Genomic DNA, 60,948 nt, shown 5'->3' with positions numbered 1-60,948 from the left:
TTAAAAATGCAAAAAAAAGAAAAAGAAAATTAAAAACTTAAAAGACAATTTTTTCTCTAACTCACCATTCAAGAGTAATTTGATGATAAAAATTATTATTTATGCTTACATGAACATTTCTATTAAGAAATATTAACGGTGCACTAAGGTGAATTTTGAAAAATAAATATTTACTGGAAATGTTGAAAAGTGATTGTGAGTTTTAAACAATTTGTAAAAAAACGACGTGTTCGATTGCCATTGGAGGGACAGAAAATTTTCTGTGGGAACAGACGATGAGAGCTCGACAGAAACATAACACGCGAGCTGCTGCTTCTGCTGCTGGGATATAAATATCAGAACTCGTAAATTGCTGTCGCTGCAGGCGAGAATTCCAACTTCGTTCTTCACCTTCTCTTCCTCTATCCATCGTTCTTGAATGCGTTTCCATCCATTTAAATCTGTCTGTCCGTTAGTTTCTTCAAGAAACTATCCATTTTTCTATCTGCTGTGTTGCCTCTGTTTCTGATGTTGTTGGTATGCGTTCAAACTGAATTGATTAATGGGGCATAAGAAGCGGAATGTTGCTCCCCGCTCTAGACCTTCTGCTCTTGCTACGGTGGTTCCCGCCGATAATCTCGACGGTCTGGGCTCCGTCGAATATGAAAAGACGCCGAATCTTGGTCACTCCGATGACTCCAGGCAAGAGCAGAGCAAGATCGAAGCTGCTGTTCAATCGGATACTTCGTCGTACTCCGCGGTCAAGATCGAATGCGAGCGAGCCCTCATTGCTCTTCGGCGGGGAAACCACACCAAGGCTTTGAGACTGATGAAGGAGTCCTGCTTCCGCCACGAGAGCTCTGCTCTCCTCCACCGCGTCCAGGGTACTGTCTGTGTTAAGGTGGCATCCCTGATTGACGACCCCAATGCCAAGCAGCGACACCTTAGGAACGCAATTGAGTCTGCTCGACGTGCGGTTGCGCTCTCTCCCAATTCAATTGAGTTCGCCCACTTCTATGCGAATCTGCTCTATGAGGCAGCCAATGATAGCAAGGGCTACGAGGAGGTTGTTCAGGAATGTGAGCGAGCGTTCTTGATTCAGAACCCTGTCGATCCTGCCATAGAGAGCTTGCAGGATGAGAACCAGCAGAAGCTGTCCACGCCCGAGGCACGAATCTCTCATATGCAGCAGGAACTCCGTTCGCTCATCCAGAAAGCCAACATTGCTTCCATTTCTACGTGGATGAAGAATCTCGGAGGTGGGACTGGGGAGGAGAGGTTTCGTTTGATTCCGATGAGGAGGCTATCGGAAGACCCCATGGAGGTCAGGCTGGCTCAGACTAGGCGGCCCAATGAAATCAAGAAGGCGACGAAGACGCCTGAAGAAAGAAGGAAGGAGATTGAGGTGCGCGTTGCTGCTGCCAGGCTATTGCAGCAGAAATCTGGTTCTCCCCAATCCCCAAAAGACGAAGAGAAAGCTTCGGAGTCATCTTCTGGGTCACATCGAGTGGGAGAGCGTCGCAAGTATGCAAATGTACGGAAAGTTGCCTCTTCGGTTGACAGAATGGATCAGGTTCGATCTTATTGGAATTCTATGAGTCTTGATAAGAAGCAAAGCTTGCTTGAAGTAAGTGTTCACGATCTCAAGGCTCATTTCAGTTCATCTAAGGATGGCTTAGCGACGGAGGTCTTATCAGAAGCTCTATCTTTTGCGGAGTCCCATAAAACATGGAAGTTTTGGTTGTGCTGCCGTTGCAACGAGAAATTTACTGATTGCGGTTCATACATGCAGCATATTGTGCGGGAGCACATGGGAAACTTATCTCCAAAATTGCAGTCAGTCTTGCCTCAAGAAGTTGATACTGATTGGGCAGAGATGCTTGTTAATGGTTCATGGAAACCTGTCGATGCTTCTGCTGCACTAAGTATGCTTGAAAATCAGTTGAGATGCCAATCTCCTAAGCTCTTCAATGAATCTGATATCAGGAACCACAGGGACAAGAATAAGGAAGAATTTCTAGTTGATGATTGGTGCTCCAAAGATCCATCGGATTCTTCCCCCGATGAGGGTAAGGTACAACCACTGGATGAAGAGTTCAAAGCAGGGGATATTGGCAATGAAAATGCTCTGGAAAACACAAGCCATGATTACATTTCTGATTTCCAGTCGAGGGAATATAGTGGGAACCGGTTATCAAGGGGATGTTACCGTGCCCAGATTTGGCCATTGTCAGATGATTCTGAGCGTGCAAAGCTCCTAGAAAGAATCCGTGGCATGCTCCAATTGCTTCTGAGACATAAGTGTCTTGCTGTGAGCCATCTTAACAAGGTAATTCAATACACAATGAATGAACTTCAGAGTCTTGCTTCAGGTTCACAACTTCTGAACCATGGTTTGGACCAAACACCATTGTGCATATGCTTCTTAGGGGCCTCCCAGCTTAGAAAAATCATCAAATTCTTGCAGGAGATTTCTCATTCATGTGGTTTAGGCAGATATTCTGAGAAGAGCACCTCTACAAATGATGCACATACTGTTTCTCCAGGTTTCAAAATCAAAGAGAGGATTGTTTTTACTAATGATTCCTCTTGTCTCCTTTTGGATGAGCGTTTACTACGGGGGACACTTACTCCACTTACCTATGATAGTGCTCATGCGGATGATGGTTCTGCAACAAATTCTGTTCTTGTTGATCATGAGAACGGGGTACTGCCTGAGAATGATGCTCTGTTGTCCTGGATGTTTACAGGTCCATCAAGTGGGGAGCAACTGTCATCATGGACACATCTGAGAGAAGAGAAAACACGTAAAGGAATGGAAGTTCTCCAGATGCTCGAGAAGGAATTCTACCTCCTACAGAGCTTATGTGATAGGAAATGTGAGCATTTGAGCTATGAGGAAGCATTACAGGCAGTTGAGAGCCTCTGTCTTAATGAACTTAAGAGAAGGGAACATGTCACAGAACTTGTCACTCAAAGTTATGAAACAGTCCTGAGGAAGCGGCAAGAAGAACTTGTTGAGATGGACAATGATGTTATGTTCATCAGCAGTAGGTTTGAGTTGGATGCAATATCCAATATTCTTAAAGAAGCAAAGAGTCTGAATGCTAATCAGTTTGGGTATGATGAACCTATGAATGGTATGACTTCTCGTTTATGTGACTTGGACTATGGTGAAGATGATGTTTGGCGAATGCAGGACTACCTGCATCAGGCAGACACATGCATAGAAGTGACAATCCAGAAACAGAAAGATCAGTTATCTGTGGAGGTAAGTCTGTTGGTTCTGGTTTCTTGTTGTATGTTTAAAACAGAAGTATTAATATGGTTTCCCTTCCCAGCTTCCCTTATATATGACCATATTGGTCTTGCAGCTCAGTAAAACTGATGCAAGAATTATGCGGAATGTCAGTGGCATGCAACAGTTGGAGCTTAAGCTGGGGCCCTTATTGGCTCATGACTACCGGGCAATTATGTTACCTCTTTTAAAGTCATTCATGCGGGTCTGTATTTTAAGGATTTAAGGTTATATTCCCCATCATTGCATAAGTGACTTTTATACTTCATTGTTATCTCTCTTCTCCAGGCATACTTAGAGAATCTGGTTGATAAAGATGCTATGGAAAAGTCTGATGCTGCAAGAGAAGCATTTTTAGCTGAACTTGCACTTGATGCCAAGAATAGTGCTAGTAGAGGAGGTGATCATTTGAAACAGATACAGGAGAAATCGAAAGATAGGAAAAAGAACAAGGATTACAGAAAAGCAAAGGATTTAAAGGTTTTAACTGTGTCGGGTCTGGTTCTGTTTCTTTCATTAGAGCCATAGTTATGTTGCATACAAATTCTATTAAGTAGGGCTAATATTTTTAGAGTTTTGCAGGCTGCTGGTGTTAGTGAGCAGATTCTCTGTCAGGAATCTGAGGAACAGACGTATGCCCTTCTTGTTCTCTTGCTTGACACATGCATGTGAACTATTGAACATATTTGATCTTTTTTCTGCTTTTTATTAGTACCATCCAACATTTTTTTTTTTGATAAATCGTACCATCCACCATATTTATGCATAAATTGAAATTAATGTTATGCTGCAGTTACTCTTCAGTTTTATTGGACAAAAACCATCTTGATTCCGTGGCTGTTGGTTCTATAAGCTGTGATGTTCTGCAACAACAGGAAGAGGACTTTCGACATAAGATAGAGCTTGAAGCCGAGGAAAGAAAGCTAGAAGAAACATTGGAGTATCAAAGGCGAATTGAGAATGAGGCAAAACAGAAGCACCTTGCAGAGCAACATAGGGAGGCTAATGGGATAACTCTAGATAATGTAACAGAGGGATTATCAGTTCTAGGCTCAAAGTGCAATCCTGATGCTAGAGATGTGCATGGGCAGCTGAGATCTTGTAAGCCAGTGTCTTTGCCTAGCAATCATGGCTCTTCAGCTAGCTGGAATGGGTTAGACTCTGGTGGTTCTTATTCTCAAATTAATGTCCATATGGAAGACCAAACTGCTGAATTGGATAACTCCACAAAACACTCTAGGCATGACATGAAACTGAATGAACATGAGAGGATTTCAATTAGTTATCAAGAGGAGCTTCATGAGCATTGTACTGATCAGGATTCATTGGCATCTGGGGTGCTAATCGATTTATCAAGAATGCCTACAACAAATACTGAGGGAAATGTGGTGCCTGGCAAACCTTCAACCAACTCTAGGGACCAAAAGACTAAAAAAACACATAATTATTCTCATAGCCAAGTTAGTCAAGGTTAGCACTCCTTTAATCAAGCTCCACTTTTTACTGGAACTGGTTAAATTTTAGTGCATATTTTGATTTGGTTCCTTGTTGATAAGATGTTTCCTCTATTATCTATTTTTTGCAGGCTTACCTGACCTAGGAATTCAAGGCAATTGTTCATTGCCTTCTGATCAATGGACAGGGAGGCAAGGTAAACGGCGTAGTAGTTCTACCAAAATGTTGGGTGGAAATCATCGAGGTTTGCCATTTGGGAAAGAAAATAATGAAGTATTGAGTTTGCAAACTGGGAGCTGCACCAAAACACAAGTCAGGGTTCAGGATAATCTTCATGATGGAAACAGTAAGTACAACCATGTTTGTTGTTGTAGATATGTTCTCTCGTCTCTCTTTCCTTGCCTCAGTGGAGTATATTGCCATCAAAATTTTTGGGTACCATGTATTCTGTTAATATTGATCTACATCTCTAAATGTGTGAAAGACACGATTTAAAGAAAAACTCGATCAATTTTGTCTTTCATTTGATAAACAGCAAATGACAAATGTTACATCTGTATCCAGTCCACACTTCCAAAGACCCCAGATTGCTGGGACAAAAATTGGGTAATGGCCTTTGTTCTTTGTTTTTTTTAATTTTCTTTTGATAAATAACACATGAAACTGCAGAGAAAGAATTGATACAAGAAAAGAGACAGTATTGCTACAATGCAAAATCCTGGTATAAAAGACCAAACATACAAAATAGGCTAAAGAGTGACCTGAATATACATAACCGCCTGGAAAAGCAAGGACAAACTAATGTTCTCTATTCCAATCTTACACATGACGAAATCATCCATGAACCTATTCTCTTTCATGGGGACTATTAAGAATGTGATGTTCAAGCTTGAGGACTGTTAGCATAGGGGTATTTCTGTCTTTATATCTTGATTAATGTTGCTGATTTGTAATGTTGTGTTGGAACAAGTGCTCTTAACTTAAGTAAGGGCACATAGGTCTTTTCAGTTATGTTTTAATAATAATATAAATACTTACTGGCCGACTGGGAGAAGTCAAGTTAACTCTTTCAGTTCGAACCAGAATTCTCTCTTCTCTCTTTCTCTCTCTCTCTCTATCACCTTTTCTTCTTCTACATAACTGAACTCAGTCAGGCCGAACTCTAAGGCAGACCTGAATTCTATCATGGCATCAGAGCTTCTTGAATCTGCCTAGATTTCTGCTTGCCTAGGGTTCATTCTTTGCGCACCCTATCTAGGGTTTTCCTTTTTTTTTCTGTGTTTGATTGGAGATAAGGGAAAGGGCTGAAAAGGAGTGATCATCCTCTTCCCTTGGAGGTCTCTATGCCTCCAGTCAGGTCGTATGTGGTCGGTTGCTGTGATTTCTGATATCGCCCTCTCCTAGTAGAGGAAGAATAGAGTTCCAAACTGTGTGGGCAGTGGCTGTTGTGTGTGCAGCGGCTGTTGTGTGTGGACTGCTTTCCTGCTTGTATGGGTGTTACTTCAGCGATAAGGTAAGAGATTTTAGTGCATGATATCTGTTATGGATTAAATAGGAGGTGTGTTTCAGACCATATGCTAGGGTTTCGGCCAGTAAGTGCTAGGGTTTATGCTGGTTTCTTTATGCATTTTGAAGGAAGAGATATGATCATATAGTGGTGAGATTTCAGGTAGTTGTAGGAGTAGGGTTTGTGGTGTGAGCACACTTTTCAGCAACAACAAGTGCTGAAATCAGTGTGACAGGTGTGATCTAGGGTTTGTGGTGTAAAGAGCACACATTCCAGCAACAATAAGTGCTGCAATCAGTGTGACAGGTGTGACCTAGTGGTGTGTAGTGTGCAGACCACTACCTGAATGTGTGCAGAATCGGTGATAACATAATGGGAGACAATAATGATTATAAACCTAGTATGATGGTGCCTACAGACTACCTGAATGTTCAGATGACCTCCATTAAATTAAATGGAGAGAATTATATGCTTTGGGCTAAATCCGTTGAAGTCTTTCTGAAGGCAAAGAAGAAGGTAAAACACATCAGAGAGGAGAAACCCTCTGACTCTCACGAGTATGAAGACTGGGAGCAAGAGGATGCTCAGATCATCACATGGTTGTGGAACAGTATGGAACCCAGGATTAGTGTGAACTTCATGTTCCTTTATACTGCCAAAGATGTGTGGGACCATGCGAAGAAATTGTATTCGGGGCAGGACAATACAACCAGAGTTTATCAGCTTTATCAAGAGTACTTTAACCTGCAACAGGGCAATCAGAGTCTTGAGGAGTACTATGCCAACATGAGGAACATACGTAATGAGTTGAATGTTTTTCATCCTCTCACTTCTGATGTCAAGATTCAGCAACAACAGAGAGAGCATCTTGATGTGACTAGATTTTTGGTGGGACTAAGGTCTGAATATGAACCAGCACGGGCTCAGATATTAGGGGGATCAGCTCTTCCGTCCCTAGAAGAGGTATTTGCTCGACTCCGGAGGATTTCTATCGGATCTACTGAGAACTCTAATATCTCAGATAGATCTATCTTTGCTGCATCGAGAGGCCGTGGTGTTAGAGGTGGAGCTCAGGGAGATCAGTCTAGCCGTGGTGGTGATAGTGGTTCTGCATATGGCCGAAGTGGCAATGGTGGGTCTACCCATAATCGTGGTGGTGGTCGTACTGGGAGCAGAGATTCAGGGGGAGCCCGTGGTAGAGGACGTAGCTCAGGTCCGAGGAATTGCACTCATTGTGGTATGGATGGACATACTATCAACTATTGTTATGATCTACATGGTCCTCCCTCAACTTGGGCCAATCATGCCGCGACCGGTGACTCCAATTCCAGCTTTAGGCAGGAGAATCATTCATCTGATCAGATGCCTCCTACATCCATAGATGGTCCCATGAAGGAGATGGTGAGTGTTCCCCGTGATGAATATGAGAGGTTTATCCAATCACAGCAGAACACGACGACTTTTGCTCACTCAGGTATGGCTTGTCTGGCATCTACACCCAATCCCTGGATCATTGACTCTGGAGCCTCCGATCACATGACTGGAACTCCAGGTGTGTTTTCCTCCTTATCTCATTGCTCAACATCACAATCTATCACCCTTGCTAATGGTTCCACATCCTCAATTTGTGGTGTTGGTAATGTTGACCTAGATCCTGTATTCCTCTCATCAGTTCTGTATGTTCCTAAATTGCCTTTTAACCTTATGTCTGTTAGTAAGCTGACCAAATCACTTAACTGCTCCATTACCTTTTATCTTTCTATGTGTGTTTTTCAGGGTCTCAAGACGGGGATGAAGATTGGTGGAGGGCATGAAGCAGGTGGACTGTATTATCTTGACGGTGGTGGTGGTAGAACTTCAACAACTCTCCAGTCATCTTTCTCCTTTCCAGTGGCACTGCCGATTTGGTCATCCGTCGCTAAAAGTCTTGAAGTCCTTGGTTCCGTCCTTGAGTCAGCTTTCTGTTTTGGATTGTGAGTCGTGTCAGTTTGGGAAACACCATCGTGTTCCCTTTAGTTCTAGGGTTGATAAGCGTGTGTCGGGTCCTTTTTCTTTAGTTCATTCAGATGTTTGGGGTCCTTATAAAGTGATGTCATATAATGGATACAGATATTTTGTCATTTTTGTGGATGATTTTTCAAGGATGACGTGGCTCTATTTAATGAAAGAAAGAAGTGAATTGTTTACTATTTATGCTGAGATTCGTAACCAATTTGGTACCCACATCAAAGTTTTTCGTTCTGATAATGGCTGCGAATATTTATCCTCATCATTTCAGGAATACCTGGACCAACACGGCATTATACATCAGACCTCGTGTACCTACACCCCACAACAAAACGGAGTGGCTGAGAGAAAGAATCGCCATCTCCTTGAAACAGCAAGATCCCTAATGCATCACATGCATGTTCCCAAAACTTTTTGGAGTGATGTAGTGCTTACCTCTTATTTTTTGATTAATCGGATGCCCACGTTCATCCTTGATGGTCATTCTCCGTTTTATGTCTTGTTTCCCACTTTGTCTCCGTTCCCTCTTACGTTGAGAGTTTTTGGGTGTGTCTGCTTCGTCCATAATCTGGGTCTCGGGAACGACAAGTTCGATGCCCGTTCTCTCAAGTGCATATTCCTTGGCTATTCTCGGACCCAGAAAGGGTATAGGTGTTACTATACTGGTTCTCGACGGTCCTTTGTGTGTGCTGATGTCAGTTTCTTTGAGTCTACTCCGTTCTTTTTGGGGTCTGGTGATGCTTCTTCCTCCTCATCACCTCCTCTTCTTTCACTTCTCGTTGTCGATCCTCCTTCCTTTGTTCCAGTCGTGACCAAATCTTTGCTTCCGGTGCCACCACCTGTTGAACGCCCACCTATCCGTCATGTGTATACACATCGCCCACATGCATCATCTACTACTCCTCCGGCTACATCTCCGTCGACGGATCCGGCACCAGACCCGCACTTAGCATCTGAGATTGATCTACCCATTGCTTTGCGGAAAGGTAAACGTACTTGCACCCTTCATCCCATTTCTAATTATGTTTCTCTTACTCACCTTTCCGCTTCCCATCGCCAGTTTGTTACCTTGTTATCATCCGTTATTGTTCCTAAAGATGTCTAGGAAGCCCTTGCCTCTCCAGGGTGGTGCCGTGCCATGGAAGAAGAACTCTCAGCCCTTCATCATAATCATACTTGGGACCTCACTGCTCTTCCTCCTGGGAAGCAAGCTATTGGTTGTAAATGGGTTTATACGGTTAAGTATCTGCCTGATGGTAGTGTTGAACGCTTGAAAGCGCGATTAGTTGCAAAAGGGTACTCCCAAACCTATGGTATTGACTACACAGAGACCTTCTCACCGGTTGCTAAGATAGGGTCAGTTCGTGTTGTGATCTCTCTTGCAGCCATGTATGAGTGGCCACTATATCAGCTTGATATCAAGAATGCCTTTTTGCATGGTGACTTACTCGAGGAGGTCTACATGGAGCAACCTCCAGGGTTTGTTGCTCAGGGGGAGGATGGTAAGGTGTGCAGACTAAGGAAGGCTATATATGGGCTTAAACAGTCTCCTCGAGCATGGTTTGGTAGGTTCAATGAGGTGGTAAAGAAGTTTGGTATGAAACAGTGCAAAGTTGACCATTCTGTATTTAGTCATGACTCTCCGGGAGGAAAAATACTGTTGGTGGTGTATGTAGATGCTATTATTATTACTGGGAATGATAACACTGATATTGACAGGCTGAAGACTTATCTGTAGGATCACTTTCAGACAAAGGATTTGGGTAAACTGAAATACTTCTTGGGGATAGAGGTAGCGAGATCCAAGTATGGGATTAACCTGTTCCAGAGGAAGTATGTGCTTGATTTGCTGGAAGAAACAGGCCTGTTGGGTGCCAAACTAGCTGAAACACCCATGGACACAAATACCAAGCTAAGTAGTGATATGGGTGAAGTGTTTGAAGACCCTGGCAGATACCGACGACTTGTGGGCAAACTGAACTACCTAACCATTACCAGACCAGACATCTCATTTGCAGTTAGTGTGGTAAGTCAATTCATGCAAAAACCTCTGATTCCTCATTGGAATGCAGTTTTGAGAATTGTGAAGTATCTAAAAGGGGCTCCGGGTCGCGGTCTGATATACAAGAGTGGGGAAAAACTTGAAATAGAAGGGTATTCTGATGCTGATTGGGCTGGTTCTATGTTTGATAGGCGGTCTACTACAGGCTATTGCACGTTTCTGGGAGGTAACCTGGTGACATGGAAAAGTAAGAAGCAGACGGTTGTGGCAAGAAGCAGTGCAGAAGCAGAATATAGGGCTATGGCGCACACCGCTTGTGAATTAGTGTGGCTAAGGAACCTTTTATAGGAAGTAGGGTACAACATTAACACTCCAATGAAGCTCTATTGTGATAATCAGGCTACAGTTCATATCTCCTCTAATCCAATGTTTCATGAAAGAACCAAGCACATTGAGGTTGACTATCACTTTGTGAGGGAGAAGGTGCTGAATGGAGAGCTAGACACTACACATGTTAATACAGGAAATCAGTGGGCTGACTTATTTACAAAAGGCTTGAGTCGGGGAATAGTGGACTACATATGTAACAAGCTGGGAGTATATGATATATACTCACCAACTTGAGGGGGAGTGTTAGCGTAGGGGTATTTCTGTCTTTATATCTTGATTAATGTTGCTGATTTGTAATGTTGTGTTGGAACAAGTGCTCTTAACTTAAGTAAGGGCACATAGGTCTTTTCAGTTATGTTTTAATAATAATATAAATACTTACTGGCCGACTGGGAGAAGTCAAGTTGACTCTTTCAGTTCGAACCAGAATTCTCTCTTCTCTCTTTCTCTCTCTCTCTCTCTATCACCTTTTCTTCTTCTACATAACTGAACTCAGTCAGGCCGAACTCTAAGGCAGACCTGAATTCTATCAAGGACAAATGATCAAATCTTCTTAAGCATGAGGAGCAATATCTAGCAACCAGTTTTTAATCAAGAACTTGAAAAACCACGAAGAGGTTGTAGATAGATGCAGAACATATGAACATACAATACATGGTGTTGCCATTGCATGGACATGGGAATTATAATTTGATGCATGCCCAAGAATCTGACTCAGAAAGGAAAAAAACAAAGACTCACGGACATGCGTACGTAGAGTATAAACTTGTAAAATGGTATTTTCTTTTATGGAAAAATGGCATTCATTGTACATTGAATATTCATTTATGCCAATTGTCAAATAAGCATGGAGAGAGGAAAATGTTATATGGTGATGAGGATTTGGATAGTAGAGAGAAAAATGGGACCCTTAATGCCTTAAACAGAAATAAAAGAGCAGAATTAAGAAATGAATGGGAACAACTAGTTAGAAGGGAAGAAATCTATTGGAGACAAAGATCAAGAATGAGATGGTTGAAAGGAGGCAATAACTCCAGATTTTTTCACACATATGCCTCGGGAAGGAGTAGGAAGAACTTTATTTCTAAGCTCAACCTGAATTAGAGAGAAGTGGAGAATCCTGAGGAAATTTCAGAAGCTTTCCTTTCCTTCTTTAAAAACCTCTACTCCAAGGATAGTGAAAACCAACTTACATTATATAATTGGAAAGGCCCAACCCTATCAGCTGAAAAGAGGGACTGGTTGGAAAGAAGCTTTGAAGAGGAAGAAGTTAAGAAGATTATTTTCAGCATGGACGGAGATAGGGCTCCAGGGCCAGATGGCTTCCCTATTCTTTTCTTCCAAAAGTGTTGGGAAATTGTAAAGTTAGATCTCATGGATTTTTTCAGGGATTTCCACTCCTCTGCCATTGTTAACAAAGGCCTAAACTCTACCTTTCTCTACCTCATCCCTAAGAAAGGGGGAGTTTTGGAAGTTAAAGATTTTAGACCTATAAGTTTGGTTGGGAGCATATACAAAATTTTGGCGAAAGTACTGGCCAACAGACATAAAGAAGTCCTTGAAGATCTAATTTCCCCAAATCAGTTTGCTTTTGTAAAAGGGAGACAAATTGTGGACATCATTCTTATTGCAAATGAGTGTGTGGAAGACAGAAAATCTTCTGGGATCCTGGGGGTCCTTGTGAAACTTGATCTAGAGAAGGCGTACGACAAAGTGGATTGGGACTGCATTCTTGATTACTTAAGGCTAAGAGGCTTTGGGAGAAAATGGATCAGGTGGATTAAAGGTTGTATTGGTTCTCCTTGGGTTTCAATATTGATAAATGGTATAGCGAAAGGTTATTTCAAGGCTAGTAGAGGTCTAAGACAAGGTTGCCCTCTTTCCCCCTTACTATTTCTTGACAATAAATCCGATTGAAATATGAGGAAGTAGAGAAGAGAAGGGAAGAAGAAAGAAGAGAAGAAGAAAGAAAGGAAGAAGAAAAGGTTTGGAGCAATGGAACAGTGCTGGCGACGCCAGCTTCTATTATATTATATAGGGCAGCAAAAATAAGAAGGGAAAAGACTCTTGTGCCCCTGTTGTAAGTGAAGTACAATAACAGAAAATAAAAAAGGCTTTAACTAGCCAAATAGACCCTAACACAAATAACTAAATTATTTCAACACTCCCCCTCAAGTTGGAGCATAGATGTCAATCATGCCCAACTTGTCACACAAATCATTGTGCTGCACATGATGAAGACCTTTGGTGAAGATATCTGCAAGTTGTTCTTCTGAGCTAACATATGGAGTACACACTTCTCCATTTACAAGTTTCTCTCTAATAAAATGCTTGTCCACTTCAATGTGTTTCGTCCTATCATGTAGGACTGGATTAGCAGCAATACTGATGGCAGCTTTATTGTCACAGTAGAGTGACATAGGGTTGCTCATTGCAAAACCTAGTTCACCTAACAGATTTCTTATTCACATGATTTCAGCAACCCCATGAGACATTGCTCTATATTCTGCTTTGGCACTAGATCTAGCCACCACACTTGTTTTTTTACTTCTCCATGTGACCAGGTTTCCTCCTACAAAGGCACAATACCCACTGGTAGACTTTCGGTCATCAACTGCCCCTGCCCAATCAACATCAGTATATACTTCCACCTTTAAGTGTCCATGTTTCTGGAACAACAAACCAGCTCCGGGAAACTTCTTGAGGTATCTAAGGATCCTCTCTGCAGCTTCAAAGTGAGTTGTCCTAGGATTGTGCATGAATTGACTAAGGACACCCACTGCATAAGCAATATCAAGCCTGGTCATAGACAAATACAAGAGTCTCCCTACAAGTCTCTGGAACTTCTTCACATCTTTCAAAAACTCTCCTTGACTGTCTTCCAACTGATGATTAGATTCAATTGGTGAGTCAATTGGTTTTACCCCCAACTTGCCTGTATCTTCTAGTAGATCTAGTACATATTTCCGTTGGAAAATAAAGATGCCATTGTGAGAGCGGTCAACTTCAATTCCAAGGAAATAACGTAAGGGGCCTAGATCTTTCACCTCAAATTGAGTGGCTAAGAATTTTTTTAGTCTTCGTATTTCAGCCTCCCAATCTCCTGTGATCACTATGTCATCCACATACACAATTAGAGCTGCAATTTTCCCTTCACCTTTTTTCACAAATAGAGTGTGATCTGATTGGCATTGTTTGAACCCCATCTGTTGAACTGTTAAGTGGAACTTACTAACCAAGCCCGAGGTGATTGTTTCAACCCATATAAAGATTTTTTTAACTTGCACACTTTTTGTTCACTGCCTTTGGCACAAAAACTTGGAGGTTGGGTCATGTACACTTCTTCTTCCAAGTCACCATTCAAGAAAGCATTTTTGATGTCCAATTGGTGAAGTTCCCAATCAAGATTTGCTGCCAATGAAAGAGGAATCCTGATAGAGTTCATCTTGGCTACTGGAGCAAAAGTCTTTGCATAGTCCACTCCATATACCTGTATAAAACCTCTTGCTACCAGTCTAGCCTTGTACCTTTCAACACTTCCATCAGCCTTGTGTTTCATTGTGAACACCCACTTGCAACCCATTGGTTCCTTTCCTTCAGGAAGATCCACGAACTCTCAAGTGCCATTTTTGTGTAATGCGTCAATTTCTTCCTGCATTGCATCTGTCCATTCAGGTTTGGATAAAGCATCTGCTACATTTTTAGGAACGAAAGCGTTGTCCATAGGAGAGAGGAATGCACAAAATGAAGGTGAAATGTGATCATAGGACACAAAATTAGAGATAGGATGATTAGTGGTACAAGATCTAACACCCTTTCTCTTAGCAATAGGAACATCAAGATCATTGATGACAGGGGAATCAACATTGAGAGGAACAGGATATCAATAGGAGCAAGTGTACCTGGCTGATGAGATGGATCTGCCTCTGGCGAATCCGATGATGTTGGTTGCATGGTGTCAGGTTTCACGGCTCTTGAGCTCTGCTGGCTTTTATGGCGGCGATGAAAGACACGAAATGGAGGAGGATCGGGTAAAGGAGGTAGTTGAGTTTGAACCGCCTGTTTCTCCTCAACCCTACTCTCCCCCTAAGGAGAAACCGAGAAGAAAGGTTGATTCTCAAAGAAGGATACATCAATGGAGACATAGTACTTGCGAGAGGTAGGATCATAGCAACGATACCCCTTTTGAGATAAAGGGTAACCAAAAGAATAGCCTGAGGGTCAAGTTTACCTCAAGTAGGGGACAAGTTATGGACAAAGCAACGACACCCAAAAACATGCATTGGAATGGTGGACAATTGAGCTGTAAGAAACAGAAGCTGATGTGGGGCCTTATACTCTAGTAACCAAGATGGCATACGGTTGGTGATGTATGTAGCACACAAAACTACATCCATCCAAAAACGTTTTGGCACATTCATATGAATTAATAAGCCACGAGCTACTTTGAGAAGGTGACGGTTCTTTCGTTCAGCAACACCGTTTTGTTGGGGTGTCCTAGCACAAGAGCTTCGTTGAAGTGACCCACTTGAAGCAAAAAACTCCATGAGATCACTATGGAAGTATTCTTTCGAATTGTTCGACTAGAAGATATGGATTTCAGTTTGGAACTGAGTGAACACCATGCGTTGAAAGTCTTTCACAATTTTTGGCACTTCATCTCTAGATCGCATAGGGTAAACCCAAGTGTATCTAGAGTAATCATCAATCAAGGTAATGAAGTACTTATATTCAGCCTCAGTAGGTAGAGTAACAGGGCCCCAAACATCAGAATAAACAATATGAAATGGTAATTCAGATCTTTTATTTGTCAAAGGAAAAGAACTTCTACAATGTTTACTCAATTGACATGTCTGACACTGTAATTGACTCACTGACAAGGACTTAAACAACTTTGGGGACATAACTTTTAATGACTCAAAAGAAAGATGACCAAGACGACTGTGCCATAAATAGTCTTGTCTCTCACTGGATGAACTCATGGACTCTATAGCCACAAGACCAGCTTTATTCTCCAACACGTAGAGACCATCCACCATGCTTCCTCTACCAATCGTCTTCCTCGGGGCCAAATCCTGAAACACACATGAAGACAAAAGAAAGTGACTGAACAGTTCAAGGAGTGAGTAATACTACTAATGGACAACAAATTTATAGGTAATTTTGGAACATGCAGTACATTAGAAAGGGTGAGGCCGAGTGGGAGAGGTATGGTACCTTGGCCAACTATGGTAGAGAAAGAACCATCAGCTAGTCTCACCTTATCTCTCCCAGGAGAAGGTTATATGTCTGAAATAAATTTGACTTACCAGTCATGTGATTTGAGGCTCCGGAGTCAATAACCCAAGGAGAATCAGTGGTATGAGATGACACATGGAAGGTAGTGGCAGCATTACTTGATGTAGACGTGAAAGAGGTAGAGGGAGTAGGACCAGAATCCATCTGGCGGAGAGTCCTACCATACAATTCCAAATGGTCACAAAAGGAGTTGATAATTTCTTCCTTAGGGTCAGAATTGGGATGCCTCTCCTGAGTTACCAATGGACTAGTCTCTTGAGATGCCATATTAGCTGAGTTATACTTTTTCTGATTCTACCGACTTGGTTTGGATTCGTTTGTTCTCCACTTGGTACACGACCAAGGAAAGAAATAAAAGAAGAAAGAAAACTTTAGGATTGTACCAGTTGCAGATCTGATTTGATCAGCCCAGATTCAATCCTCTGTTCCGCCCAGATTCAGCAACTTGAAGAGAAAACTTGGTTGCCTAGATTCAACAGCCTTGTTCTGATACCATCTTGGCAATGAATCCGATTGAAATATGAGGAAGTAGAGAAGAGAAGGGAAGAAGAAAAGGTTTGGAGCAATGGAACAGTGCTGGTGGCGCCAACTTCTATTATATTATATAGGGTGGCAGAAATAAGAAGGAAAAAGACTCTTGTGCCCCTATAAGTGAAGTACAATAACAGAAAATAAAAAAGGCTTTAACTAGCCAAACAGGCCCTAACACAAATGACTACATTATTTCAACACTATTCATTCACTTTGGTGATGGATATATTTAACTATCCTTTTGACAAGTCAATTCTTCTCAACTTGGTGAAAGGATTTGAAGTGGGTAGGGATAAGATTCACATCTCTCACTTACAGTTTGCCGATGACAATCCTATTCTTGGATGTCTCCACAACCAACATCACAAACACTAAAATGGTAATCGAATGTTTCAAACTTTTCACTAGTTTGAGAGTTAATTTTTGCAAAAGTAGTATTGTTGCTATTAACTCAGTGGAAGTGGAACTTCTAGAAAACTTCAAATCTTTGTTGGGGTGCAAAGAGGAGAATCTCCCCATTACCTACCTTGGGATGCCTCTTGGAGGGAATCCAAAATCCCTCAACGTCTAGAGACCAGTGATGGAGAAATGTGAGAAGAAACTATCGACTTGGAAAAAGTGTTATCTCTTGAAAGCTAAATTACTGTAGCCGAAGTAACAGAAAAGAGAAGAAGAAGAAGAAGAGATGCAGGAATGTCGAACTCACCTGCTCAGTCGACAGTACTATTATTTATATTATGGTGTAGTACAATGATACAGGAAGTTACTAGAATGCCCCTGATTAGTGATGGGACACCCAGACAACTTAAAACATTAAACATTAGGCCCAGTACAGGACAACTTAAACTTAAGTATAGGCTAATAAGAACTCTTATCAGCCGAATACTCATACATACAAAGACTTCAATCCAACACTCCCCCTCAAGCTAAGCATGGATATCAATCATGTTTAGCTTGCCAAGCATGTCCCTAAACTTTGCTGCTGCCAGCTCTTTAGTCAGTACATCCGCAATTTGCATCTCAGATGGAGTATAAGGCACACAGAGTTCACCCGAGACAATTCTTTCTCTAACAAAGTGCCGATCAATCTCAATATGTTTTGTCCTGTCATGCTGCACGGGATTGTTGGCAATGTTGATGGCAGCTTTATTGTCACAATACAGCCTGAGAGGACCTTCAGCCTTAATGCCAAGTTCATTAAGAAGAGTTCTGAGCCATAAGAGTTCAGCAACCCCATGGGCCATAGCTCGATACTCTGTTTCTGCACTTGATCTAGCCACTACATTCTGCTTCTTACTGCGCCATGTGACCAGGTTTTCTCCCACAAATGTACAGTAACCCGAGGTTGACTTCCTGTCCCCAATAGACCCAGCCCAATCTGCATCAGTGTAGGCTTCAATTTCAATTCTATTGTTTTTCCCGAAGAGAATTCCCTTCCCTGGGCAAGTCTTCAAGTACCTGAGAATCCTTTCAACTGCTTTCATATGAGGAATCTTTGGAGAGTGCATGAATTGACTGACAACATGCACAGCATAAGCAATATCTTGCCAAGTGAGGGATAAGTATATCAGCTTCCCTACCAATTTTTGGTATCTCTCTTTATCATAGTAGTCCTCCCCTATTGATTCTTGCAGGCAATGGTTCTGTTCCATTGGAGTATCTGCTGGCTTGCACCCCATCATGCCTGTTTCCTCTAGGAGGTCAAGAACATACTTCCGCTGACATATGTAGATTCCCTCTCTTGACCTGGCAACTTCAATCCCAAGAAAATATCTCAAATGACCCAAGTCTTTGATCTCAAATTCAGAAGCTAGAAACTCCTTCAGTCTTTTTATCTCTTCCAAGTCATTCCCGGTAATTACCATATCATCCACATAAACAATGAGTGCAGTAAGTTTGCTATCCTGTCTCCTTATAAACAAGGTATGGTCTGCACCACTCTGAGTGTACCCCACTTTCTTCATGGCCCCACAGAGCCTCTCAAACCATGCACGGGGAGATTGCTTCAACCCATATAATGCTTTCCTCAGTTTGCACACCTTTCTACTAAAGTCATAGCCTGGTGGAGGTTCCATAAATACCTCTTCATGAAGGTCACCATTTAAGAAGGCATTCTTCACATCCAGCTGATGAAGTTCCCATGAAAAATTTGCTGCTAGTGACAATAGAACCCGAATTGTGTTGAGCTTTGCTACCGGGGCAAAGGTTTCTTTGTAGTCAATCCCTTCTTTCTGAGTAAACCCCTTTGCCACAAGTCTGGCCTTGTACCTTTCAATGGACCCGTCCTCCCTGTGCTTTACAGTAAACACCCACTTGCACCCAACAGTGGTCTTCCCCTCTGGCAGATCCACTAATTCCCAAGTTCTTGCTTTCATTAGGGCTTTCATCTCTTCATTCATAGCTTCTTTCCACCTTGGATCAGACACGGCCTCTGAGTACCTAGAAGGAACACGCACAGAGGAAAGAGCAGACACAAAGGAGTGATAGGCAGGAGATAAATGTGAGTAAGAAACAAAATCAGCAATGGGGTGCCGGGTGGTGCAAGAGCGGATAGGCTTACGGAGAGCAATAGGAAGATCCAAATCAGAAGTATGAGAGTTGAAATTACCTTGGATTGTAGAGACAGATTGATCCGAGTCCAACTGGTTGCTGTCATGAGGTTGAGGACCCCTTTTTCTTCTGTTGTATGTAAGTATCTCTTTTTGTTGCCTACTGGAGCCTTCAAGAACATCTGCAGCATCAGGAGAGGTAATCGGCACAGTGGGAGCCTCACTGGGTTGACCCAGAATGTCACAACAAGGAGTAGGAGGAGAGGATGGAAGACTCGAGGCAGATAGGGGAACAAAAAAGGAGGGAGAATGAGAATCCTCTTCCATCCCACTAGTCTCCCCCTGAAGAGGATTCTGAGAAGATTGAAAATAGGGTTGAGACTCAAAGAACACCACATCTCTGGTGACATACTTTCTCTTGGAGAAAGGGTCATAACACTTGTAACCCTTTTGTGTAGGAGAGTACCCCAAGAATATTCCCTTTGTAGCCTTAGGATCTAGCTTAGTCTTCTTTGGATCCTTCACATGTATGAAACATATATAGCCAAAGACCCGAGGAGGAAGGGGAAAGTCTGGAAGAGTGGGGCACAAAACAGAGAAAGGGGTTTTCATACCCAACACCTTAGATGGCATCCGATTTATCAGATATGATGCAGAAAGTACAGCTTGAGACCAGTATTGCTTGGGGACTTTGTGTTGGAATAGTAAGGCTCGAGCTGTCTCCAATAGATGTCTATTCTTGCACTCAGCAACTCTATTCTGCTGAGGAGTATAAGCACAGGATGACTGATGTAGTATGCCAGCATCTTCCAGGAATAAGTTCAAGGATTTTTCAAAGTATTCAGCAGCATTGTCTGACCTGAATTGCTTAATCTTCTTATTAAACTGTGTTTCAATCATCTTGCAAAATGCCATGGTTATCCGTGGTACTTCATCCCGTCCTTTTAACAGGTAGATCCATGTACAACGAGAGTAGTGGTCAATAAAACTGATAAAGTACCGGAAGCCATCAAAGGAAACAATGGGTGAAGGGCCCCAGACATCAGAATGAACCAAATCAAAAGGAGCACAAATTTCATTGCTGGAAATTGGATACACAGCTCTACATTGTTTTGACATTTGACATACTTCACAGGTTAGACTCTGACTTGGAATGCCCTTAAACAATTCGGGAAACAACATTTCTAATGAGGAGAAAGACACATGACCTAGCCTAGCATGCCAAAGATGCAGCTTAGCTATTGACTCCACACTTTCCGGATTACTAGCAGCAGATGCTTGTAAGGCTGAGCCGATGTCTGCATCAAGGTAGTAGAGGCCTCCACACTCATGACCACACCCAATCGTTCTCCTTGTCAATCTGTCCTGGAAGACACAATGAGTAGGAAAAAAGGTTATACTACAGTTCAAATTTTTGGTAAGTTTTGAAACAGACAAGAGATTTGAGGTAAGACTGGGAACATGTAAAACTGATTTAAGAGAGAGGTCCTTGCTTAGGTCAACAATTCCCTTTCCAGAGATAGTGGAGAAAGACCCGTCAGCAACTCTCATCTTATCCTGACCAGACAACAAATGATATGAAGAGAATAGGGAAGACATATGTGTCATATGGTCAGTAGCACCGGAATCAATAACCCAAGAAGTAGAGTCAATAGAGCCAGTGGCACTGAAGGCAGAGGCTGTACCTGATCTAGCAAGAGATGTAGAAGCAAAAGAATTATTTCTTAGACGGGCTAATGCCCTACTAAGGATCTCAACCTCACTAGCAGTGAAGCCCAATGTACCAGTTCCAGAGGAATCAACAACCTGTCCCATAGGAGAAGAAGACACTGTTGGTGTATTTTGTGAGTTGTCATCATTGTTGCTGGCGACAAAATTCCCACTTGCCGCAGACCTGTTATCTCTAGAAGAAACATCTCTGGGTATTGAAGACATCTTGACTGCAGCCACTGTGTAGGTGACACTGATTAAGACTAGCCGAAGCAGTTCTGAAGGTTCTGAACCAGTTCTGGAGCAGATCTGATTAGCTGAAATGATCACAGCAGGTTTTGACAGCACTCGACACAGTTTCAGACTTGCCGAGACTGTCACAGTTCTGAAACAGTTCAGTTACAACAGCAAGCAAGGAGTTCTGGGCTGGTAACCGACCTGAAGCTAAGGGTTCTCAACTATTGTGCTATACAGACTCCACTTGAACTTTGAGTACTGCAACTGTAAAGAGAGTGCCCTTCCTTGCGGCCAATACTAGGACTGCTGACATCAGTCCTCAACTAGGGTTCACAGTGCTGAACAATCTGGAGCTGGCAGCTCCCTAGGTAATCTCATAGCAGTGGTGAGGGGTTTCGGACTGATAACCACCCTGAACTTGGAGCTGTTTGCCACATTGCTATGATGGTAGAAGTGTTCACAGTGCTGGTAGAACACTAGATAGACTTCACTTGGGCTGAACCAAAAAACTGCAACAGTTCGGGTACAGTAGTGAGTGAACAGTTCGAGGCTGCAACAGTAGCAAGTGAACAGTGGCTCTGTAGAAGAAGCTAAGTCTGTGCGAGTCTTGCTGGAGCACCGAAGCTGTAACTGTAGAAGTAGCTAAGCCCCTTTCGGCTAGTGCTAGGACTGCTGAAATCAGTCCTCAACTAGGTCTGTCCTACACAGACCTCTCTTAGTAGCCAAATAGCTACTATTTGCTGGAAATAACCTAGTAGGAGATCTACTTCTGGGTCTTACTTTCCTTGAGTCCTACAACCAAGAGAAACCCTAGGTTCGAACTTGCTTTACTCTCTTACACCCCTAGGTCTTCACTACAGCAACCCAGAAAAGGAAGAGAGAAGATGAAAAGACAGCAAGAGAAGAGAGTGTGTGCCGGCTGAAACCAGGAAGAAGCTAATGCTCTGATACCATGAAAGCTAAATTACTGTAGCCGAAGTAACAGAAAAGAGAAGAAGAAGAAGAAGAGATGCAGGAATGTCGAACTCACCTGCTCAGTCGACAGTACTATTATTTATATTATGGTGTAGTACAATGATACAGGAAGTTACTAGAATGCCCCTGATTAGTGATGGGACACCCAGACAACTTAAAACGTTAAACATTAGGCCCATTAACAAAGGCCCAGTACAGGACAACTTAAACTTAAGTATAGGCTAATAAGAACTCTTATCAGCCGAATACTCATACATACAAAGACTTCAATCCAACATCTCTCAAAAGGGGGTAGGCTTACTCTCTTAAAGGCCTCCTTATCAAATCTGCCAGTATACTTTCTTTCAGTATTCTAGAATCCAACCTAAGTTAGAAATCAGATTGAGAAGCTTCAAAGGAACTTTCTTTGGGAAGGTGGTGGAGATAAGAGAAACCATTTAGTCAGCTAGAAACAAGTATGTAGACCTAAAGAGGAAGGCGATTTGGGTATTGGACAGCTTAAAGAGAAAAATTCTTCCTCTCCTAGGAAAATGGCTTTGGAGATTTCCAAAAGGACCCAATGCTCTTTGGACAGCTGTCATCTCAAGTAAATATGGACGAAATACAAACGGGTGGGATTGCAATCTCCATTTGAACAGGATAAAGGCCACAAATCCTTGGAAAGGTATTTGTTCCATTCATACTTCTTTCTTTCCTTTTATAAGTTATAAAGTGGGAAATGGTTCTAAAATTAAATTCTGGAAAGATCTTTGGTGGGGGGGATCTACCCTAGAAGCCTCTTTCCCTAGGCTGTTTAACCTTACCCTTGATCAAGAAGCCACTATTTCTACCTGTCTCCCAAACCAAATTGTCGAGAATTCTTTAAACCTCCACCGCAGAAGACCCCTAAGGGACTCGGAGATTTCTGATTTAATAGCCCTAATTCAAACCCTCAAAGATGCCTACATATCCCCTTCTCATTCTGACACCCGAATATGGACCCTTCACCCAAATGGTGAATTCTCTTCTAAGTCTATGTTCAGGGCTTTGATTGCTGATGAAAAGCATTCCTCTTTTCCTTACAAGAAAATCTGGTGTAGCCACATCCCTTCAAGAATTGGCTTCTTTGTTTGGGAAGCTTGTCTCCAGAAAGTTAATACTTGTGATCTCCTATAGAAAAAACTTTTGGGAAGACGCTCCATATCTCCTCATGTTTGTATTTTATGCCTCAGCGAGGGTGAATCTGCAGATCACATCCTTCTTCACTGCAATTTCACTCAAAGGATATGGTCCCACTTCTTGAAAATGGCAGGTTATAGTTGGGCTTTTCGAAAACACATTATGGACATATTGAATCAATGGCAAGGAACAAGGCTAAGCAAAAGGGGTAAAGTATTTTGGCAATCAGTGCTACATGCAGTGTTGTGGGGTGTTTGGGATGAAAGAAACAACCGCCTCTTTGACAATAAAAGCAGAACCTTGGAGGAATTAATCTCAGATATTACCTACCTTTGCATCCTTTGGACGGTGAATTCAGCTCTGTTCAAAGGACTTTCAGTCAATGATCTTATCAGAAATGTTCACCCTTTTCTGTTTCTTCCTCATCCCAAGCAAACATCCTTGAGGCATCCCGTATCCATCAGTGAAGGAGTGATAACCCTTAATTTTGACGGGTGTGCCTTAGGTAATCCTGGCCTTGTTGGTACTGGAGGTATGGCGAAAGGGGCAATCTATGCTGGACTTTTAGTGGTCCAGTCGGCTGGGCTGACTCCACAAAGGCTGAAGTGATGGCTGCTCTCACCGGAATCAGGATAATAAAAAATTTGGGAATTCAGAATTTGATCATTGCAGGTGATTCAGCAAATACAATAAAATGGTTAAGAGACAAAGAGGGGGGCCCTGGAGACTGAATCATTATCTGACTGAAGCTTGGGATTCTTTGGATTGTTTGAATGTTAATTTAGTTTGGATTCCTAGGGAACACAATCATACTGCATATGGCCTAGTTAAATTTGGTGTGTACTTGGAGCATTTGTATGGCGACAAGCTTCCTCCTTTGTAACTTGTAGGGGTTCTCCCCTTGCTTTGTATATCTCCCCTTGTTCCCCCTCTTTTTCTTAATAAATTCTGGTTAAATTTTCTCAAATATTATTAATTGATGAAACTAATGAATGATTAAATGCAAAATTAAATTTATGGACATTCCTTAAGAGGTTTTAGAATAAGTAGGGCTAAATCAGAATATATGCTTTCTAAATTTAACAACAATAGGAGTTCAAATCAAGGTACATTTAGGATTGGAAATGAAGAGATTACTCGATGCAACTTTTCAATAATCCATTAGAAGGAGAGATTGAGGATGTTGCCCATAGAATTAGAGCAGGATGTGAAAAATGAAGGGGCACCATAGTTTTCAAGGCGCCAAGGCAAACCTAGGTGACAAGAGAGCACTTAGTCGCCTAGGTGCCTGCCTAAGCGTCACTTAATGTTCAGAAAAGGACAGAACAATAAAGAGCTGAGCCCCTGTTTTTGTCATAGAAATATTAGTAAAAGAAGGGGTGTAGCCCTTGTTTTTGTCATGGAAAAAAGAAAGCATGAATATAATCCTTAGAAATGATGAAGAGGAAAGGATGGAGCCCCTGTTTTTGTTCTAGAAGAAGAAAAAGAAGAGGCTCCTCCCTGTTTTTGTTCCAAAAACAAAATAAAAAGAAGGGGCGGAGACCCTGTTTTGTTCCAGGGGTGGAGCCGAGCCTCTGTTTTTGCTCCAGAAGAAAAGAAGGGGCGGAGCCTCTGTTTTTGTTCGAAAAAAAAAAAAGAAAAGAAAAGGAAGAAGGTGGAGCCCCTGTTTTTGTTCCAAAAAAAAAAAAAAAAAGAAGGGGTGGAGCTCCTGTTTTTGTTCCAAAAAAAAAAAGAAGGGACAAAGCCCCTATTTTTGTTCAAAAAAAAGGAGAAGAGAAAAAAGAAAAAAAGGGCCACACCTTTCTTTTTGATTTTTTTTGGCCTTTTGTTTTGTATTTTTGCACTTTGCCTAAAAAAGACACGCACCTCGCCTTGCACCTTGCGCCTCAGGCACAAATTGCCCCTTGCACTTTTAAAACACTGGTTCTCTTTAATGCTGTGTTTTATGTGTCACTTAGATTTGCCATGTGTTTTTAAGAGATTGTTCTCATGCATTATATTAGTGATTTATATAATATCTATGGAGTATGAATTGACATGGTTTTCTTTATGGTAAAATTAGTTGACCCATGTATAGGAGACATCACAACCAAAACATTGAGACAACTACATGTGGATGAGGATGCCGAGGAAAGGTTCCAGGCTGACCTTCAAAAGGCTGTACGCCAAAGTCTTGGTAATGCTATTTTATTCTTGTTATTTGATTTTGCACTTTTACCTATCTGTGTAGATTCTGTAGAATGAGATTCTATATGCAGTTCTCTTTGGGATTTTGTGAGATTCGGCTTAGTTCTTTAGCTGGTTGACTGGTTACACTATTTGATATAGTTTTGCATTTTTCACTCATTCTACCTGTATACTTTAATTTTTGTTTTTGTTTTTAATTGTTAATGAAAAATGTCTCTTTAAAAATGTAAAACTAAAGAAGCCAGTCAATACATGTGCTGACATGCAGACATACACATTGGTGAATGTACATACTAATTTTTGTGATAGGCCAAAACTTAGTATTTTATATTTTTTTATTTCCTCCCTCTCCACCTGTCATAAAGTGTATCATTCTCCATAAGCTTTGGCGTTTGGCTTAATTTGGTAGGTGCTATACTGTCAGCATCTCATCTCTGTACCAGCATGGGAAGAACAAAATAAGAGGATCTTTGATGATAAATGCTTGAGGAAGCAGTGATGAAAACAATCCTGGCATGGATGATGCGTTGGGTCAAAACTTTATCCAGTCTTGCTCATGTATCTTCTGATGATATTGCTTTAAATTGGCAAATCATTGCCAACTCCTCTACAGCAAGATTGAGAATAAGCATCCTTTGACTGCCACCAGCGTTACAGAATGTCAAAATGAACTTTGATGGCTATAGTTTAGGGAAATCAGGTGGTTAAAGTATTAGAGTAATACTTAGATGATTTGATGGGACTGTAATGGCACTCTACTCAGGATCCAGTGCTCATGGAGGTTCAACTAGGGCAGAACTGATTGCATTGTTACATGGGTTTAGATTGCAGGAATCTAAACGACATAAATATAATAGTGGAGGGGAGTTCCAAGGTAGTGTTACATGGTTGAGAAATATTGCCCTGGGAACATGGACATATAGATATTAAGGGAAGTTGGATCATTGGCAGAACCGATGGCCACCTACCAATAGGTCCCTAGATGTGCAAACAAGCATGGCTGATGCCTTAGCCAGCAAGGGTAGACATATCAGATCTATTTTAGGGACAGGTTCCAAGGGGAATCTGATGTATAAAATGTTTTGGGGTAGATAGCATGTGCGTGGCTACAAAGTTTCTTCTTACCATATAAGTTTACCTTAGAATCTGGGTTTGCCAAGCTGTTTTTTCTTCCCTTTACCGTAAAAGTGATTAACATTAAAAGAAACATTGTTATGAATTCCATCCAAGCCCTATTATGCCCAAATTATTAGCTATCACCCAACCTGCCTGTGCCAGAAGGAAAAAAAATCATGTCAAAATGAAAATCAAAGTTATGTGGCTGATTGATTGCCTTTCTTATCTGGAGATGATACACATAAACTTCTTCTTGAAGCAGCACCATTGATAATCACAGTCCCTATAAGGATTCGATGAATGTTTGCATCAATAAAAAAAATTTAAATTGGGATGAAATGGGAATTACTTTCCGGATTCTAGCTTTTAAGTTTCATTATTTTACTGTTTACTGTGATGCATGACACCCTTATCATCAAATAATAAAGGTAACAATATCATATTACAATTTCAGAAAAGTATGCGATGGGGATTGGTCCAGGCATTATAAGATATATTCTCGTAAGAAGAAGGCCAACAAACAGATTCTGATGTGGCATGGGGAAGACTCCTGGGACTTGGATTGATCTGGCCAGCGGTATTTTCGTCATTTTACCAGTCCCATGTGGGCTTGGGCTGTAGCATCATGTTCCTCTAGCTTACTAGTGCTTGTCTTTCAATTTTCAGTTTGTTTGCTTTATTAGATAGAAAGTTGTGTTCTTGTAATTATGGTGAACAGTATTCCGAGCCACACGTCACTCTATAAATAGATGTATTCTCTTCCTTTTAAAGCTAATGAATGAATGAATGAATATTTCTTTAGAGCTCTCTTGCAAGTTTGCTGTATGGAGTGATTCCTACAAACCCTAGTGTGATTCTAAGATCCTTGGAGTGATTCCTTGGGATTTCTGTCTTTCTTTCTCTACCCTTTCTTCTCTCTCTCTCTCTCTCTTGTGGTAGTTTATTCCAGCCCTACTGCACAAGTATGCGACTTTGATTATGTTCAGTGTTCTGTTGCTTAATTTTTTTCCTTTCAAGTAATATATGTTTCTCAAGTACATATATGAAAATTGGTAGAAGTAGTAGGCTACAAAGTGGGGTAATTGCTGACGAAATGTTTAGGAATGCCTCTCGGGGAAAATGCATTTCCGATAAGATATGGGAGCCTGTGGTGGAAAGAATTGAAAGGAAGTTAGCTACTTGGAAGCCAAAATACCTTTTCAAGGGTGGAAAATTAATCTTGTTAAAAAGTGTGCTTTCTTCTTTTCCTACTTACCTTTTATCTTTCTTCCCTATTCCGGCCAGCATAGCCAAGGTTGTAGAAAAGAAAATGAGAGGCTTCCTGTGGCAAGGGTGGAAAGAGGATTTCAAATTCCACTCGGTCAATTGGAACAAAGTGTGCAGACCAGGAAAATTGGGGGGATTAGGGATAAGAAAAGTTAGAACTTTCAACCTGACTTGCCTTGGCAAATGGTACTGGAGATGGAATGAACAATCTACAAGTGAGTGGAGAAGAACCATCTTGGCTAAATACGGTTCAAGGAATCATGGTTGGGAGCTGGGAGAATCCAGCTTGTCCTATGGATGCGCAGTCTGGAGAGGCATTCAAAAATCAGAATCAGATTTCAAGAAAGGAATAAAACTGGTTGCAGGAGATGGAACAAGAATCAGATTTTGGCATGATATCTGGTGTGGCAGCAGACGTCTCAAAGAGAGCTTTCGAACCCTTTTCAAGATATCACACAACAAAGACTGCCTAGTTTCAGAGACATTCTCGCAGGATCAAGGGGCTGGAGTTTGAAGCCCCTTCTTCAGAAGGAATCTAAATGATTGGGAAATAGAGCAATGGCTGGTTTTGATGCTGTAATCTGAAGTGCTATACTCGAAGTAGCAAGGAAGAAAAGAGAATGACAGAAAAGAAGAGAATGTCGAACTGTACTAGCCAGTCGACCAGTTCTTTATTTATAGATGAATATAGTACAAGGTACAAGAAATTACTGGGATGCCCCTGATTAGTGATGGGACACCCAGATGACTTAAACATTAAACAGGATTAGGCCCATTAACACAAGCCCAGTTACAAGATAAGTTAAACATAAGAATGGGCTAATAAGAACTCTTATCAGCCGAACATAACTCTAATATTCTAACACTCCCCCTCAAGCTAAGCATAGATATCAATCATGTTTAGCTTGCCAAGTATGTCCCTGAACTTCGTTGATGCCAGCCCTTTAGTTAATACATCTGCAATCTGCATCTCTGATGGAGTATAAGGCACACAGAGTTCTCCTGAAATAATTCTCTCTCTGACAAAGTGTCGATCAATTTCAATATGTTTTGTCCTGTCATGCTGCACAGGATTGTTGGCAATGTTGATAGCAGCTTTATTATCACAATACAGCTTGAGAGGACCCTCTGTCTTGATACCAAGCTCATTAAGGAGAGTCCTGAGCCATAAGAGTTCAGCAACCCCGTGTGCCATAGCTCGGTATTCTGCTTCTGCACTTGATCTAGCCACAACATTCTGCTTCTTACTACGCCATGTGACTAGGTTTCCTCCTAAGAATGTACAGTAACCTGAGGTTGATTTTCTGTCTCCAACAGACCCAGCCCAATCAGCATCAGTGTAGACTTCAATTTCAAGTCTGCTGTTTTTTCTGAATAAAATTCCTTTCCTTGGGCAAGTCTTCAAGTATCTGAGAATTCTTTCCACTGCTCTCATACGAGGGGTCTTTGGTGAGTGCATGAATTGACTGACAACATGCACTGCATAGGCAATGTCTGGCCGAGTAAGGGATAAGTATATCAGTTTTCCTACCAACTTTTGGTACCTTTCCTTATCACAGTATTCCTCACCCATTGATTCTTGTAATCCATGGCTTGGTTCTATTGGAGTGTCTGCTGGCCTGCACCCCATCATGCCTGTTTCCTCTAGGAGATCTAGCACATACTTTCTTTGACATATGTAGATTCCTTCTCTTGATCTAGCAACTTCAATTCCAAGAAAGTATCTCAGATTTCCCAGGTCTTTGATCTCAAATTCTGAAGCTAAGAACTCCTTCAGCCTCTTCATCTCTCTCACATCATTTCCAGTAATCACCATATCATCCACATACACAATGAGTGCTGTAAGTTTGTCATCTTGTCTCCTTGTAAACAATGTATGATCTGCACTGCTCTGAGTGTACCCTACTTTCTTCATGGCCAAACAAAGTCTCTCAAACCATGCCCGGGGAGATTGCTTCAAACCATATAATGCTTTCCTTAGTTTACATACCTTCTTTCCAACATCATATCCAGGTGGGGGTTCCATGAATACCTCTTCATGAAGATCACCATTTAGGAAGGCATTCTTCACATGCAGTTGATGAAGTTCCCAAGAGAATTTTGCTGCTAGTGACAGTAGAACCCTGATTGTGTTGAGCTTTGCTACTGGGGCAAAGGTTTCCTTGTAGTCAATTCCTTCCTTTTGTGTAAACCCCTTTGCCACGAGTCTGGCCTTGTACCTCTCAACTGACCCATCTTCCCTGTGCTTTACTGTGAATACCCACTTGCACCCAACAGTGCCTTTCCCTTCTGGCAGGTCCACCAATTCTCATGTCCTTGCTCTCATTAGGGCTTTCATCTCCTCATTCATGGCTTCTTTCCACCTTGGATTAGATGCCGCCTTTGAATACCTGGAAGGGACACTTACAGAGGAAAGAGCAGACACAAAGGAATGATAGGCAGGGGATAAGTGTGAGTAAAAAACATAATCGGCTATGGGATGCCGAGTGGTACAAGAACGAACAGGCTTACGGAGAGCAATAGGAAGATCCAAATCTGAATTGAGTGAATCAGAATTACCTTGGATTGCAGAGACAGATTGATCTGAGTTCAACTGGTTGCAATCATGAGGTTGAGGGGCCTTCTTCCTTCTACTGTATGTAAGTATCTCTTTCTCTTGTTTACTGGAACCTTCAGAAGTATCAGCCGAATCTGGAGAAGCAACTGGCACAGTGGAAGTCTCACTAGGTTGACCCGGAATGTTATAGCTAGTAGTAGTGGAAGGTGCTGAAATGGGAACAAAAAAGAAGGGAGAATGAGAATCCTCTTCCAACCCACTACTCTCCCCCTGAAGAGGATTCTGAGAAGACCCGAAATAGGGTTGAAACTCAAAAAAGACTACATCCCTGGTGACATATTTTTTCTTGGAGATAGGATCATAACACTTATACCCCTTCTGTGTAGGAGAGTACCCCAAAAATATTCCCTTTGTAGCCTTAGGATCCAGCTTGGTCTTCTTTGGATCTTTCACATGTATGAAGCATGTACAACCAAAAACCCGCGGGGGAAGAGGAAATTCTGGAAGAGTGGGACACAAAATAGAGAAAGGGGTCTTCATACCCAGTACCTTAGATGGCATCCGATTTATCAGGTATGATGTAGTGAGAACAGCTTGAGACCAATATTGCTTGGGCACATTGTGCTGGAAAAGAAGGGCTCGAGCTGTCTCCAATAGATGTCTGTTCTTGCGCTCAGCGACCCCATTTTGCTGAGGGGTGTAAGCACACGATGATTGATGTAACATGCCTGCATCTTCCATGAATGAGTTCAGGGATCTTTCAAAGTATTCAGCTGCATTGTCTGAACGGAATTGCTTGATCTTTTTATCAAATTGTGTTTCAACCATCTTGCAAAACATCATAGTTATCCGGGGAACTTCTTCACGTCCTTTCAACAGATAAATCCAAGTGCACCGAGAATAATGGTCAATAAAACTGATGAAGTAACGGAAGCCATCAATGGAAACAATGGGTGAAGGACCCCAAACATCAGAATGAACCAAGTCAAAAGGGGCTTGAATTTCATTACTAGAAATTGGATACATTGATCTACATTGTTTTGACATTTGACACACATCACAAATTAAACTCTGACTCGAAATGCCCTTACATAATTTGGGAAACAACATTGTTAAGGAAGAAAAGGACAAATGACCTAGCCTAGCATGCCACAAGTGCAGCCTAGCTATTGACTCCACACTCTCCGGACTAGTAGTAGAAGCTTGCATGGCTGAGCTGACATCTTCATCAAAGTAGTAGAGGCCCCCATACTCATGACCACTCCCAATCGTTCTCCTCGTCAATCTGTCCTGGAAGACACAATGAGAAGGAAAGAAAGTTATATTGCAGTTCAAGTTTTTTGTAAGCTTTGAAACAGACAACAGATTTGAGGTAAGACTAGGAACATGTAGGACTGATTTAAGAGAGAGATCCTTGCTTAGGTCAACCACCCCCTTTCCAGAGATGGTGGAGAGGGACCCATCGGCTACTCTCATCTTATCCTGGCTAGACAACAAATGATATGCGGAGAATAAGGAGGACATATGTCATATGGTCAGTGGCTCCGGAATCAATCACCCAAGAGGTAGAATTAATGGAACTAGATGCACTAAATGCAGAGGCTGTACCTGATTTGGCAAGAGAGGTGGAAGCTAAAGAATTGTTCTTCAGACGGGCTAATGCCCGACTGAGAACCTCTACCTCACTAGCTGTGAAGCCCAAAGTACTTGGTCCAGAGGAGTCGGCAGCCTGCCTTGCGGTGGAAGATGACACTGTCTGAATACTCTGTGAGTTGTCACTACTGTTGTTGGTGGCAAGATTCCCACTTGCTGTGTGGCCCTTCTGTTGCCTTTTGTCCTTTCTCAGAGCAGTTGGCTTCAGATGAGGGTACAGGACCCAACATTTCTCCTTTGTGTGTTTCTCACCACCACAATGTGTACACTTGAGGGACTTCTTGTCTGAAAATCTATTCCCCTTAGTGGAGACTAAGGCTGAATGTTCTCCAGGTTGTTCTGTTGACTGTGTCTGGGAGTCAATTTGCATCTCCTTTCTCCTTACTTCTTCATTCCTCACCAGGTAGTAGACATGGTGAAGCTCAGGTAATTCATCTCTCCCTAGAATCTGTGACCTTATACCTTCATATACAGGGTCAAGACCCGCCAGAAACTTGAAGGCTCTGCCCTCCTCAATCTGCTTATCATGCCTCCCCTTATCATTAGCATTTTCCCAATCCAAAATCAAATGGTGGTCAAGCTCTTCCCAGAGGCCTTCCAGTGTTGCAAAGTAGGTTGCCACGGACATGTCTCCTTGCCTTAGGGCTGCAATGTCTTGGTTCAGCCTGTAAATTCTAGCATTGTTCTTTTTTTGGCCATATGTCTTAGATACTTTCTCCCAAATTTTAGCAGCTGTGGGGAAGTGATGAACAGTTCTGGCCACCCTAGGAGTCATAGAGGCCAGCAACCAAGACATGACTGTGGCATTTTCCTTACGCCACACGGTGTATTCAGGACTGCCAATTTCTGGTTGTTTCTTGTCTCCATCCAAATAGCCTGTGAGGTCACGAGAGGTAATGAACAGCATTGCTGAGACAGACTACTCTCTGAAGTTATACTCATCTAGCAGCACACTTGTAATCTGCAAGCTGTGCAGATTAGGGTTTTCCAGGTTTGAGGACCTTGTAACAAGTCTGTTATCTCTAGAGGAAACTTCACCGGATAGTGAGGACATCTTGACTTCAGTCCAAGAGTTGTTCACAGTGCTGTAGGTGATTCTGTTTAGGACTGGCCGAAGTGGTCACAGTGTTCACCGTGCTGGTAGAAGTGTTCACAGTTCGGGTACTGCGCAGTGCTGTTTAGGACTGGCCGAAGTAGCAAGTACAGGGCTGTAACTGAACCAGTTCACAGTGCTAGTAACTGAAGTTACTTCAGTTAGGGCTTGTTGTGCAACTTGAAGTAACTGTGCAGTGCAGTAACTGAAGTTCACAAAGTAGGACTGATAACCGACCTGAAGAGAATCTGTAACTGAAGTTACCACAGTTCTGCCCAAGTCTTGCTGGAGCACGAAGCTGCAACTGTAGAGGAAGCTCTCCCTCTTTCGGCTAGTGCTAGGACTGCTGAAAACAGTCCTCAACTAGGTCTGTCCTGTACAGACCTCTCTTAGTAGCCCAATAGCTACTATTTGCTGGAGATAATCTAGTAGGACATCTACTTCTGGGTCTTACTTCTCTTGAGTCCTACAACCAAGAGAAACCCTAGGTTCGAACTTGCTTTACTCTCTTACACTCCTAGGTCTTCACTGCAGCAACCCAGAAAAGGAAAAGAGAAGATGAAAAGACAGCAAGAGAAGAGAGTGCGCCTGCTGAAACTAGGAAGGAGCTAATGCTCTGATACCATGTAATCTGAAGTGCTATACTCGAAGTAGCAAGGAAGAAAAGAGAATGACAGAAAAGAAGAGAATGTCGAACTGTACTAGCCAGTCGACCAGTTCTTTATTTATAGATGAATATAGTACAAGGTACAAGAAATTACTGGGATGCCCCTGATTAGTGATGGGACACCCAGATGACTTAAACATTAAACAGGATTAGGCCCATTAACACAAGCCCAGTTACAAGATAAGTTAAACATAAGAATGGGCTAATAAGAACTCTTATCAGCCGAACATAACTCTAATATTCTAACAGATGCATCTTCTGAGTACTATCAGGTTGGACAGTTCAAGACATGACAAAAGAGTTTGGGCGTGGGAGAACTCGGATTCTTTCTCAGTAAATCTTTCTACAACAGACTTTGCTCTGAAGAGGGGACTAGCTTTCCTTCGAATAAAGTTTGGAAAACTGCAACCCCACCTAAGTTGCCTTTTTCACATGGGTAGCTTCTCTAGGAAAATATTTGACTCCTGAGAACCTGACAAAAAGAGGAAGACTGATGGAACCTAGCAAGTGTTTAATGTGTGGAGAAAGCTTTAAAGATGTAGTGATACAGTGGACCAGACATGATGTTCCTTGTTTATGTGGTCCCATAAGTTCAGTTTTTATTTCTTATTTCTTGCATTTATGCTTGCTTACTTGTACTATTGTAGGTAGCAGGGCATTTTTGTCCTTTTACCTAATGTTATGTTGAACATATAAATAATACTGCCTTGGACGGCAGTAAGTGATTTTTAGCCCATCACTCTCTTGCTCTTCCTCTGCTCTCTCTTTCTTTTTTCTGTCTTCCTCTTCTCCTCTTCTCTTCTCTCTTCTTCTTTGATTTCTGTTTTGTTTTGTACCCAGAAGTTCTGCTAACTGCAGTAACTTCAAGTTGGTATCAGAGCAGGTTTAGGTCTGCTCGTGATTCTCATGTAGGCTCTTCCCAGCTGGCTACATGAGAGTTAAATAGGGCTGGAGTTCTAGTTCTGTTCGTGGCCTGATTCTTGGAGATTGGTGGAGTTCGAAGCCTTGCCTAGGACGTTTCTGTTCTTGGAGTTTGCCCAGCAGTCAAGAAGAATCAGAGAAAAGTTTTTGAGGTGAGATTTAGGGTTTAAATCTCAGTTTGAAGGTGCCACCCAAAAATTTCTGGGTAGTTTTCTTTCTCCTTAACCCTCCAAAGGACTATTATTGAAGGGTGTTCTCTTCTGAAATCTCTGAGAGGTGCAGCTACCTTTTGGAGTTTACTGGACTGATTAGGGTTCTAAAGGTTGCTCTTTTCTGAAACCTCCGAAAGTGCGGCTGTTTTTTGGAGTTCACTGGACTGATTAGGGTTTCTGATATCTCTGAGCAGTGTGCGAACTGATTAGGGTTTCTGATACCTCTGAGCAGTGTGCCCATTTTTTTCCGAAGTTTTTCCTGGACCGAATAGTTGCTTCTCCTCTATTCTATCTATTTTTTGTTTCAGAAGGGGAGCCGAGTGTGGTTTTGTTCTTCTTTGTGTTGGTTTCAGTATGGAGTTCTTTGGGGGTGAACAGAAACCTACTGGAGAGGGTGCTGAAAGGGCTGTTAGTATGACTGATAACAACCATTTCCAGGTTACCACAATCAGATTTGATGGAAGTTAACAATCTGAAGTAGGGGGAGAAACCCATATCAATTTATTACTCCACTCTGAAATCCCTATGGCATGAGATAGATCACCTTGAAACAACCGAGTGGGAGAGTAATAAAGATGCAGCAACCTTTAACAAGTTGGTTGAAAGAAATAGAGTTTTTGAATTTCTTGTGGGTCTGAATTCTGATTTTGACATTGTTAGACAACAGCTTTTCACTAAGGAAAACGTTACCTTGTCTCAAGCCTACTCTCTAGTACATAGTGAAGAGAGTAGCTTTTCACTAAGGAAAACGTTACCTTGTCTCAAGCCTACTCTCTAGTACATAGTGAAGAGAGGAGGAGGAAGGTTATGTTTCAAAATTCTCAGACGGAAGTGGCATTAGCAGCTGCAAGACACAAGTATAGTGGTAAGAGGGAGAAAGAGATGAAGAATGAAGGAAAGAAGGGTGTGTTTTGTGAGTATTGCAAGAAACCTAGGCACACAAAAGACACCTGTTGGAAGCTTCACCCGAATCTTGTACCGAAAAGACTCAGGAATCAGAAAGGGAATGCAAATGCTGCTGTTACATCAGATGGTTCTTCCCATCAAGGGTCTCGATCCATTTCTTTAGAGGCCATTGCTGCATTTAGGGCAGCATCGACTCAGTTGGAGAATGAACTCGGCTTCAGTCAGTGCACAACCCGTTTGAACAGTCTTTTTGGCCTTGCATTGGGAATATCTCCCCATGAAATAAAGTACACAAATACAGAGATATTCCCAATGCAAGGTTGTAAAGACTGTTCGAACGGGCCTTGCACTGATTGAAGCCGATCTCTTGGAGAATGAAGCTGGGCTTGCAGGATCATCTCAGTCTGTCTCTACTACTATTGCACCTCCTTCATCCACATCAGCATTTGCTCACTCAGGTACAAGAGCCATTGCTTTTCATGCCACTACTCCAGGTAACACTAACCCTATTTGAATTATAGACTTTGGTGCATCAGATCATATGACAAGTTTGTCTTCATTATTTACTTCTTACAACTTGTCTTCAGGCAGGGATAAAGTATCCATAGTTGATGGCTCCCTTGTTCCCATTTCTGGCAAGGGAAATATCAGAATCTTTGATGCCATTACTTTATCCTCAATTTTGCATGTATCTAAGCTTAGCACTAATCTACTTTCATTCAGTAGCCTTGCAAAAAGCCAAAATTGCTCAATAACCTTCTTTCTTGACCATTGTATTTTCCAGGATCTGGTGACAAGAAAGGTGATTGGGACTGGCCATGAGATGAATGGAATCTACCTGCTTGAGCACCCTTGGAAGTGATAAAGGAGTTGCGAAGTCTTTTGTTTCTCAGTCTGAGTCAAATTATGCTTTAGCATAATTGTTTAGGTGATTTGTCTTTTGGGTCTTTGAAAAACTTGTTTCTTACTTTGTTTAAGTCAGTCCGGATGTCCTTTTTGAAGCATAAGAGTTGTGAACTTGCAAAACATTGTAGATCTTCATATTTTTTGAGTAATAAAAGAAGCAATACTCCTTTTGAAATTGTGCATATTGATGTATGGGGGCCATATCATATTACTGCTAGGGGGGGTACAAGTATTTCTTATTGTTTGTTGATGATTACTCTCACTTCTCATGGGTTTATCTTATGCGTTCTCGAGATGAGGTTCTTACCTTAACCCGTGCCTTCCATCAAATGGTTCTCACTCAATTTGAAGTTAGAATCAAAATTTTCAGATCTGATAATGCCAAAGAATATTTCACTAAACATCTGAATTCATATCTTCTTGAGTATGGGGTTGTTCATCAAAGTACTTGTCCTCGTATACCTCAGCAAAATGGGGTAGCTGAGAGGAAAAATAGGCATATCTTGGAAGTTGCAAGAAGTATTATGCTGAATTCTCATGTTTCCATTCGTTTTTTTTTTTTTTTTTTGGGGGGGGGGGGTGTGCTATTAATACAACTGTGTACCTCATCAACCGAATCCCTTCCCGTGTTCTGGATATGAAAACTCCTTTTTCATTGTCGTATCCTAAGAAAGATTTGTACACCATCCCTCTTAAAGTTTTTTGGGTGTACTTGTTTTGTTCAAATTATAGGACCCCATCGTTCTAAGTTTGATCATAAAGCTACTAAATGTATATTTCTTGGCTATGCACAGAATCAAAAGGGATATTTCTACTATGATGCTAGTTCTGGTTCTCGGTTTGTATCCATGGATGTTACCTTTTTTGAGGATGTCCCCTATTACCCAGGTGTTTCTTATCAAGGGGAGAATAATGAGAAGGATTGTCCCTGTCCTGGAGTTCCTTTACCTATCCCTATTCTTGAAGGAGAATTGTGTAATGCTAGTTCAGGTGTTTCTTATCAGTCTAGGCCAGTTCCTCTCTCCTATGCGGTTCCAGATTCAAGTACTTCTCCCCCCTTGCCTGTTGATGCATTACCCTTATCTTTTGATCCTCTACCCCCTCTAGATGATCTTGACCTTCCCATTGCAGTCCGCAAGGGAAAGCGTCGGTGCACTTCATCTACTACTCATGCATATCTCAGTTTATCACCTATGGTCATCTTTCTCCATCCTATAGGTCCTTCTTGGCATCTATCTCTGCTATACCTATTCCTAGATCTCTACAGGAAGCTCTTGCAATACCTGAGCGGATGAATGCAATGGAAGAAAAGATGGGTGTTCTCATTAAAAATAAGACTTGTGAGCTAATTGACAAGCCAGAAGGAAAAAAACCATTTGGGTGTTCACTGTGAAGCATAATGCAGATGGCACAGTTGAGAGGTATAAAGCTCGGCTGGTGGCAAAGGGGTATACTCAGACTTATGGCATTGACTACCTTGAAGCCTTTGCACCTGTTGCCAAGATGAATACTATTAGAGTTCTACTATCCCTTGTAGAAAATTTCTCCTAGCCTCTGTTTCAACTCGATGTCAAGAATGTTTTCCTTAATGGAGACTTGCAGGAAGGGATGTATATGGACCTACTTCTTGGTTTTTATGATGTTGCTATAGGGAATAAAGTTTGCAAATTGCAAAAGGCTTTATATGGTTTAAAGCAATCTCCAAGAGCCTGGTTGGACAGATTTAGATTGGCTCTTGAAAGGTTTGGCTATGTACACGCCCACTCCAATCATACTCTTTTCATTAAGAGAAATGGTGCTTCTCTCACCCTTCTTGCAGTGTATGTTGATGACATTGTTGTGACTGGTTGTGATGTTGATGAGATTGATTCTCTCAAACAATTCTTTCATGCGGAATTTGAAGTGAAAGACCTTGGTGATCTACGCTATTTCTTGGGAATTGAAGTGGCCCGCTCTAGACATGGTATCTTTATTTCCCGGAGGAAATATGTCCTCGATTTTCTTGAGGACACTGGGAAACTAGGGGTTAAACCCGTAAACACACCCATTGAGCTTAATCATAAGATAAGTGCTGAAAGGGGTGAGCCTCTTGAAGACAAAGCAATGTACATCTCTTATGCTGTCAGTGTGGTCAGCCAATACATGCATTCTCCTCGAACCACTCATCTATTGGCTGTGGAAAGAATCTTTGCTTACTTGAAGAAATGTCTAGGTTGGGGAATACTTTTTAAAAATAATGGTCATACGAAAATTGAGGTGTATACTGATGCTGATTGGGCTGGCTGTGTTGATGATAGAAGATTGACTTTTGGATATTGTGCTTTTGTTGGAGGTAACCTTGTGTCATGGCGTAGTAAGAAGCAGAATGTTGTTGCCCATTCAAGTGCTAAGGCAGAATGCAGGTCCATGGCCCATGGTGTGGCTGAAGTGTTATGGCTGAGATCTCTTATCGAGGAACTAGGGATTGAGTATGAGAAACCGTTGAGGTTGTATTATGATAACCAAGTTGCTATCAATATTGCTCATAATCCCATCCAGCATGACAGAATTAAACATATTGAGGTCGACCGTCATTTCATCCGCGAGAAAGTTGCTTCTCAAGATGTTTGTTTGTCCTATGTCGCCTCTGATATGTTGTTATGGGCCCGCGCGTAGGATCTCGTCACGGGTCGGTCCACCGGGAGAGACTCCTGTCTTCCCTTACCCTTGCCCTTGCGTACAAACTCTATTGTGGCAATCATGTGGGTGATTTGTCCAAGAGATCACCCGAACTCTCCTAACACCTTTCTTGGTTGAAAACTGAATGCCTTTACTTCAATTTGTAGCTCCTTAAATAGGAGATTACAGAAGGAACTCTTTGTTGGATTCGGCTAGGCTAGGTAATCCAATTTAACTCAAACTCCTAATTACCTACTCCTAATGGTAACACAACTCTTACTTAAGATAAGATAAGATAAGATAGGATAAGGGATGAGGAATGGAGTAGCTGGCGGCGAGCTGGCGAGCAGAGCTGATGTGGCAAGATAAGTGTGGACCCACCCTGATGAGCTGTCGTGTGGGCCCCGCCCTACTGCTGCTCCCGAGCGGCGCGCGTGTCTCACAGTGCTGTTGCCGTGCGGCACGTGCTGCTGCCAGGCGGTGCGTGCTGCACGCTGCCAGGCAGTGTGTGCCGCTGCCTATGACTGCGCCGCAGTGTGCTACCGGGCAGTGTGTCCATAACATCACACCCCTCCTGGACCACAAGCTTGTCCTCAAGCTCGAGTTTGGGGTAGGCGCTGTGAAGATCGGTCCAGGGGATCCAGGTGGCCTTAGCTGATGGTAAGCCGTCCCATTCCACTAGAACCTCGAAGGTACCCTGATAGATGCGCAACCGTACAAGAGCCCGAGGTAGGAGGATGGGTCTGCCGTCCTTTAGAGGTGGTAGAGGAGGCACTTGGTCTGGGGGAGTCCTTGTAAAAGGCTTCAGGAGGGACACCTGGAAGATATCATGGATTCTGCTGTGCTCTGGTAGCTCTAGTTGATAGGCAACCTTCCCGATCTGCTTGAGAACCTTGAAGGGTCCGTAAATTTTTGGGGCTAGCTTGTGGGGCCCTCGATGCCTGAGGGAGAGCTGCCGGTAGGGTTGGAGCCTCAACCAAACGAACTGTCCCGGCTCGAAGGTGACTTCGCGGTGGTGTTGATCGTAGGCATGCTTCATGCACGCCTGTGCCTGCTGTAGGCACAAGGAGACTTCGGTCAGGAGGGCGTCACGATCTTGGAGGCTGCGATCTACTTCTTCCAGCCGTGTTGAGCCTGGTTTGTACGATAGGAGACGGGGAGGGTCTCGGCCATATACCACCCGGAAGGGAGTCATGCCAAGGGAGGAGTGGTAGGACGTGTTATAACAATATTCGGCCCACGGAAGGCACTCCACCTAGCGTCTGGGCTGGTCTCCCACAAGACAGTGGAGGTACATCTCTATTGTCCAGTTCACCACCTCTGTTTGGCCGTCCGTCTGTGGATGGTAGGCGGAGGAGAAGGCGAGGTCTGTTCCCTGCAGTTGGAAGAGCTCCTTCCAGAAGGTGTTGGTAAAGATCGGGTCCCTGTCACTTACAATGGACTCGGGTAGCCCATGTAATCGGAAGATGTGACCGAAGAAGGCGTGGGCCACTGAGACCGCGCTGTAGGGGTGAGATAAGGAAAGGAAATGGGCATACTTTGAGAAGCGGTCCACCACTACAAATATCACCGATTTCCCTCCCACCTTGGGTAAGCCTTCGATGAAGTCCATGGAAATATCTACCCAGATCTGAGTGGGGAGGGCGAGGGGTCGGAGAAGGCCTACTGGGTGCAAGTTTTCCCACTTCTGCTGCTGGCATGTTGAACAGTTCTGGATGAAGTCCCATACCGAAGCCTTCATGCCCTGCCAGTGGAAATCTGCATGGATGCGGTGCAGTGTCTTCTAGATACCCTCATGCGTGGCATTGTGTATGCTGGAGATAACGGAGGGAATTAAGGGGTAGTCGGTTGGAAGATAAATTCGGCCCTTGTACAGTACCAACTCATCCTGTATGCTCCAATTGGAGTTGGTTGTTCCCGCCTGTATTGTCTTGAGCAGATCGCTCCATTCGGGTGACTGTGGCAGTTCATTCCGAATGTCTTCCAGCTGGGAGGCTCGGGGCTGTGAGATTGCATGGAGTAGCATGTCGTCTTCGTGACGGGACAAGGCATCTGCGGCACGGTTCAAGGCCCCAGCCTTGTAGTCTACCCGGAAGTTGAATCCAAGGAGTTTGCTGACCCAATGCTGCTGTGGCGAGGTGGTGAGCCGTTGTTCCAGCAGATATTTGAGGCTGTAATGGTCCGTCTTGACTATGAAAGATCTGCCCCATAGGTACGGCCTCCAGTGCTGCACTGCCTTAGCTAGGCCAATAAGTTCTCGTTCGTAGGCGGGCAACTTAAGGTGGCGGTCGGCCAGCTTGCGGCTAAAAAAGGCGATTGGGTGCCCTTGTTGCTGTAGTATCGTGCCTATGCCGGTGCCGGAGGCGTCACACTCCACTGTGAACTCAAGATCAAAATTTGGCAACTGTAGAACTGGTGTGGAGGAGAGGGCTTCTCTTAATTTTACAAAGGCTGCTTCAGCTGTACCGTCCCAGAGGAAGGCGTTTTTCTTGAGCAGACTTGTTAGCGGGGCTGCCAGCAGTCCGTAATTGTGAACGAACTTGCGATAGCAGCCGATCAGTCCTAGGAAACCACGGAGGGCCTTGGCGGATTGCGGTCTGGGCCATTCTTTGATGGTCTGAATCTTGGAGTCATCCACAGTGACCCCTTGACCGCTAATCACATGTCCTAAGTAAAGGACCTACCTTCCCCAAAGGAGCATTTTGACCGTTTGAGGAAGAGCTGATGTTGCTGCAGGAGTTCAAGAACAATTCGCAGATGCTGCACGTGCTCTACCCAAGATTTGCTATAGACTAGGATGTCATCGAAAAATACCAAGACAAATCTGCGGAGATGGGAGTGAAACACCTCGTTCATCAGGGCCTGGAATGTGGATGGCGCGTTGCTAAGACCGAAGGGTATGACCAGGAACTCGAAGTAGTCTTGGTGTGTTCTGAAGGCCGTTTTCTCTACATCTTCTGGGGTCATTCGGATCTGGAAGTATCCTGATCGGAGGTCTAGCTTGGAGAAGTACTGTGCTCCATGGAGTTCGTCTAACAGCTCATCTACGACTGGGATGGGAAACTTATCCTTGACCGTCCGGCTGTTAAGCTCTCTGTAATCCACACAGAATCTCCAAGTCCTGTCTTGCTTGGGCACCAAGAGAACTGGGGAGGAGAAGGGGGAGCGGCTGGGGCGGATGATCCCTTGCTGTAACATGTCTGCGCACTGCCTTTCTATTTCATCTTTCTGTCGATGTGGGTAGCGGTAGGGCCTGACAACAACGGGATCTGATCCGGTTATCAGAGGGATTCGGTGGTCACAAGCTCTGGGAGGGGGAAGCCCCTTGGGCTCCTTGAATACTGCAGAGAAGTCAGTAAGGAGCCTTTCCATATCTGTTGCGCGTGAGTCCCCACCTTGGAGTGTATGTAGCTGCGTCCTTGTTCTTATTTTGGTTCCCCGCCATGTGACTGGTTTGCCATCCAAGTGGAAGGTCATGGTCAGGGCGGCGAAGTCCCACAGAATTGGTCCAAGCGTGATCAGCCATTTAACACCTAGGACGATGTCAAATTCGTCCAGGGATAGTACGAATAAACCTGCTTGGAAGGACTCTGTTTCGACCTGAATTCTGGTGTCTTTGCAAATTCCGGGGCTGTGAACTCTTTCCCCGTTTGCCACGGGCACCTGTAATTGTGGTCTCCTTTCCATGGGCAGTTCTAACTTGCGGGCCGCTTGTTCGCTGATGAAATTGTGGGTGCTACCCGAGTCTACCAGAATATGGACTGGCTGCTCTGCTATCAATGCTCTCAGTTGCATGGTTTGGGAGGTCTTGACCCCCGTAATGGCATGGAGGGAGATTTCTGGTTCTGATGTTGCAGGTCCATCCTCTTCCTCTTCGGGTTCTTCTACTAGAAGACAGAACAACTTCTTACACTTGTGGCCGGTGGAGTACAGGTCATCGCAGTTGAAGCACTGCCCCCTTGCGCGCCGTTCCACCATCTTGGCTTGGGTCAGCCGCCTAATGGGGGGTGCAGACCTGCTGCTTCCTATGCTTGACGCTGATCTGGAGGGGTTGCCCGCAGGCAACCTTGGTTCTCTGTTGGTGATCGAAGAGGGAGTCACTCCTACTGTCTTCGAAAGCATCCATGTTGATGTCGGCCGTCCTATACTGAAGCCCCCGTGGGAGATCTGCATCTTCCTTTCGAAGGCACGTGCGAGGTTCATAGCTGTGACTAGATTAGGGGGGTGCTACATCTCGACGTCCACCCTTAGGGGTTCCACAAGTCCTGCTGTGAACATGTCGACTTGTTGGTTTGGGCGTACCGAGGCTGCTCTGGCGAGAAGAGTTTGGAACTGGCACTGATAATCCGCCACAGTCCCGGTCTGCTTGAGGTTGATCAGTTCGCCCAGCGGGTTGCTTGTCAGCGGGGGTCCAAACCGGAGGAGGCAATAGGATTTAAATTGTTCCCAACTAAGCCTGGGTTCTTCCTGCTCTAGACGGTAGAACCAGAGCTGTGCTTCTTCTGTGAGGTGGAAAGCAGCCAGACTGACCTTGTCTCTGTCATCGGTGCGCTGGTTGCGGAAGAACTGTTCGCAGCGGTGCAACCATCCCAGTGGGTTTCCAGCACCGTTGTAGGATGGAAATTCTAGCCGACTGTATTTGGGGATAACAGTGGCAGTCGGGGTGGCCGTCTGATGTTCGCCAAGCGTTTCTGCCCAATCCGATTTGCGGCTGTTGTTGGTGGCGGTTCCTTTTGAGTTTCTTTCCCTATTGGCTAAGAATGTCTCCAGCAAGCATCGAAGCTCCCGGACATCATCCTTGACCTCACGTACCTCCATGCTGGTCTCTGCAAGTTTGTGTTCCACTTCATGGACCTTGGAAGACAACGGCTCTTGTTCCCCCATGACGGTAGGCTCTGATACCAGAATGTTATGGGCCGGCGCGTAGGATCTCGTCACGGGTCGGTCCACCGGGAGAGACTCCTATCTTCCCTTGCCCTTGCCCTTGCCCTTGCGTACAGACCCTATTGTGGCAATCGCGTGGGTGATTTGTCCAAGAGATCACCCGAACTCTCCTAACACCTTTCTTGGTTGAAAACTGAATGCCTTTACTTCACTTCGTAGCTCCTTAAATAGGAGATTACAAAAGGAACTCCTTGTTGGATTCGGCTAGGCTAGATAAGATAGGATAAGGGATGAGGAATGGAGTAGCTGGCGGCGAGCAGAGCTGATGTGGCAAGATAAGTGCAGACCCACCCTGATGAGCTGTCGTGTGGGCCCTGCCCTACTGCTGCTGCCGGGTGGTGCGCGCGTCTCACAGTGCTGCTGCCGTGCGGTGCGTGCTGCGCACTGCCGGGCGGTGCGTGCTGCGCGCTGCCGGGCGGTGCGTGCTGCGCGCTGCTAGGCGGTGCGTGCCGCTGCCTATGACTGCGCCGCAGTGTGCTGCCGGGCGGTGTGTCCATAACATATGCAGCTTGCTGATCTCTTCACCAAAGCAATCACCAGAGTCAAATTGGAATAAGACTTGTGCAAGTTGGGACATGATGTTCCTTGTTTATGTGGTCCCATAAGTTCAGTTTTTATTTCTTATTTCTTGCATTTATGCTTGCTTACTTGTACTATTGTAGGTAGCAGGGCATTTTTGTCCTTTTACCTAATGTTATGTTGAACATATAAATAATACAGCCTTGAGCGGCAGTAAGTGATTTTTAGCCCATCACTCTCTTGCTCTTCCTCTGTCTCTCTCTTCTCCTTTCTTTCTTCCTCTTCTCTTCTCTTCTTCTCTCTTCTTCTTCTTTGATTTCTGTTTTGTTTTGTACCCAGAAGTTATACTAACTGCAGTAACTTCAAGTGAAGACATGGAACATTTCTTTCTACATTGCAAGTTTGCAAGGGAGCTTTGGTTGAAGGCTTTGAGATGCTTCGAGGTGTCCTTGTGCTTCCCAAAAGGTCTTTTGGAGTTACTTTGGAGCTGGAATCTAGCTGGCTTATCTAAAAAAGGAAGAGCCATCTGGGGAGTAATAGGGATGAGCAAAAAAAACCGAAAAACCAAACCGACCAAAACCTAACCGAAAAATCGGTTAACTGAACTAGTCAGTTCGGTGTTTTTAAAAAACTGAAGGTACCGGTTCGGTTTCAATTAACCAATTAAAAAAATCGGTAGTTAACCGAACTGATCGATATACATGTTTTTCTATATATTTTCTATATATTTATGTATATTATATATATTTTATATATTATAAATTAATAAATACACATTATATATAAATATATTTATAATATATTATATATTAGTTATTATTTAAAATATAATATTTTATATATTTATAATTTTTTATTATATATTTATATATTTTTATAATAAATATTATAAAGTCAAAAAAACTGAAAAACCGATGAACCGAACCGGTCAACCGGTTAACCGACTAGTTTCGGTTTGGTTCCGGCTACCGGTTTTCCAAAAACTGGTACTACCAGTTCGGTTCACAAAAAAGGCCCACAGTTCGGTTAAACGAACCGTGAGCCCCCTAGGGAGTAATTCCACCAGCAGTGCTGTGGACAGAGAGGAACAATAGGCCCTTTTGAGGACAAGTACAATTTGGATGATTCAGTACTAAAAGTTTTGGGGAAGAATTTACTCTAGGGTGGCTTCTCACAAATTATTCAAGAACACTCCATACAATACTTTTTTTGAGAACTGCAATATTTTTGTATCTAGCTGAATAGAACCCTTGGGATGTATAAAGTTTCCTTTGTTTTCCAGCTCAGTGTCACTGTGTGTGTGTGTGTTTCTCAAGTACATGTGGTTAGTCAGCTATAGGAAAATAAAACTGACTAGCTCTTACCTGGTCAATTGTGTAAGAAGAAAAACTGTGTAGCATGTGGAGAAAACTTCTTAAATGGGATTATCAGTGAAAAATTGATATTTGAATTGGAAGATAAAAAACTACTTATAGCTTGGTCCTCTGTACAATTACAGAGGAAAGAGATTCCTCCCTCCTTTTGATACAAAAAAGTAGCATCTGACTGAGAAAAATATTAGTCACCCTTGCTGCTGCATTTGGTTTGTACATGTAATTAGTTGTATTAAACTGTTTAGTTCTTTTTTTTCTGGTTAACTTTTCCAACTGTTCAATCTTCAAACTCAAATAAAAGAACATGATATGTTTGATGTTCACTGAGTACTTGTGTCGTCACTTCTTGTTCCGTGAAGTCAAAATTAATATCTTGTATTCTCATTATTTTATTTCCAGACACATTCCAAGCACATAAAGGTTCACCACCAGTTCCAAGGCAAAGGGTGCCTCAAAGGACTTCTCCAGAAGCAGGTGATTATGGAGCTTCACCTGATGCAGTCATGGTTGAGAACATAAATGGAATTGATGTGTTTGGAACAGGGCTGAAAAATGAAGTTGGTGAATACAATTGCTTTTTAAATGTAATTATACAGGTTAGCTTTAGATTGTTAATAGCCACTTTTCATTTCTATTGCATGTGAGAGTAAATTTGTTTCTCTTCTGCATTTTTATCCCTACAGCCTGAGATGGTTACTCTTTCTGTGAAAAATACAGTCTTTATGGCATTTAAGGCGGTTTAGATATGAATTCTTGAAGAGATCAGAATCAGTCCATGTGCATGTCGGTGATCCTTGTGTTGTCTGTGCACTATATGATATTTTTACTGCCTTGAGCATGACTTCTACAGATACACGAAAAGAAGTTGTTGCTCCTACTTGTTTGAGGATTGCTCTGAGCAACTTGTATCCCGATAGCAATTTCTTCCAAGAGGTAAATCCACAGGGGACTTTGGTGGTTCCTCTTGCAGGATATATAACTCTCAGAGGACTATAGTGGCATCTCTTGCTGTATATCTAATTCTGACTTCAATTTGCATCATCAACCTTTGCTTAAAAGCCATAAAATTCATACATGTTAAAAGCTTTTTATTTTAATAATTGCTGAAAAATGTGTTCAAATTGACAGGGACAAATGAATGATGCTTCTGAGGTGTTGGCAGTAATCTTTGACTGCCTTCATCAGTCATTTACTTCTGGTTCAGGTGTTCATGATGCTGAATCAGAGGAAAGCAATTGCTTGGGCTCTTGGGATTGTGTAAACAATGCTTGTATAGTGCATACACTTTTTGGGATGGACATTTTTGAACGAATGAACTGCTACAGCTGCGGTGTGGAGTCCAGACAGTTAAAGTACACATCCTTTTTTCACAACATCAATGCCAGTGCACTTCGAACAATGAAGGCATGTTCATTTGATATCCTTGAATTTTGAAAAGTTTCACTTCAAACTTGAAAGTGATTACGATTCATGTTTTGGAAAATTGCCATGTTTTAAGCCTATTTAACAGTGAGCCACACAATACCATATTCCCCAGATTTTGTGTGCAGATAGCTCTTTTGACGAGCTTCTGAAGTTTGTAGAGATGAATCACCAGTTAGCTTGTGACCCAGAGGCAGGTGGCTGTGGTAAACTCAACTATATCCATCATATTCTTTCAAGCCCTCCACATGTTTTTACAACAGGTAATAGTCATGTTTTGGGAAACATGCCTATTTTCTTCATGGTAGGTGATGGTTTTCTTGCTTGGAAATATGCAAATGTCTTGTTTGCATCTTGCAGTTCTAGGTTGGCAGAATACCTGTGAAAATGCAGATGACATATCTGCGACATTGGCAGCTCTTACCACTGAGTTAGATATTGGCATCTTGTACCGAGGCCTGGATCCAGGGAACCGACATTCCCTAGTTTCAGTGGTAAGTTTGGACACTAAAGTTAATTTCAGCCATTGGTTAAGATGAGTTTGAATTTCTTTTGTGTGTTGCAGTCAACAAACAAAGATGTGTTTTAGCCATTAGGTGCATGTCTCTAGTTCTAAATTCTGAAATGAAAACTTAGGTAATTATGAGGAGCATTTCCATCTTGTGGTCCTGCCTTATGATTTTTCTCCAAATAGATTATCAGGAGCATTTCCTTTGGGCATTCTGCAACATGAATGAATGAAAAAAAAAAAAAAACTAAAACTAATAGGGAAAAAACGGTAAAATTTACCTATCAAAAAAGGTGTGAAGAAACTTGAAAATTGAAATCTAGAAAAAACTGAAACCAACATCGTTTGGTGTTCTGCAACATGAAACCGACCCTAACCCAATTAGATGCTACCAATCCCATCCCACCATTTAACTGTTGGAATCCTTGTGCATGTTGAAATCAATAGGAGCTTAGAGTTCACTTAAACACCATTACTGGACTACATCTTTGACATCCCAATTCCCAACTGTTATGACCTCTGAAAGTAAAGACGTAGCAAACTGTTTAACCTTACTCTTGCTCTGTGCTTTGTTATTTCTATATATTTTGAATTTAATCAATTGAACTTGTCTTTCTGTTCCCCGATTGTTGTTGCTGTAATTTGTAGGTTTGCTATTATGGGCAACATTATCACTGTTTTGCCTACAGTCATGAGCTTGAACGATGGGTTATGTATGATGACAAAACTGTCAAGGTAGAACTCATGAAGCATTATTATTTCTTCCAATCAATTATGCCCCTGAGCTATGTTGTATGATTGAGTTAAATTCATGTAGGTAATTGGCAGTTGGCACGATGTTCTTACCATGTGTGAAAGAGGGCATTTACAACCTCAAGTTCTTTTCTTCGAAGCTGTAAATTAACTTTTACCTGGAGAATATGTCAATACTTGGCCTACATTCTCTGTCGATAGTGCTGCATAGCTACTCATAGTCGTCCCTGCAATTGCGGCAGCGAAGCTTAAATTTTTGTAGCAACCAAAGTTTTGAAGCGAGTTTGAAAGAATTTGTAGGAGCAGTTGGTCCCCTCGGAGAAACAGTGTACTAAAAGAGATTTTATTTCGAAATGAGCAAATCAGATGATTGAAGAAACAGTGTACTTGGGATATTAGGTCTTTAGCTGATTGTTTCGAGGATTCAGCATTGTCCTAGTCGGGAGGTTCATTCTATCAGTCTATTGGACTAGATTTTTCAGAGATGGAGTTTGTTTCCAAAGTTGGAGGAGTCCTGTCACTAATGCATAGAGAATATACAACCCTTTCTCAATTCTGTACCGTACAGTTATTACATTCATCATATATGGTAAATCGGGCAAGAGAAAAAGAAAGTGGTTTCCTTGTGCTCTCGTTTCAATCTCTGAAATATTACTTAATGGTGGTACTGTGGGCTTTCTTCATGTTCCTTGGTAAACAGATCCACATTGCCTGTCAAAAAAAATTCAGAAGCAGGTCAGCCATCAAGTGTGCCCCACAACCACTACAATCTCTTACTTGGCATGCACAGCTGACGTGGGGCGTTATTATTGATTAAATAGGCCCCTAACACGGCCATCAAGCACAGCTAATCCGGATTCATTTTTGAACTACAAGTGGTTCAAATCCAAAAGGGTTGAAAAACTATTCCATGTGCCCCCGCATTTTGCTTCCATGGGACAAATGTAGATTCTAGATTGATTTTTACCGGCTTGATCTTATGGACCTGAACCGAGTCAGAATGAAATTTCCGGGGTAAAGGGGATGATTAGAATCATCTGAGCACGTTAAGTTTTAGGCTTTAACCTAGATGAGATTCGTTTGGTATTCTGTGTTTCATAGGCGTTGGCTTTTAGGAATCATGATATGGGGAGGGCGAAGCCGAATTTCACATGCAAGGCAAACCTTGACAAAAGGCGATATCAAGAAAATAAAATGTGTTGTAAATGGTGCAAAGTTTTGGCGAAGGATCCTTCAAAGCCTACTGCATACTGCTTAGTGCTAACAATCATGCCCTTCACACTGTATTTGATGTTCTCAAATACAACGTTTTGGAAGCGCCAGAAAGAAATGGAGTGATTCAAAGTCGGAAAATAATCTCTGTCCGGGTTATAATGGAAGATTGTTTGTTTTTAATCAAAGACAAGTTGCTACTTCCTTGAATAAAGTTAAGCTTCTGCCCAAACATACCAGCAATCATGGAAGATTGTTTGTTTTTAATTCAAAAACTGAGTGACATCCATGAAGTTGATTCTGCTGTCTTTCAGCAAACATACCAGATATCCTGAAGCAAGATGTATAGAACATGTGCACACATTTGTTTGTGCATGGGGAGGCAATGTCCAGCGCAGCTCATTTTGGATTTCCTGCCCCTAATCTGTTGTTCCTGATAAAAAGCAAAATATAAGCATGTTAAGCAGATGAAATTCAAAATTTCAGACTGGTATGAAAAAAGAAGCACGGGAAGTATCAAATTGAGTTGGAGCGGTGGAATGCTTCATCCCAAAAAGGAAAAGAAAAAGTAAAAAAAAGGAAGAGTCCCAGGTATGGTATCTAAAAAAGTAAAAAACTGATAACAAATCGACGTATTCATCCAAATTCACACGTGTTTCTGTTTGGTTGAACTATTTTGGGTGCCATACCTTTCCGGCACATTGAAATTGCCAATAAAATTAATAAATTGAAGAAAATGGATGAGCAGCACTTTGCTTACGAACAAAGCAACCATGGCAAAGGGACTAAACATTTTCTACATTATTGGAGTCATGCAAAGGAACTCATCACCTTGCAAAGAGTATTTGCATAACAATACCACTAATAACTTGCCCTTTCTTCTCTAGAATGTTGCAAGAATATTGTGTCCATGGGTTGTTTCTTACCCATACAAATCATTTGTGGACCACTTTCAAATCTGCAACTAATCAAAGAGCCAGTTAAGGTTTCTTATTCTAAAACATCTATAATGTAGACCAGCAGAAGGCGTTGTTGCACGTTCACTTCAGAAAACAGAAATCCTACTTATGAAGTGAAATAAAAAAAAAAAAAAAACAGAAATCCCACAATAAGTTGAGTAGCCATAAGATTCTAGTATCAAGAGTATTTGAATAACATCATCTGTATGACCTAGATTATTCATTAATCAGCAATCATTTTAGTAATGACTAAGGGTCCGTTTTATAGTCGGAATCGAAACCGAATGATCCATTCCCAGTCTGTTTGGTTCAGACAGGAATGAGAATGGAAATTAAAATCAGTAGGAATGGGATTTCATTCCCAAAGGAGGGGCAGGGAATGATCATTCCCTCAAATGAGGGAATGCCATTTCAGTAGGAATGAGAATGAGATTTCAATTCCATCCAACCAAACAGTCGGAATCGGAATAGTCCATTCCGATTCCGATTCCAGACCTTTATTCCTGCAAACCAAATGGACCCTAAGTCATTTAAGAGCCACTTTTAGTAAGAATCCCTGTGGATGTCCAGTTCCCCAATTCCTAGTCCATGAAGACAGATTTAGGTTTCAATGATTTTAACAGCTGCAGATTTTTCTCTCACCAGATGGAACAGGTAGAATCACCCGCCATGCAGTCACAAGATAGTAGAAACACCACTATCAAAATCAAATTATAATCAAGCAAAAGAGTTAAGTTACAGTATTTAATAGAAATGCCGAATCTAATATATTGTAGAATATACAATGGGTAAGACGGGTAATGCAAAACCATAGCACTTAATTCAAATGGCTTTGTAAAACTTGTTATGAACACTTCAAGTTCTTCTTTTTGACAAAAAATAAAGAACAAGCTAGAAAACATAACATCTGACTTTAGGTTCATGTAGTTCAACTATTTGACATTGGTTTTTATTCTCTCTTTGCAACTCTGTGTCTCATCCATGGGGTTCTGAATTTGGTAGTTCTAATTCCATGCATCAGATCCTAAGGAAAATCAAATGAAACAAAAAGCTGTATCGTACAAGGATTGTCTGGGCTAGTCTCCTAGAAGGCATTACAAAACTATTGCTTTGTGGGCAAAATAGATCTCAAAGAATCAGAGTGGAAGCCATAAATTACCACACCAACTCAATGCATCTCAAGAGAGAAAGCAGCAAACTCACCCTTTAATGTGGATGGAACCACAACGATATGCATAGTTGCATTGTTGGGGGGAAGATGCAAGCGTAGGGGATAAAGTTTTCCATTGAACCGATTACGAGAGCAGACAATGATATCCTGGAGTCCTGTCTCTTCCTCCAACTTGCTAGTCAACTCATGTACCCCAGTGCCCTTGAAAATGAAGGAAGCACCCTCAGTTCTATTGTCAACGTTTCCTTTCTCGTCCATCACATGGAAGTAGATTACCCGACCATCAGGTTTGGGTGAAGTGTCAAAGCAATCACTCGACTGCAAACAAAAAATAAATAAAAAGCCGCAATTACCAAAATTTACTCTATATAAAACTCAAGTAGCGCAGGAAACAAATCAAAACCAACCTCTAGTTTTGTTAATTTGTTAGATTTGATGAGGATAGAGGAAGGCGAAAGAGGTTCGGAATCCGAATCGTCTCGAGGCGGATGAAAGGGCGGTTCTTGTATCTCGATAATATCAACTTCCCACAACACCCAATCTTGATGTGATGATGTATGAGGGATATCATGAGTGACGGAATTCCTCCAAGGCGGCAGACCACCATTGGCGCGCAGGAAGTTGCCGTACCGAGTCTTGAGCTTGACCTGAAAGCCTTCCCTGATGGGTTCCCACTCGACTGAGGAATCCAGTCTCCTAGGTGCAGTCTGAAGAACCTTCTTTCCGGTCACCCCAAGAAGGACGTGATCGTTAGTGGCGGTAAGATATTTACCGTAGCAGCTCTTGAGACGGACATAGTTCCCCACATCGACAAACTCGACGGCCCACTTGGCGTTCCGACACGAACCATTGCGGTCTTGGCACACCGACTCCTCGTCTTCATCGGCGAGAAGGTACTTCTCGTGGTGACTCAGAAGGCGGACGGTCTTCGCTCTATGGAAGAATTCCATTCCTCCACTCTGGTACCAAAACAATCGGAATTATAGAGTGTGAGATCCAAGATATGAAGTTGAACTAACAAAACAAGGAAATAAAGAAATTGCAAGGACCACCAGTCCTCATTTTCCAATCAAATTAATCATTCGAACCTAGAAAAGAAGAAGCGAGTGAAGCAGGAGGAAGTAAAGTGCCAATGTTCAGAAATGGATCAAAAGGAGCGAAATGAGAGATTGTTTCGGTTGATTATTGCATGTAAATGCGTACAAATACAATGACAAGGAATCGCGCCGGTCGAGGGAGGCAGGGCCCCAGTCCCAGACTCAAAAGGAGGAGAAATGAGGAGGAAGGAAGGAGGAGCTCCGTCCGCCTCGAGGGAGGAATGTCCTCACTCTTCCCGGTTTGCCTTCCAACCGTTCTTATACTTGCGGAGTTGCGGTTTCGGAAGTTAAAAATAAATAAATTAATTTTGATAAAAAATTGGGTGGTGCCTAACGTTCATGAGTTCAGATCTGCGCCCCATAAGGGGAGCCCCACAACGTACTACAGTACATTCTCGTCGTGTATCGAGAATATCTCCCGATGATGAGATGTGAACTCATACGCTGAATTGCTGAGCTAGTATTAATAGTGACTAAATGGGCGCCTCACAGTCGCTGGGAACCTCTTCCGTGAATAATAACCAACAAATACGGGAGATGCTTTCAATGCACGGTGGGATGCGTGTGAGATCTCTGTGATGCGTCATGCGTAAGGATCAAATTCGGTCTCGTTTATTGAGCTGACTGACTAATATTTTTCCTTTCTTTTTTATTTTTCTTCTTAGAACCATACAAGCCTCGTTCGTTCACTTTTCAAGTTTCCAGCCCAAAAATGCTCTCAAGGCCCACAACAACCAAAGTTATTTTACTCTGATTTGGTTTTACCAATGTTTTCGAACGGCTGTTGATCTGAATAATCGGACTGTTCAGCCCAAGAACTGTCTAGGAAACCGGTTCCGTATTACTCTAAACCCGATCATTGGCCAAAACTTGTTGAATTGGTTAATGACCATTGACTCAGACAATTGATTTATTCAACCTATTTAACAATTTTTAATCGTTTTCTTATTTTTATTTTTTTGTCAAAATGGGCTGTTCGTTTGAATCGGACGATCAAACCATCAACGTGAAAATCAATGGCCAGAACAATTCCAATTTTGGGTCACTTTAAAACATTGGGTTCTACCACTTGATGAGAAGTGGTTCTTTTTTCTACTAAGTGTATTGACATGTATTAATCAATTTTCCAAGTGTCACCTAAAAATTTTGTTTTACTTTAAGGGGGTGTTCATTTTTTGGATTTTAGATGGGGAAAGTTGAATCCCATAGACCAAGAAACCCATGCTCTTTTTTCAATTTTATGTGGGGATCATGAAAGATTTATTTTCCAAGTGGGTAAATAACTTTCTCACTTGGGGGAAAGTTATCAACATTTGAATGAAACAAAAATGCCTCTTTTAATAATGTATTTTTATGGCTAAAAATGGTCATTGTTATATTTGCCAAAGAAATAAAAGAACATGGGGCCTGAGGGTAGAATATTTACTCCGGTTATTAACTTATGCAAAAGCAAATGGGGCCTAAGGGTAGAATATGAACACCTTCATGTTTCTCACAATCATAAAAACCTCCCCTATAGTTTTCAAAAAACCTATAGTTACCTCCCTTTATCTTATTGTCTCGGATTGAAAATGTTGGCCTAATGCATTAGTATTTTAAAAGTACCTATTTTATCCTTATATGGAAATTTAATAAAATACCCTCAAAAGAACATTTAAATTGAAAAGAGTAGTAAATTAGTTTTACTCTACAAAAATGTCAAGTCTAATGAAGTCTAGAAGGGCAAATATGGTACTTTGAATTACATTGAAAGATGTCCTAATAAGTTGTAAGGGCAATATTGGAACTTTAAAGTCTCCATTACCACGGACAAAGATAGAAGAGAGATAACTCCATGTCTTTTTTTTTTAAATTATAGGGGAGATTTTTGTTACTCTGAAACTTTAGGGGAGGTTATTATGATTGTCATAAACTTTAGGGTAGATATTTATATTTTACCCTTAATTTAATTAGAGGAATTATAATGAGAGAGAGAGAGAGAAGGGCATGGGGCATATACGGAAAAAGGTCACGTTTCTTTTCCTTTTTTTATAGAATTAGTAAGTTTGCATGTGCTTTGCACATGCCAATTTTTTTTTTATGATGATAGTCACAAATAATGTGTTTTTAAAAAAAAATTACAATATTTTATATTTTTATTTCTAAAAATTATTGTTATTTATTACACTTTTTTGTTTAATATGATGATTATACAATATTAGAGATGTTCCCAAAATATTTTGTACAATTTTTTTTTATACTTTTATACTTTTATGTGTTTTCATTTTTTTAACTTTTATTATTATTTAATTATGACATCAAGAGTTAACACATTTAACCCAAAAGGTTGTTCTTCTAACTTGTCACCAAATAGAAAAACAATTCCATTTTTAAGTTGGTTTTAAATTTGTATTTTATTTATATCAATAAAAATAACTATTATTTATCACACTTATTTTTTTTTTTAATATGGCTAATTAATATATGATTCGATGAATGAATGGAACTAATACCCTAAACATAAGAGTTTATGAAAAGTAATTGAAAGAGGAGAAATATAGTAATTCAAATTACATTTTGTGCTCTCACAATTAAAGAGTCATCAAATTTAAAAATAGAGGTATTCTAATCAACATAAGAATCAATAAATGCTAGTTCGAGTTAATACTTTAAATATAACACTCAATGAGAGTGATTTAAATGAATAGAAAAGTGTTTGTTTAAATTTCATTTATGTTCTTATAACTAGAGAAAGGGTCTAAACTTAAAAACTTGTATATTTTAATCAAACAAAAGTTACATACTAATAATAGAGTATATGGTTGAACGCAAGACGAGGTAACCATGAATCACAAAAACAAATAAAGGAGAAAAACTACAAAGATGTCAAAACACCATCTGGAACTAACCAATATGCTGAAGTTTGCTTTTTAAAGACATGGGAATATTGGAGGTTGAGAATTCTTCTACAAACAAAACCGCATTTAACCACGTTATTGATATATACATTTCCATCTGAATCATTCTTTGCACCACTACTCTACATACTCTAGCTTCCATTCTAGCCCTTTTTAAGAGAATTGGAGGAAGAATATTATTATTAAAATCTTTATCAGTTTTGATTTCCAAAGTCTCCAAATAATAAAAACCTAAACTTCCTTTAGCCTACCCACATCCACATTTTGGCCATTCTCAATTTACTTCAATTCCAAAATGGGACGAGAACTGATGAGGGTGTACTCGAATAGAATTGTCAATAAGGTCCGAAACTTGTTTTGCATATGCACAAGTTAGGAAAATATGGCTGCAATCTTCTAAGTCTCCACATATGGAGAGGGGGAGGGGGGATTTACCACCCTACTTTCCTCATCATTGCTACACCTGAATTGTTGCTAAGAGTCTATGTCCTGAGTTAACTGAGGGCACATTTCCTGCGACCTCGTTGCAGGACAAGCCTGAGACCCTCTGAAAAAGACAAAATATCACATCAAGTCGGTATCCAATTATAGCACTGGCGTGTCAAAAATCATTGGGGTCTCAGGCTTGTCCTAAATCGGTGTTTGCAGGAAATGTGATCTCGAGGTAACAGAGAGAACACCTTTTGGCTCAAATCTCCAAATCATCTTTATCTTCTCTCTTCTTTTTCCATTTGGGTGACACCTGCTTTTGTTTTATTCCAAATATTCTCATTTAGTAAGGATCTTGTTTTAATCTCATCCCAAGTATTATTTGCTGAATCAACAATTTCTTTTACTTTTGCATTTGGGTTTTGGAATAATAACATCATTCAGCTGAGATTGTAGCAGACTCTCTCTCCTATCCAAGTATCATTCATAATTCAATAGTTTACCATTTCCAACTATCCAACTTGCTTCCCCTTTTTTTTTTAATAAATCTCTTTATTGTAGAATATCTTTCTAAACCCAAGAGATACCAATTTTCTTTTTATTTTTTTTTACTTTAAAAAATCTTCATTTTTTAAATAATTTTCTTTTAGTACTTGAACCTACTAGTTTGAGGGGTCATTTAAAACTTTACAACTTAGTTGCCAAACAAGCACATTCAACCACTTAGATTTTCATGCCCCATCCTCCATAGGGTTTTGGTTTACACAACGATTTCCAAGGTTATCTATCATTTTTTCCCCATTTTTTTTTCTATTCTGCATTTTATCCATAGACATGAAACTATCTTTAGTAAATTTAAAAGCTCTCATGGCAAACAAAGGCATCATAGGCACTGTTGGTTTGAAAAAAGTGGATTTCCTTGCATTTAGACATTGTTGCTTTGAGCAAAGTGCATTGCCCCCCTCCCCCCAAAAAAAATGAAAAAGAAAAACATCTTAAAAGCCTTATTATATAGGTGGAGGCAGGGTTGGGAGTGTAATTAAGTGTGTCTTAACACCCCCGTCCCCCAAAAACTTGTCAAGAGGATCACTATGTAATATTTCTCCAATTCCTAAAATAAAAAAAAAATGTTTATTTTTTTAAATCTGTAATAGGTCGAAACATTTCTGCCCCCTTTCTCTCCAAACCCTACTTTATCTATTCCCTATCTCATTTTATTATTTAACTTCCCCCAAAAGAAAATTTCTAGCTCCTCCAATACTTGCAAGAGATAAGGTTTTATTGCTTCCACCCACTCACTTTGGCTTTTATCTTTTCTTCTATTCTCTTGAAAATCAATTTGTTAACTCTTCCATCTACAATATGATCATCCAAATGGATATTCCTCTTGTAATCCAAAGGCTGTGTTTGGTTGCAATGCAATTTTATTTGTATTAGTACAGATGCTTGGGAGTGTAAATGAAAATAATGCAAATTCTGGTTTAATTTTATTTTGAGTTTTACTTTACTTTGCTTCAAATCTATCTTTACTTTATTTATACTGCAATCAAAACAAAATAAGGCAAACTTTAAAATAAAAATGAATTATATTTTACATTAAAATCATTTGCACTTTTATGGTTTTGCATCAACACAAATAAATTTGCATTGCAACCAAACACAGCCAATGGAGTTTTTAATACTTTTGCTAGTGAAGTCCACGTTTATTTAACTAAAGGATAAAAAAATTGTTGAAGTAGATAACTATTTTTGTTCCCATATACAAAGACAATAGTGGTCTTACCTTTATGAAGAAAGCTTCTTTTCCGTTTTAAATTTTTACTTTTGTTATTTTTTATTTTCCCCTTTTCATTTTAAGGGTGGAAAGTTGCGAATGTGTGTGCGTTGCGCATTACTCCTTTGTACACCATTCATCCGGACCATTGTTTCAGTTGAAGTGGGACCCATCTGTCAATCCAGCTGGGTCCCAAGAATATTCCAGTTATACACTTAAATACGCATCAAACCGCAAATCGTCAACATTCAGCATTGCAAGGTAATTTTCACAGTCCCTTTTAAGATTTGATTGCAAATTTTCAGGTTATAACTTATAATGCTGAAAAGCTACTGTAGTCTGTACCTAACAAATTAATGGCCAATGAACCGGTATTTTCTCTCAAAACTCACCTCGGATTCTGGTTTGTTTGATTCTTGTAGGTACCGTACCTTTTCGGTACCACAGAAATTGGCCTCAGAGTTCAGATAAACAAAAACTAGGAAAGAGACAGAATGGATTACCTTCTTTGAAGAGAGAGAAATAGCGGCCGAAACCGTCGACCACGAGCTGGTTAATTTAGGGGTCAGAGCTCCTGAGGACGTCGACCACGGTGAATCTGGTTCGGAATCCACCAAATCCTCCGATAGAGACAGAGAAGAAAAACTTGATAACTGGGACCGATAGTCGGAGAATGACCGAGCTTCGTACTCTGGTACTTCAACCACCTCAACGTCCCACAACACCCAATCCTGTGTAGCAGTACTACAAGGGACGTCACAAGTCACCGAGTTCCTCCATGGCGGAGTACCTCCGTTTGCGCGCAAGTATTTCCCGCCACGGTTTCTGAGCTTCACCTGAAACCCGTCCCTGATAGGCTCCCACTCGATTGCCGCCTCCGGTGTTGTTCCCGGCACGGTCTGTAATACTCTCTTCCCGGTTATTCCTAGGAGGAATGGCACGTCGGAGACGGTCAGATATCGGCCGAAGAAACTCTTGACGCGCACCAGCTGTTTGTTCCCTTGGACTATCTCCACCATCCACCTTGCTCTGCGAGTGGAGCCGTTACGGCTTTGTCGAACTGTTTCTTCATCGTCGTCGGCGAATAGATACTTCCCGAGGTGGCTTCGGAGTCTAACGGCCTGGGCTTTGTTAAAGAACTCCATAGCGTATATATCTCATATATAAAATATTTATTAATCTGAAGTCTGAAGATACCAAATACAACAAGACCAGGAAATTAATTACGAAATCTGAACATTTAGGGTTTAAGAAACGAGATATAAACAAGGAGAAGAGGATGAAAGACTAAAAAAGGCGGAATTGTTGTTTCTTACCTACCAGATGAAGCTGAAACTTAAGCTGAAGGGAGATGACGTGTTTGGCTGATCTTCTTGCTTCTCCCTCTTCTGATTGTTTGTTTCTTTATGGAAAGAGGTCTGATTAAGAGGGGTTTTGGCGTTTTGGCTTTGTAACCCTTCTAACTGGAGAATAAGAAAATGGGAAACAGGATGCATGTATGCACTCAATCGGATTCAGAGAACGACTTTGGTAAGTTGACGACGAAACTTCGGAGCTGCATCATCTCGGTTCGGTCACTTCATCTCAGTGCGCCATACCCATACCATACATATGAAGGACCCATTGTTCATTCGTCATCACCCAATTTGCAATCCAACGGAGGATATTAGTCGTAGCCACTGCAGATTTGTCCAATGGGTGTGATTGATATTTAATACGTGGTAAGCACGGGCACCGTCAACTGCGAATCCAACACATGATGGACGTTTTGACGAAGTCGGGTCAAGAGCATTCAAATATTGAGAAAATACTCCCATGGTCTGTTCGGTTGAACCGACTCGATCCCGGTTTAATCCTCATCCAATAATATACTTCTAGTCTTCTACACTACAGCAGTCAGCAGGGACATCATTGGTTGTGTAGTGTCGCCGGTTCCCCGCCACTCGTTAAATCGTTAACTTCGTTGTATCCTCCACTGATTTTGGTGTGAGTGCTTCCTTGTCACAGATTGTCAAACGTTGACTAATTAGCATACTGTTTATCTCCTTCCTCCCTCCTATGAATGGTGAACAACGGCGGCAAACCTTTTCCACTTTCGATCTCCCCCACTTCTCTCTCTCTTTCTCTCTCTTCTTCTTCATATTTAGGTTGTTCTAAACACAGAGCAGAGCAGAACGGTGAGATCCCTCTCCACTCCACTTTGCAGAATATTTTTCGTACCTGAGTATGCCGAATTTGTTGAATTATCGATGAATTGAGTCAAATAGAACAAATAGGTTGTGATCAGTGGAGAGGGAATCTCTACACTATTCTCAGATGCAGAGAGGGAGAAGAAGAAAATTGCCACCATTGTTCACAATTTAAAGGAGGAAAGAGGTGAATAATATATTTGCCCTTATTTGATATTTTTTCAAAAAAAAATGATTATTCTAAAGATTATATTAAAAATTTTATTTTTATTGATATTAAAGGCCAAAAGTTGCCTTTTTTAGAAAAACTTTGATTGTTTAGGATTAACTGAACCCCAATAGCTGTTCAGCTTGCTGTGGAACCGATGATAATTTTCCACACCACTAATAAAAATTATATGAACCCCAACCATATATTTAATTTTTCACTGTGGGTTCATGTATTGTATCACAAGCCTGCTTT

At 41.7% G+C, this 60,948-nt stretch overlaps 2 protein-coding genes across 7 annotated transcripts; one reads left to right on the top strand and one right to left on the bottom strand.

Annotated features, from left to right (window-relative positions):
• Positions 1-345: 345 nt before the first annotated feature.
• Positions 346-49,379, top strand: LOC104596511 (uncharacterized). Of its 4 annotated transcripts, none has more exons than XR_016084214.1 (14): positions 346-3,250; positions 3,354-3,482; positions 3,566-3,757; positions 3,860-3,909; positions 4,071-4,747; positions 4,863-5,078; positions 25,159-25,272; positions 46,474-46,658; positions 46,758-47,007; positions 47,203-47,478; positions 47,612-47,759; positions 47,857-47,990; positions 48,653-48,739; positions 48,822-49,379. XR_016084214.1 is itself a non-coding variant. In XM_010257723.3 (14 exons), exons 1-14 carry the CDS (start codon positions 542-544, stop codon positions 48,906-48,908), a joined length of 5,217 nt encoding a protein of 1,738 aa, XP_010256025.1. In that variant the 5' UTR covers positions 346-541; the 3' UTR covers positions 48,909-49,379. The 4 variants fall into 4 exon arrangements, 3 of the variants coding, with proteins under 3 accessions (XP_010256025.1, XP_010256018.1, XP_010256010.1); XM_010257723.3 differs by having other exon boundaries at positions 25,174-25,272; positions 46,474-46,670; positions 46,792-47,007; XM_010257716.3 differs by having other exon boundaries at positions 46,792-47,007.
• Positions 49,087-59,872, bottom strand: LOC104596536 (uncharacterized). 3 transcript variants are annotated; one of them, XR_735069.3, is made up of 6 exons: positions 59,613-59,872; positions 58,800-59,483; positions 52,507-53,058; positions 52,132-52,417; positions 50,293-50,402; positions 49,087-49,468 (listed from the first exon to the last, which is right to left on the bottom strand). XR_735069.3 is itself a non-coding variant. In XM_010257742.3 (5 exons), exons 2-5 carry the CDS (start codon positions 59,439-59,441, stop codon positions 50,389-50,391), a joined length of 1,494 nt encoding a protein of 497 aa, XP_010256044.1. In that variant the 5' UTR covers positions 59,442-59,483; positions 59,613-59,872; the 3' UTR covers positions 50,101-50,388. The 3 variants fall into 3 exon arrangements, 1 of the variants encoding a protein (XP_010256044.1); XR_016084215.1 differs by having other exon boundaries at positions 59,617-59,872; XM_010257742.3 differs by lacking the exon at positions 49,087-49,468 and having other exon boundaries at positions 50,101-50,402.
• Between the last annotated feature and the right edge of the window lie 1,076 nt (positions 59,873-60,948).

The sequence above is a fragment of the Nelumbo nucifera genome, chromosome 3 (genome assembly GCF_055504915.1).
Source record: "Nelumbo nucifera cultivar China Antique chromosome 3, China Antique-T2T, whole genome shotgun sequence".
Lineage (NCBI taxonomy): Eukaryota > Viridiplantae > Streptophyta > Magnoliopsida > Proteales > Nelumbonaceae > Nelumbo > Nelumbo nucifera.
The sequence above is the reverse complement of the archived record's forward strand: the minus strand, read 5'-3'. Positions and strand labels throughout refer to the sequence as shown.

Bases quoted from the DNA above. Each gene is read 5' to 3' on its own strand.
- LOC104596511 (XM_010257708.3), top strand. From the start codon at position 542: ATGGGGCATAAGAAGCGGAATGTTGCTCCCCGCTCTAGACCTTCTGCT. The intron at 3,758-3,859 runs GTTTTAACTGTG...AGAGTTTTGCAG, and splicing joins GAAAAGCAAAGGATTTAAAG to GCTGCTGGTGTTAGTGAGCA. The intron at 4,748-4,862 runs GTTAGCACTCCT...TATTTTTTGCAG, and splicing joins TCATAGCCAAGTTAGTCAAG to GCTTACCTGACCTAGGAATT.
- LOC104596536 (XM_010257742.3), bottom strand. From the start codon at position 59,441: ATGGAGTTCTTTAACAAAGCCCAGGCCGTTAGACTCCGAAGCCACCTC. The intron at 53,059-58,799 runs GTAATCCATTCT...TTTTGGTACCAG, and splicing joins TTTCTCTCTCTTCAAAGAAG to AGTGGAGGAATGGAATTCTT. The intron at 52,418-52,506 runs GTTGGTTTTGAT...TTTTGTTTGCAG, and splicing joins ACAAATTAACAAAACTAGAG to TCGAGTGATTGCTTTGACAC.